Source organism: Nipponia nippon, unplaced genomic scaffold (assembly GCF_047370975.1).
Source record: "Nipponia nippon isolate SJK-2023a ecotype South Korea unplaced genomic scaffold, ASM4737097v1 scaffold_4, whole genome shotgun sequence".
NCBI classification, from domain to species: domain Eukaryota; kingdom Metazoa; phylum Chordata; class Aves; order Pelecaniformes; family Threskiornithidae; genus Nipponia; species Nipponia nippon.
In genome coordinates this window covers 50,016,179-50,088,267 of record NW_028262358.1, presented here as the reverse complement: position 1 = coordinate 50,088,267, position 72,089 = coordinate 50,016,179, and the positions used below count along the sequence as shown (strand labels likewise).

General features: G+C 42.3%; 1 long non-coding RNA gene across 1 annotated transcript; it reads right to left on the bottom strand.

Annotated features, from left to right (window-relative positions):
• Positions 1-48,643: 48,643 nt before the first annotated feature.
• Positions 48,644-71,482, bottom strand: LOC148053295 (uncharacterized). Its single transcript, XR_015708561.1, has 4 exons — positions 71,397-71,482; positions 70,516-70,744; positions 70,308-70,372; positions 48,644-51,019 (listed from the first exon to the last, which is right to left on the bottom strand). It is a non-coding gene; the product is annotated as an uncharacterized LOC148053295 (long non-coding RNA).
• Positions 71,483-72,089: the final 607 nt, after the last annotated feature.

Here is a 72,089-nt window from a genome sequence, read left to right as displayed (position 1 = left end):
TTGTACACATGTTTAGAGTCCTTGCTGGGTGCTAATAAAAAGATTTACGTGCATAATTTTAAAAAACAAATGTTTTAATTTTTGTACACAAAAGCCAACAAACAAGGTGATAACAAACACTTATCTACACTGTGCAAAATGTGGCATGACAGCTCTAGTTTGTGCTAGCTTTTGCAGGGACTCTGGGAGCATTCAGTACTTCATGGAAAGGGAAAACTCTTTGGTGTGTGCAGGAATGACTCTTACCTTGGGAATAATGGGTCTATCCCCACCAGTACTTTATAAAACTCTCTAAAATCTTGTTTTCCCATTCCACCCCAATAGTGCTGTGTAGTAGCAGCAGCATAACAAGTTATTAACTCTTACTTATTACTTACTGTAAGAAGTTTCCATAGAGATTTTTTTTTAAATGTTAAAACCCATTAGAGTTGTCTTGTCTTTGTCCATGCTCTTGGTGGAAAAAGTTATAACAATCTTTTCAAGGTAGTTTTTCTGTTTTTCAATGTATAACAATTGAATATTTGTAACTTTTTAATATTATCTAAGTAATGAAAACCTTGCATTGTTCTAGTTTTATACAATAGTCTTCCCTTAAACTTTCATTGTGCTATATGCAGAAACATGTGTGCACATACATGGAAGCGCATGTACTACAAAAATTTTATGCTGAGATCTCCACCAGCTAAAAAGCATTTGAGCTGCCACCGGGTATGTGTGTTAAAGAGTTACGTTCTCATCATAGATGCCAAGATGACTGTCTTGGAGACTGCCATCTTCTCTTACTCACCTAAGGGACAGTAAGAGCAGTGGAGAGCAATAGCTCCATACATAGGCTTCTCTGCAGCCCTGAAGGATTATTACTGCATCAGATAGGGCAGCTTGATTTCCATGGCTCTTTTGATCTATAGTGTCTTAGCTGAATTCACCCAGATGATGGCATCTGCCACAGTGGCTATCCACTGTACTCCCAAATTTTCTCCATAAAGGCTGTATGAACACTCTTGGAAAACATAGAAGTGTTCTTCATGGGATCCAGCATCCATGGGTGAAAGCAGGAGGCCACAATGATCCACAGCCATTATTTGTCAGTTTGCAAGGATGGGGACAGCGCGAGTCCTTGAATGAACAGCATTCAGGTGCTGCTATGAGGTCAGCCATGGTCACACTATTGCAGCTGGTGGGAGAGCATTCTACAGTCTCTTAGCTGCTGTGCAGTCACCTATACCTCACAGTAGCCCTGGGGCAATGACGCTTCTTGGGCTCTGGAGTGAAAAGCATGCTTCTCCTACAGATAGCTTGCAGAGAGCTTGATGATAACACAATATGTCAGCAACACACTGATTTAGTACTTACTGTATATTTTTACCCTTGCAGATCCAACATCTGGTCACTTAAATCCTTTTCAGGTAAATCTTCCATTAATTTCTGTTAAATTTTATTCTGAGTGGTGCTGATGAGATACCTCACCTTTTCTGGAAATATCATATCTCTATTACATCTGGTGCCAAGAGCCCTCCAGAGGAAGAAACTTTAAGAGCTAGGTTTCCTGCTAGGGGACACTGATGCAACTCCATTGGTTTCAATAAAGCTCTTCCAGTTAGAACCAGCAGACTTGGTGCATGTTGGAGGAAGCGGTAAGGAAGAGAACAATTATTATTCTTAGTTCTTAATAGTTTCCTACATGAATATCCAATTTCCAGGTCCTCACACAGACAAGACAGCTCTGTATGACAATGCCCTCCTATAAAATTTTAATTTAATATATAAAATACCACCATTACGTTTTTCTACCAGGCTATTACATATCTGATACTATATGCAGATATATAAATGTATGTATATAATAAATTAAAAAGGACAGTAGCCATTAGAAATATATTATCTGGTTATGGTCAAAGTTAACTTCAATTACACCCAGGGCAAAATCATATTTAATATCATGCTAGTTAAAATATGTAATGCAGTTTCCCAAAATAAACAGAGCCTGTATCTACAGGAAATTCTGAATTAAGGCTTTCTCTCAACCTTTAGAAATCAGTTTCTCTTTTATACATAAAATTCAATATTATTATGAGAAGAAAAATTACATAGCAACCAGAACTGAGACTGCATCAATTCTGTATTCTACTTTTCTGTGCAATGCATGCTTATAGTGACATGATTATGCTTAATCATTCCTGAAGAAATGCAGTCTTAACAATTATATTCTTACAGAGCCTTTCAAAGTTGCATATGTAAAAATACTAAAAATAATTACACAAAGAAATGGCTGTATCCAAATAATCCCACAATGGATAATAAAGCACAAAATGACTGGTGAAATCACAAGACTAATTTCCGAATTCCTTTCATAAAGATTAAAAAACACAGTGATAATTTACATTTATTCTTTTAAATGTAGCAAAAGCTTTATTTTTGACAAGATGGATGACATTTTAAAAATCATTCCTCATCTATCCATAATGAACTCTCTACCTCTGAGACTCAGGATGAATATTACTGTGAATTTAAACAGCAGCGAAATCATGGCAAAAAATTGCATCTTTGGAAATCCCATTCCCAAATAATCTTCTCCCCATATATTTTGTGGAGCCTCTGGCAATGACAGTAAATAAATACTAAATACCTATTGCTGAATTTCATTCTATTGAGATGAAGTTATAAACCTCACACGGGCACCATGGGTGATGTACCTTTAGCAGATACTGCTCAATGTCTGGCTGTCCTTTGGAGGGGTTACCTAAGGGATGGGAAGGACTGAGAAGCAAAGCTTGGGCAGGAGGCAGAAGCTCTGAGGAGGCTTTGCAGGGGACACTTCCCGGTGACCCACCAAAGAGCAGAGGCTATAAAGTGGTGTTAGCAAAGTGCAAGGAGCTGCCCGATAGAGCTGGCAGAGTCATCACAGAGTAAGATCAAGAAGGCTTGAAACTGGAGGGACAAGAGGGAGAAGTGAGCAGCAGGAAGAGGGAAGAAAGGACAGACTCTAATAGCTCAAGAGACTATTAGAGCCATGCTCAGCTGTAGGGCAGCCTCTGCACAAATCTGTCCATCATCAATGGTCTATGGGCCAGTAGCCAGATAAATCCTTGTCTCATCCCTGGAGTGAGAAATGGCTATCAGACCTGACCAACTGATGAATGACTGGAAAAGTACTTAGGGACTATGCACTATTCATCAGAAAACCCACTGTCCAGGACTACTATATGCAGATATTGGGGGCACTACTACCTGCAAACTGGGAATTGTTTGAAGAATTGAGGGATCCCCCAACTGTAAGTTGGAGGGTGATCTATCACGTCAAACTGCAGCAATAAAACAATTTTGAAGACTATACACTCTTAAGCTAGGAATCAAATGGAAGCCAACGTAGAGGAAAAAAAAAACAAACCCAAACACAAAAAAACTACACCTACTTTCAAAAAGAGTTCTGCTTTTTAATCCATGTGAGAGAACGTGTTCACTATTTTGCCCATACTGATTTGGATCATCACTAGCGGGTGGTAGGAAATGCAGAAAATTTTGTTACAAGCTCTGTGTATAAAACTCTAATTTCAAGCACATTTTCTCCCATGCAGGCTCAGGAGTTGTGACTGCTTCAGAAATTAAGATTTAGGGAATGATGAAACATTTGGATGCGTGTACAGTCTATTGACAAAGGCGAAAAGTAGCCTATTTTAATAATTTTTCCTGAAGACTGGAAATTGAAAGTAATATTTTAAGGAAAGGATTCAATTAAATTAAAATTAACATGGAGTGGAGTAACGCATAGTTGTACAAAAACCCAGGCTTTAACCATGCCCCTTACGGCTCATTTCCTCAATAGCAGGGATAAGTGCATTATTCCACAGTAACTCATTATGTTTTCTACCTCCCTCTGTTCTCCTGCATTGTGAGTGTCATTAGTTATGTTCTCTTATGCTGTTAGACACTGAAATACACTGGGGGTGGGGTTGTGGGCAGAAGGTTGTTAACTGCCTGTCTGGTATTCTGGCTGTCCTGTGAGGAACTGAGTAAGTTGGTAGAAGGGAGCCAGTCACGGAAATATGAAGAGAGGCCGTGGGTTTTTGTAAATCTCACCTGTGATGAGAACCCATCAGAAGAGAGAGGGCGAGAGAGATCCTCCTCGTTGGGACAAGTGCCTTTTAGAAGCTGACTAAGGAGTTGAGAGACCTGTGATCTTCCACCCTGAAAGTGCTGCTAATGGACATGGGCTGTGCTCGTAGCACTCTGAAGCTGTTGCTTGCAGATTAGACTTAAACTACTAGCCTTAGGGCAAAGTGCAGATGAAATGTTTTCACTGGTTGGCCTTGTGTATTATGGAGCCTTTTCTTTTCCTCGATTGTCAGAAAGGCAATATTTCACATGATCTTGTTGAGACCTTGAAGTGGCAAAGGCATATGAATCCCAGCTGGGAAAACACCTGAATATGAAAACCGTATGGGCACCAGTCTAGTTTGTGATTTTAAAAGAGTTTTCTCTGAACAGCCAAGAGAAAAATATGATTTATAAAGCCAAGAGAATAAGGTGCAATGTCATTTTTTTCCTTAGCAAAGGACAAAATAAAAGATAGAAAATGTGAGAATCTTTGAAAAATCACACAGCTGATAGTAACATTGCTATTGTGCTGGCTCCCAGTCCAAGTAAGGTTCAGTGTTGGCTTTATCAAGATGAGCAAGATGAGTTCCCTGGCAAGTGGAAGAGAACTAATAGGCCAGGACATCCATATACCTAGCTTTGGACATAAAAAAAGAACATCAGCAAATTTTGCTTACACAGATCTCATGGGAGTGCTTTGACTTTAGGGTTATACCTTTTGGGACATGTCTTTAGAAGATGGCAGTGATGTCTCTTTGTCTGATGGATAAAATAGGTTGACTCTATAGGGAGCACTTGGCTGTGCATATTGCTGATGTTGGCATTTTGAATACATCCTGAAGCATGTAGGGTGCACTGAAGTGCACAGCACTCTGAAGCACATCTCACTCCCTTTAAAAGACTGGATCAGCCAGAAGCCTTACAGGGGCAAGGAAGATGTATATCTGTGATATGACCTGGGGAACAGCTCAATGGAGATTTTGGCTGATGAAGAGCTGTCCCTACTACCAGAACCCAGAGCTAGTCCATGGATAGCCTAGAGAGGACTGAAGACTGAGCAAGGCTGGCACATACCATCTGTGGTAGATGGCTATGATACCTGATAACAGCCCTGAAAAGGTGAGAACTAAGATGAGGTGCCAGAGGTGGTTTTGGATGAGGTTTGTTATCTACACCAGCATCAAAACAACATAGAACTACAATTTGAGGGTCATGGAGAAAGCATGATGGAGTTAGTAAGTTGATAAAGGTGGAGGAGGAAAATACTGTGAAAGATCTCATCTCCCCATACAGAGCACAACTAATTTTATTAAGACTATGAATGTCAGCCATTATTTATTTATGCACATAATTTGCTAAAGGTAAATCCAAAAAAGACAAGGACTTCATGTTACCATTAGTGGTACATTCATTGAAATATTGCTGTCTGGATTACGTGACAGAGAGCTGTATGCTTGTGCCAGGATGTTTGATAGGCTATTGAATTAGCTCAGCATTACAAGACAGCAGCATCCCAGCCTTCTTAAATCTTTCCCCCTCCTTCAGTACTTCCTGCTACATTTGTCTGAATCTGCTCTTGCTCAAGGTGTTGACACGGAAAAGCAAGTTTTGCCAAGGTTATTTCCTTATGCCTAATAAATTCTAAAACCTCAGATGTCTTGGTCTTTAGGTGAGTTTTCTTCTGGTTTAAAGAGAAAAAACACATTTCAAGAGCAAGATCTTTCCTCCTTGTTTTGTGTGGTATTAATTTCCTTCCCAGAGTAAATCTTTTCACTAACAGCTCTGTCCCATGTAGGCACCATCAAAACTGCTGAAGACAGTGAATCTTAGAGGACTTAGTACTTCCTGCTATATTTGGCATCTGCTCGTCTAAGTAGAGAGGTCTGGAAGTTTCTCAAGGAAAGGAATTTTATTTGAAAGTGCCCATTCACAGGTAAAGGACACCCAAGTACCAGAAAGGCAGCCCTGCCTGCCATCATTACTGCCATAGCTGACCTCTTTGGGAAGGAGTTTGTTCTCATTTCAAGTCTCATCTTGTCCAACTCAGTTGTAGCCCAGCTGATTGTATGATGAGCTCAGTTAAGATCTGGCAGGTCTCCAGTTTTGAGATCTTTAGCTGGTGAAAAAACAGTTTTCATCCAGCTCTAGATTACAGTCCAAATCAATGGGCCTCGAAACCTACCACTGCTCTGGGTGCTCAGCAAAGGTTGCTACAAGTTCTGCAACCTTCATCCACATTCTACATCACACATTGGCATCCATGGTCCCTTTAATACTGAATTTTTCTCTACTTTCTTAAGGGAGTGCTGGAAAACGCTTCCCTTCCTTCCACTCCCACTCTTGCAGTCTTGCAAAGTGAGAGTCTACTAATCAATCAGATGAGCTGCTGGTATAAGTGTAGTCATATTCACCTTTAATAAAGCTATACTGATCCTACTGGGGATTTGACTTCCAAGTGCATTTGGATACTAGAGCTTTCTGCTGGAAACAGTGACTTCTAGCAGTGGAAAGTACAACTCTGACCGCTATCAGACTGTCCTTGACCTGGAGCTTCCTTTTTGGAACTGATGGACTCTTGGGTCTCTCATCAGTACTCAAAATATTGGATTTTGCTGATGGGAAAACCATAAGAAAGGGAAGTAGGAGTAGGAGGGGTGCACACATAAAGACATGTTCCTGTGAGCAAGACCTGAGGCATGTACACACCTTGACTGATATCCTGCCTCAAATTAAATCCATGATAAAGCTGACTTTGTTTTCAGCAGGATATGGTTTTCATCTCTGCCTGTTATATATAGTCCATCTGAGTCTTCACTACACATTTTATTGCTGGTTTTATGTTGAGAGAATATGTGGCCAAGATCTATCCATGTTTTTCAGCCTAGCCACACAGACTGTAGAAAAATCATTTTTGTAAAAATATGAAGGAATATGAGGAGTCAACATATCACAGGAAAGAGATAAAATTACATATTTAATATTGCAGTTTAGTTAGCCAATCGGATTAACATTTCTACCATGTTCTTACCTATAAAAAACCCCACACAACTCTGTTTAATACCTATCAAAAGATCACATTCCGCAACAAACATCAATGTGTGGACTGGTATCAATGAGTAGGATTAAGAGAGGATTGTGATTCTGAAAGTCCTGTGCATAACAGCAAGATTGTTCCCTCAGCAGTGAACATTGCCAGCTGGAGTATGAGAAGATTCAGATACAAGAAATTTCAGAACTTACTCAATATGCTAAAAGCAAAGGTTTCCAGAGAGCAATGACAACCTTTGAAGATTAGAACTAGTTTTGGGTCTTGATCCCATACAGTTTAGTAAATTTTCGAGATATACTGTTAACCCTGAGCCCTAAGACATTTCTTATGACATTTTCATTTAAATCAATGAAGTGTTACAGAGCATGACCAGCCACCCAGATCTAACACTGCAGATCAAAGAACCCAGCTAAAGAAACTTTGGAAACAAGGAAGGACCCTACTTTTAAGGAAGCTCCTTTCTTTAAGTGTGGTGTTCATGGACTGTCTGTTTTCGTATTCCTGGTGAGAATTGGAAAACACAGCAGAGAAGGCCATCAAGAGAGGAGCTGGCCCCTTCACAGTCAGCTGGGATTTTCCTCAAAAAGTCTTACCCAGCAGCTAAATTTGAACAGTTCAACATCTATACAGGTTAGCAAGTGATGGGTCTGGTTGGGGAAGGCAATAAGCAGCAACATGCTAAAAGAAGGACAATCTGAATTATTATTCATCTACTTTGGGTAGGAGGGAGTGGAACAGAGAGCAAAGGGACCTGTTGTAGATTGTTTCTCTATGTTGTTCTGTTTCTCTTCTCTCTTTTTGTTCTTTCCCAAGTAATGTGCTGTTTGAATAAGCCTGTTTAATTCACTGCTTGTGAGCAGGGAATATATTGTTCACTAACTGTTCTGACAGCTTGATTTGATTTCTCTCTATTTTTGGATGGTGTCTCAAGATGATGTTAAAAGTGGACATCTAGACGCAGAACCTGGTCCTTGCTGCTGCCAGTTGGGGCTTGGCAAAAGGGTTACCCAATGAAGTAGTATATATTAAATGAAGCTGTCTCTGATGTGCCAGCCAGCTATACTAAGTGTCCCATTAGAAATCCATCCAGTATCTTTAATTCCAAATCTGTTACAAACACATCCTAAAACACAGGAAAGCATTCACCTACTGTAATGAAGTCAGCTCTGGGGTGCAACACAAGAGCTGTAACCATTTGAAGCTGCAGGAGGAGGTAATATATCAGCTGCACACAGCTGATTCCTCTCATTTTCTACACAATACCATGCCAAAAATTTCTACAGCTAAGCAAATAATATCAGACAACATTGTATGGCATCTCCTTCACGTGGGTGGCAACAAGCAGCATAGCATAAGGGTTATTATAAATATTATGAATCTATTTGAAAAAGAAGTCTCTTGCATTGATGTTCTGAAGCATATCAAGTTAATATGACTATTAAATTTTTTCAGATACCTTTCCAGCATCCTGAAAAAGAATGAAGAAATTAATTTTTCTCGTTTTGTAGCAAAGAAGGGTAGATGTAGTGCTCGAGGACATGGTTTAGTGGTGGACTTGGCAGTGACAGGTTAACAGTTGGACTCGATGATCTTAAGGGTCTTTTCCAACCTTAATGATTCTGTGATTTGATAATACTATTTGTCATACGTGGAGGTCTGCAGGCAGTTTACCAGAAACATCCCTGTAAATACTGACAGGTCTGAGTGAAGACTTTGTGGCAGCAGAGTTTGCCATTACAGCCCTGTGAAATCCTGTGCTGGTTTCACACATGCTTTCTAGAGTGGTCCCACTGGGCTCAGTTTGCAGGGGTTTGCATCTTCATCTGCAGGCTCCAAGCAGCCTCAGTAAAAATCCATTTAAATTAGTGCATTTTTTTCTTAACCTGCTAGTGTTAACACATACCCCAAAAAGCCCAGTTCTACATTTTACTTACAAGGATCTCTTAGGTTTTGTCCTAGAGGCCTTTTAATCCCCTCTCCTCAGCTCTTGTCACAGCTGAGATTTTCCCACAAATGACTGTCAGTCCCATCCCCACATGGCACTGTGGGGTGGGGAGGACTGCTAGGCTTCATCCGCAGCCCCAGAGCTACCTCATTTGGTTCTTCTTTCTCTGTAGGAAAAGCAGGGATGGAGCCTGCTGCAGAACTACCAGAGTTATCATTCTTTAAAATCTCCCTCTGAGGTGGACATATTACTCTGGGGTATTTCTCTGGTTCTCTACTGTCCTTGAGTCAGGTAAAATGACCAGTGAATCTCCACTTTTCTGTTGAAACTCTAGAACTTAAAGCATCCCAAAGAATGATGTTTATGTAAGTTAAAGCAAATGGACAGTCAGTGATAAAAACAAGTAGCAGTATACATCAAATCACAGCACTGCCTTTCATGCACTTTTTGTATATAAATGCTGGGTTGGGGAAAGGAAGGAAAAATAGCATTATGGTAGAATTGGTTCAGAACATGTTTCTTGATTAACACTCACATGTAAGTAGCATTTAGGTAAAACAGTCACTTGCCCTCTAAAAGCAACGTGCTCTCATTTAATAAATTTATCAGCAATACTGAAGCGCAGTGTGTTTGCTGGAAGCCATGAAAACATCCCCAGCTCTGAACTGAATGGCTGCTTTCGTCTCCTTTAGAAGCAGAAGCATAAGCATTTTCCTTATCCAGAAAAAGAAAGAAGTCTTTTCAGAGAACAAGACTTTGTGCCAGGTTCTCCGCCAGGCATCTTGGGGTGTTTTGAACGACCTGGAGAGGCCACGTCGCATCAGTAAGCCTAGCAGGCGGTGAGGGCCAAGGAGACAGAGCAAGTGTCTCTCCACAGCTCCAAGCACTGGCAATCCACACTGCCATGCCAGGCAAGCACACCACGTGCAACAGGTTATCACCTCAGGGGATGCAGCATCCTCTTTTCTTCCCTACCCCTCCATTCACTTTCACCAGCTGCTCTAAACATTTCTGACAGTCCCAGTTTAACACCCCTACCCTAGTAAAGTCCCACTCTGCAGGAGAGAGAAGCAAACCTGAACTCTCTCCCGAGTCCAACAACACTGCTTATTAATCAACTAGACAATTCATGTCTGAGAGACATAAGGGCATCCCTCTTGGGGGTGAAAATGCTGCTTCCAGGGAGCTCTCTTCCACCATCTGCCCCCATGAAATCTAGGAAATTGGGATATTGGGAAGAAAATTCAGCACAGATGTATAATATGTGAAGGTCTGTTCACTTCAGGGTGTATTTGTATTGCATTTAGCCTCTGGAATTTTTAGCCTCCCCCCCATTACCACTCTGATGTAGATGTCAATAGACACACACCATGCCACCTAATTCAGATTTCAGCATGATCGTCAGTGGAGTTGCATTATGTTTTGTCATTTGTTATTCGATTGTTTGCTTCTGCAAGGAAATAGTTTATGTGGTACACGTGAGACAGGCAACCATTACATAAACTGTGTTATTTTACCACATTGAAATTCCCAGCCAACTGTGTGACTTCGGATGGTCACTAAGCTCTACCTGACCAGAAGATACTCTTGATGGTAGTTCAGGCTGTAGGTGGGAGAAGCTGAAGAAACAACACAAAAAGCTCATTAATATATAATTTCTGTAAAATGAGTTTGAAAAAGTATTTCTAAATTACTTCGTACTCCATGCTTAAAAGGGCCAGAAAACATCACCCATGGCAATGTCATGCTACCATGGCTGGTATATCTCTGGGTTTGATGTATAGAGTGTAACAGATCTTTGTTAACTAATGCTAGTTTGGAAGAAGAAGGAGGGAGTCTGCAGTACCTTCCCTCTCTCAGGCTGTCTATTCAAGCAGTAAGAAACATCGAGCAGACAGTCCCTTCTTAGATGGTACTGAAGGAATGGCTTCAGGGCTGTGCTCATTTAGTCCACCACATCTAAGTCTGCATTCATTTACCTAGTGCAAACTGTTCCTATTTTACCTCCCCTTCTCTCAGACAGAAATATATTTTTAAAACAAAGAAAGGAGCAAATAAGACATTCTTCCACATATGCTTGCCCATGTGGAAATGTTAATCGTGTTGTTCGATGCAATTCTGGAAGGAGCTCAGATATGACAGTGCTGAGTATGGCACAAACACTTGAATAAATTGTACCATGAAGACTAAATCTAAGCAAATGTGAAAGGAAGGGTTTTTTTGAAACATCCTGAACATGCTGGGTTTTCTTTGATTAGTGCCCACTGAATTAAAATATGTGGAAACTAACTGGGTAGTACTAGCTTTCTATTATAGATTAAGCCCCCTTATCCCTGCAATTAAAGAAAGTGCTTTTTCCACTTCACCAATCCTTCAGAAAAAACAAAGATAGAACTCAATATTCTTGATAGATCTTGGATAAAATGAAGGCAGGAACGAAAACCTTTCAGACTGATTTTATGGGCTGGAAAGAAACAGGACTGCATATCTTGTCTTTTTTCAACTCTTAATGGCACAGAGTGACCTCTGGCGAAGTCTGCTGAAGCCAATGGAGTTGTACCAGGGATCATTCTGGCTCATGCTCTGAAACTGCCAGTAAATAAAAGGCCAGATCCATTTCTTCACTGTTTTCTGTTAAACACTTTCTCGCATATGACAACCGGAGAGGGAAGGAATCTTCCTCTTATGCATTTTTACATAGCTTCCTATGAGCAGAGAAACATTGGGGTTTGGCAGACATTCAACTTGGTCTCCAGAACAGGAGTGGTGCAGGGCTGCGAGTGACCTCCACCAGGCAGAGCGAATCCCCTCGGCTGTTTTTCACCCAGGAGTAGATGGGAGCCAGAAACCAGACTACGTGTTTCACGGTCTGCAGATGGGGTGCATGATCGCACAGAGCACCTTTTCAATGCCTGTGACAATTTAGCTCATACTGAATATACACCAGGTGTATTATGCCGTCTCTTGTTCTAAAATAAGGATTCGCAGGAGCACAAGATTAATGGACACCATCTATTCGCCTAGGACATACTGTGCCCCTATCTCTAAAATGTTTTTTTAAAATAGGATTTCTGACTGACTGGCAAGCAAAGTGGCACCTGATCTTTAAGAAAAGGATCAAGAAGCAACAAAAGGAGTTTAACTTCCACAGTTTGTGTAATAGCAATCCTATGGGCTTTTGGGGGGAAGTGTGCCATTACAGTTCCAGAAACATCAGGAGTGGCACATTGCCTGAAATAACTGTAAGAGGCAGCAGAACAAGAGTGAACTTTCAGCACCTGAGATTTATGTGTCAAAAATGCCTCAGCCCTTGTACATGTTTTATGAGCGTTAAAATAGGAAGTACAATCCCTATGTCTCAGGTGGTGAACGAGCAATACTTCTATAAGATTTAGCTCTTTGCAGGCAAGTCTTGAAATTCCTTAAACCCCTGAAATTATGAGCGATTGCTCCAGAGGGGTGTGAAGTCTATATCTGGACTTCAGGCTGAGTTGCAGTTGTTGGCTGTAATTGCAGTGGAATTTTTGGTGCCAGAGATATCCTAGGAGGCCATGGGGAAAAAGGAGAGAAAAGAAAAAGGCAGTTGTATTTTGAAGCATAGTTGTTTAATAAACATGCTTTTCCAATAAATAAGTCTGGGAACCTCTTCTGCTATACTGTGCCAGTGTGGGTAGGCCTACGTTTACACATGGATGCTTGGCAGCATGGATGCTTGACTCACCAAATACACAGTATAAACTCTGTGATCTGCTGAACGTGCTAAGCTGAGAGGCAGATTTTGTCAGCTTTGCTCCTGATGAGTAGGACTGTGCTCTGCAGGCAGCACCTGACTACTTGAGAAGGAAATTACTACACAACGGAGGAAGGTTGTCAGTGTTGACCAAAATAAGCATGGGGTTTTTTTTAAACTGCTAATGTGGGCAGAGTTTTCTTAAAAGGAGGAGGTTTTTCAATGGTCTTTGAAGACTCTTTCATTTTCATTTGTTTCCCACGTCTATCTCATTTTAAGCAATCACCTGCTTGCTGTTAATCTGCAGCCATATTCTTAAACACCCCGTACAGAAGAGTTGTCACAAGCATGCTGCTCTGGCTATAACAGAGCACATGACCATGCAGAGATTCATTTTTAGAGCAGGATGGTACTCCAGAAGCTGCTCTTTCAGCTGCATGTGTGGGCTCAACCAGACAATATGCAGGCTGAAAGAGGAGCGAGGGCTCAATTAACTGTCTCCAGAGAGCCTAATGTACTCCATTGCACCCATTTATGGCATGTTTCTCTGCAGCTAAACAGGAAATCTTTTCCACAGTTTTATTCAAGCCCTTCAGTAGAATTTTATGGAGAATTAGATCTGTGGTTCAGCATTTTAAATAGTAATTTAAGTTCTTATTTTAAGAATACAATGTTGGTTTTAGTTCTGTCAAGATCTATAGTACCTTTCCTTAGGACTCCTTATTCCTGGAAAATGTGAAGGTCTGTTAGCTGAAGGCATGGAGAATCCTAGTTAAAAAATGCTTGTGTTGCTGGTTCACTTGAGGGGCAGAGGTGGAGGGGCAGGGGTTCACCCAGTTTGAGTGACTTCATCATGACTGTGAGTGATCCTTGCTTAGGATGTTAGGATGACTTTCTGGACATATTTCAGAAAGGATGGAAAGACAGTTAATGAAAAGCATTTATTTTTCCTTAATGGGATACATAAAAAGAAACCGAGTTCAGGCCTCGTCTCCCTGGGTGCCAGGTGGAGGAGAGAAGACATCTGCCTTGCCTACTTCATCTCTCCTTATTCCCTGGGAAGCCAAAGTCCAGTTAGGGTCAGTTCTGCAGAAAATGGTGTTGACTGACTAGTGAGTGCTTAATTTTTTGCCTGATCTGCACATCAGGTTTCTTCATCCATGCTGTTTCAGATAGTAACAGTTTCTCAAGTGTCTTTGCAAATGTGATGGCATGCCCTTTTGTTTGTATGAATAAGGTGATCAGCAAAGGAGATAGATACCTCAATTAATGATCCTGTATGCAGGAGCACACACATGTTTGGGCCCTTTCCTGACTGCAACTCTCATTGTGGAAAAAAGGAGATTTTTCTTGCATGTAGAAGTGTAAGTTATTCTTAGATTTAAGGACCTAGTAGTTTCTTTATATTCAAAGAGCAAACACCGCCACTATCATTATGAATCACTATTCCTGATGAGTCTAATTCTTTTTACTGCCATTACAGCAGATGCTCACATATCTATCCTCAGTGGCCAATTCAATCTTCCCAAACTCCTCATAAATATTCCAGGAAGAATGCTAGATATTATAACAGCTTCTCCTGGCTTTGGCAGGAGAAGATAGAGCTGCTCCTTCAAGTCAGCTTTTCAGACGGCTTACCTGCAAAGCCTAGGGGGACACCAGATATGGATCCCTTGCTGAACATTGCTGTTATACAGGCAGATATTCACAGTGACAGCATATTTCCCTGCTAACAGCCTTCAGTGCAATATTTTTCTCCCTGTGGCTATGTCTCTTCTTTCAGCTTCATCCATCTTCAAGTGTGTGAGCTCTGTTGTGGTTGATTATAAACTCTGAGGGCTTTTAACATGGGGAATTTCTCCGAACACAAAGCAAGTGAACAAACAGACATCCCCTGACAGACCGTGGAAAATAGAAAGCCTAGTGAAATAAAACACGTGTTGCTCACAACAGTAGATCTTTAAAAGAAGTCAGATTCATAATCTCCTACACTAGGTGGATTATCTGCAAATGGATTTCTCCTTACCTGCTAATTGCTTTCTCCTTGTCATCTATCTCTTCCCTTCAGTTGCTAACCATCACCAGTGTGTCTCTTAGCATGGCCATTCCTGTTTTCCTGTGTCCTCCTGGAAATCCTGTTTCCTATGGTCTTGTTCTGTACATAACAACTCACAGAGAACTAGAAAAAAATTATTTCCCATAAACTTGTGGGTTCCTGGCCTTAGCTTCTACCCTTCCTGTAACTCTGTTGGATGCCTATTTGATCTCATGTTTCCTCTTCTTTTCCATAGCCATGAGAAACAAGAGGTCTTATAGCAACTAAGGGTTGAGACTCATTGAGGAATGAACCTATGAACAGACGGCAGGTACATGAAAATAGACAGTTCCAGCCCCAGAGGGTGTCAGCCTGTCTTGGTGAGGCTGGCAAAGGGTGGGACCAGAAAAAACACAGAGTAGTTTGGCTAGGGCAAGGCAGCTGCCAAGTGGTTGAGTCAAGCGCTGTTCTTAAGTCAGTTTATTGTTTCCTATGTACTAGACAGAACTGCCTCTGAAATGCTTGTGGATAAAATAGGTGGATGAAATGTTGCCATTCAGATAAATTTTTGCTTTGTATCTTCCATGTTCTTGTGTTTTTAAGTGTTTTTCAAGGCTGCCTGAAGCCTTGGATTGGGTGCTTTTTGGCATGGAGTTTGAATAAGATTGAAATCTAGTTAAATAAATATAATGAGATTCTGAACCAGTTGAGTTATTCTTAAGATTTGCTCATGTTTAGCTATAATTCCATTTATCAAATACTTGTAAGGATTAGCACACAACAGCCCAAGAGAAGCATATATGTTGTAAGGTAGCAGAATGCTTTAGGTCCCATAGTTGCTGCTGAGAGATTTCCTCCCTTGATATCTTTTTGTTTTGCTGTGTTTTCTTTCAGTCAAAAGGGGGCCTTTGCTGGTGCCAATACTGTTTTCAGAAAGTAATCTTACCCGGTGTCCTCCTACAGCATGAAAGCACAGCACACATAGCAGGTGGGGTTTACAAGGGTACGACACTATGTGCAGCAAAAAGCATTTGATTCCTCTCTTTAGACATCTTTAATAAGAAGAAACATAATTGGAAAGCAGAGCATGGATTCAAAGGAAATCGACTACTGCCCCCTGTTTAACTCAGTGTGTACCAAGGCCTATGCATTCAGAAAGTCCATCCAGTTTAGGATGTGGCACAGGTGGATGAATATGACCACATAATATATATCCAGTGGGTCTCATAAGTGCCACTCTAAGTCTCAGTGACCTCAATCAAATCTCCTTCTGCCACAGCCAAATGGATTTGACTCTTCACTGCCTAATGACATTGCATTTGTGCAGACAGTTGATTCACTGGAGTTCAAATAATGCTGAATCAGCATTGGACGTTATCAGGGCAAAGGTAGTATTTTCATTTTGTTAAACCAGGGCGCTCATCATTAAATGAATAACTTTCTGGACTGTGTTACCCCATAGTGCCACAATAGCCTCGTTGTGGAGAGCAGAGGACTCAATATGTTTAGGTTTGTGTTTTCTCATACTGCTCCATACGTGTCCTTTCCTCCCCATCCTACTGCCAAGCAACCAGCCTGATTAATTTTTCAGAGCTATTGTCTTCCCTTGGAAAGTGAATCCCTCCTTCTTCTTGTGATTCTTCTATTTCCAAGTAGGTCTCTAGGACTGGATGGGTGATGTTGTAAGGAGTGTTAGACGGGATGCTAGAACTCTAGCCAGGCAAGTTGTGCATACAACCAAGGGAAAGACTAAGGCTCATCTTTACCTGATACTGTGTGTGAATACCATGCTTTCCATGCTTACACTAGTCTTTCAAAATAGGTTAATTAAAGTATTCTCATAATACCTTTTAAAAACATACCTAGTTAAAACCACACTTGTTTAGAAATTCTTTCCACTCATCACAAACATCATGATTAGGAGGCAGGAGTTTCCAAGGAAGGTTTTCCATCTATTACTTCGGACATAGAATCATAGAATCATTAAGGTTGGAAGGGACCTCTGAGATCATCGAGCCCAACCTGTTAACCTAACTGACTGGTCTACCTCTAAACCATGTCCCTAAGCACCACATCCACATGTTTTTTGAATACTTCCAGGGACTGGTACCACTTCTGAAAGAATTTTTTGCCATTGACTGTATGGAGTCTTTACTGTTGCAGTGCAATGCAATTTTAGGAATACTTTTAGGTTCCTGGTGGCCTGACAAGATTCATGACTCCAAGTTAAATGTGTAGGCTTCTTATGAGGTATAAAGAGTCTGTTGTCTAAGAACTAGATCCACAAAAGGCAGCATACTGAGGGGGGAGCAGGACTTGTAACAGGAAAAGCCAGAAATGAGGTAGAGGAGGTAATGGTGGTGCCTTTCTGCTCATAAAAATGCTCTAACCACCAGCACATCCTGAGCTAGGCCTGCTTTCATTCTGGGGTGTTTCCTGTCTTGGGCCATGCACATGAGAGTGATAGAGGCAGGCCTGTGCCTGCCTGCACGTATGCATGTGCAACTGCATGAACTGTCAAAATTAAGGCAGATGAGCTCATAACTGTATATTGGGGGCTAGAGTAACTTTGTTGTAAAGATTGGGGAAACCTCCCATGGCACCTCTAGTCAGCTTAGCTGAGGTTTTAAGGATTCCGCATTTAGACTGAGCCACACACGACTGTGTGTTGGGCTCCTAAGTCTTATCCAAATCTCTTTATGAATGCAGACCAAAGGCTTTCCCTGATCTACAACATTAACTTACATCCTCTCAAGAGGACCAATCCATCGCATGCAGTGTGGGTCAATCAACATGACAGAGACATTTCAGATGGTGTTACCAGTCACAGGATAAAGCCACCTGAGCTCAAGCAGCGTGGCAGAATGTCCATTTCAAGGAAGCCATCTGTCAATCATAAAAAGGCTGGGATTACAAATCAATATCTCTCTATTAATTTCTCAAGCAGGAGAGCTGAATTAAGACTGCAGATCCTGGAAATTAGTATATGGAAACTCTTTTCAGTTACCATCAGCGTTATGAAATGGTATAGGTACACTCCAAGTTACAGAATATAATATAATTCAAACAAGTAAATATTCCATGGTCTAGTTGTACCTTATCTTTCTGAAGAAGGCCAAATCAAGCAAATATGCTTCACCAAGTATGTAACTAATTTCACTGCAAGTAAGACCCCTTCCTCATTACTGTGGCAACCTTCTAATATCCTAAAGCTTAGAGGCTAATTACAGCTGTCTACAAAAGCAGTTGACCATCCCTTCTTCAGTGAGTTTATGATATATTTCCTTGGCAGGATATTAATAATAGACTCAGTGAAACATGTAGAATTTGCCAACACCTCACAAATAGTTTCCCTAGGAAATCCACAGCAATGCAGTTGATATATATTTATATCTACAGGTGAGATGGCATACACCATTCAGTATTTCTTGTTAAAGGTCCTCCTTATTTCTTTCTATTTTTCCTAGCCTTCGTTAAAATCTGCAATTCATAAAAAAGCAAAAAGCCAGTCTGAAAATAGCATAAACCAACAACATGCTACTCATAAATTTCAAAACATTCTCACCATCCAAAGCCTCTTTAAATGGGGACCATTTTGAGTCTTTACTGTCTCAGTCTGTTGCTGATCATAATCTTCTGTCCTGGTATTCATTTTCCAAGAGCGACGCTCCTGTTCTGTAAATCAGAGAGTTTGGACCCTAAGTGGGCGTACTGCCAAATCTTGCAGGGCAAGATCCCTCTTTCCTTGCAGAAGCACAGCTCCTTGTACTCCTCAGTAAAGTTACAGAGGTCAGTGGTACAAACTCCAGGCCCGCAGTGACTGCCTGGGACCAGAGTAAGGCTCACAGCCCGCAAAAGAACTTTTCCATTCTAGCATACCGATGAGGAAGGTAAGTTATATGTTCATCAAATGTCCTATGTAAACAGAGAATTAAATAAAAAAAACATAGTAACAATAACAATACATCTATATTTTCAAACCAAGAGCATGTGTGCGGTTTCAAAATTTTTACATTCAGTTATTCATGGCAAAAGAACTCCTCCTAATAATGTTTAGAGAACAGATAAAGGCAAGCAGGAGGCTGTAAGTAATGGATGTCTAGGAAAGGTGTCTTAAAAACAAGTACACCTGTGAGGAACAATTGGCAGACTGTTGGGATTTTTATGGATAATTACATTACACAGGCTCTCATAATGTCAGATGTAATATAATAAATAGGCTGCTCACTTTGGTGTTCCCTACAGTCAGCTAGAGCTATCTGGAAGACATTTTTCTGGTTTGTGTGAAAATTATGTCTTTTTGTCAGGAGCTCTTTACTTTGCAGAACACCACACAGCCCAGCAGTTGCTCGTTGCAGTTGTAATTAGATTATATCAAACTGGAAGTGTTGAAACACTGGTGCCTGTGCTGTCTCACTCAGCTCTAGCTCCTGAGCTCCTCCAAAGCACTGAGCTTGCCATGGTGATGCCTGCTGAGGATGACAGCGGTGATGGGAGGTGGGTGAGGATGGACCCTACACATGGAGGTGTTAAATACACCAGCCATCGCTTCTCACCCTGAAGTTGCCTTCTGTAGTTGGAGGTACTCTGCACCTTGCAGAGGGTACTCAGGATCTGGTAAGACTGGCTATCTAACTTGTTATTTTCCTATGGAACCAACGAAATGCTGCTGGGAATTTTTTTTTTAAAGCAGTATAGGGATATCAGTCACAAAAAAACCCCATTGGGAAATACATATGGAGCCTATTTGCATTTTGCCCTGCCTTCTGCACAGACAGCTCATCAGGTCTTTCAGGAAAGCATCAAGGGAAAAGAAGCAGCAGCTTTTGAGCTGCTGTGAGCTAAGAATTGTGTTGGACAGGCAAATATCAGGCCTATGCTTCTCACTTTGTCCTCCCCTGCGTGCCCCAGTGGTGGACATCATGATGAAAAGGCATTACTGGTCAGCCCTGCACTCAGCTGGGCTCTCCTTCTCATCTGGGTGCTAAAGGCAGGCTTCTGGAGAGCTGTGTATCCCCGCAGGGAGGAAAGTGCAGCATCCAGCTTCAGGCAGAGGTCAGCCAGTGTGTGCTGATGCTTGAACTACTGCCCAGACACGCACACACAAAAGACAGAATTTGGGAGCAGAGGCTGGGGTAGATCTCCTAGGTCTGCAAAAGGAGAAAGCTCCCAGTTTGCCCAATGTTTACCAGGAACAGAATGTTGCTCTAGGTATTTCTGGTAGTCATCTGGGGAAGATAGCAAAATAAATGTAGCCATCTTTCAGAGTCTGCTTGAGGAGCCAATCTTTTTATGTTGTAGTGACATGTGCATTTAATAAAGATATAGAGTGTTCTGAGGAGAGTAAATCTACACCCTTATCTTAGAGACATTTAGAATGAAGATTTCATTTAATTGTGGCTCACTGCTGAGCACAATTTACCAAAATGGCAGTAAACTGCTATTGAACTGTAACATCTAAAGATGTCTAAGTGCTTGGATAATTTGTGGTTTTTTCCTCCTTTGGAAGATAGTAATAAAATTGCTAAAAATAGGAAGGAAAGATAACAGCAAGGCCTTCAAAGCAAAGAAAGAAGCGGTCACACACTCAGGGGCTCTAATACAAGCATCACCCCCAAAAGTGGTACACCTTGACCCCCTTGCCTTTGTTCACAGAGCTGTTGTAACACAACCACCATCACAAATAAATAAAATGGTGGGCTTGTATCCCAGAGAGATGCAATCCAGCACTACTGATGCTTTTGTAAATTTGCAAGCCCTTTAAGAAATTTCCCATGGGTAAATTATGGGCTTAGCTTTCTTTAATTGGGTTTCACAGACCGCTTAAAAGTAGCCCGTGGCCCCCTCCTCTCCCTTCCCGCCCTGTTCCACAGCCAGAGGTAAAAAACACAACAATGGTTGTAGCTGCACAGGATTTGTGTCCGCAGCTGAACCCTTTTATCATCCCTTAGTGCAACTCTGAGGGTCCTGATTCTGCACTGGTGGCCCTGGGAGCTCCCTTTGATCCCTGCCCATTAGTGGAATCCCTGGGGAATCAGACCAACACCGCTGACTTGCCTGTGATGATTATTTGACTGTAATAACTGAGCCCTATGGGACTGACAGAATCATTTTCGTGTCTTAAGTATCCCCAGTGGAGCATTTGGTTCAAAATGACTCAGAAAAGATGTAAGTTGACGGAGCTGATAGGGTCCTGTTTGAGTCTAAAATGCAGAAGAGGCACTCCACACCTAGGCCCAGCAGAGTGGGCCTCAGCTTTGAGGTGCAATGACGAGGAGGCATGGCATTGAAGTGACTGAAAAGCATTGGCCTCCTCAGTAACAGAAGTGGTACAAGTGGTAGCTTCAAAGTGAGAGTGGGAGAAGATCCAGACAGGCAACCAGGAGAGGAGTTCAGGAACAGCACAGGCAGCAGGAAAGAAGTGGGAGAAACCAAAAGGAAGATGCTGCGAAGGAAAAAGAGTCCTGAGTTTTATCCAGGCTTTTCTTTTTCATAACAACCTTGCTGGTTTGGGTTTGGATTTGTTTTTTTTGGTTTGTTTGGTGTGGGGCTATTTGGTTGTGGGTTTGTTTTTTTGGGTTTTTTTTTGTTTTTTTTTTTTTTTTCACAGTATAATCTAGATGTCATGATGCAAGCTGTGATCTTTGTATCTACTGGGCATGGCAAGCATTAGTCACAGCTGCAGCAGATTTCGTTAGGCTAAGCAATAAGTTCCTCTTCCTTGGAGTGGGTAAATAAAGGATTCCCAGCAGTCACCACTCTGCAGGGATGAGGCATGGAGAGCAGCGATTTGATAGACTGCAGTGTTATGGCATCAGTGCTGAGGTACCTGCTTACAGTGACTAAGTAGACTGGCACCTGGGTAACATTTATCAAGGGTATTATGTTGAAGCACAATCCCAGGACTGTGGATCTTTCCTTATTCTTATTAATAGAAAGTGTAATCTACCTCTAGGAGATAACAAATAAGTAAAGTTCATAGCTATTATTAACTTCAGATACATTCAGTGAGAATATTGCACACTGGAAGTTATCTCGCATTCATGCAAATTACATTGACTAGAAAATACTAATTCTCTCCCCAAGATAACAAATATATATGTAAAATATTCTAATCTAGTGATGCTAGTGTGTCTAGGGAGGGTTATTACAATATGAAATTTAGGTGAATCACAGAAGTTGAATGTTGGATGAACTTTCCAGGTAGTGATGTCTTCAGTTGTGTGCCCAGGCAGGTGAATGGCACACCGCAGAAATTAAGAACTCGCTCTGTCAGGAGAATCTCTCTTTCAACTGTCAACCAAAGGCAGGACTGTACACTTTCCTCTGGATTTGCCAGCGGGATCAAGGCAACACAATAACTTCTTTCTTTTTTTTCCTTTCCTTTAGAATTTCATTTTGTGTATTTGTTTTGCTGTACACATTGAGTTGTTCATCTCTGCTGTTTCTGTTAGCAAGGAAAGAATAAATAAAGTCAAATGAGCTGAATGAGTTGTCTGAAGAATAGTGTGAAATTTACTTGAAAAATCATTCAGCAGTTGTTTGAGACAACAAAGAAAACTGAGAAAAGTCAGTTGCGTGTTTATAGAGGTGGTGTCAGCAGCTTTCAGGTTGGTCTGTGGCTCCTCTCCTGTTCTGCACACATGCAAGTGGGAGAGCTTGCAAGTTTTGTCAGGCACCTGTGCAGCCATCCATTACGCTGAGGCTGTGCCGACCCCAGGAAGACTGCTCCAGAGCTCGGGGGAAAGATTTACAAATGCATTTTCTTAGTTTAATGTGCTACTTTGTAAAATGAGTTTTTCATGTAATTTACCCCCGGGGCTGAGAGTTCAGAGTTCACACCCACTGGCCCCGTTGTAAAGTAATATAATACCCAGCCAAACGGCTGGGACAATGAGGAGAAATTCTTCTCCTCCATTTCTTTGTGTGCAACTCACTATATTTCTAGTGGAGATGAAAGGTGCTGGGCTGGCATCCTTGGAGAATAAAATCCTTCACTGGTTTGTGTTATTTCAGTGCAAGATTTCACACTGGATTCACCAATGAGCTGCATTTCTAGCCAGAAGGGGCTACCCCAGAGGTGCCAGAGTAATTCCATCATCTGCAGCTTACTCAGTCCTCAGCTGCCTGTAAACTCCCAGAGTTGTTAATTAATGTAATTTCTGGTTGTACTTTTCGTAATGTAGACAGCAGCTCCCCTGGTCTGCACTGAACCCATCAGGCATTTCACATGGATCCCAAAAAGCTGTCAAATGGTGACAGCGTTCAGTCACTGCTGAGCGCAACCAGGTCTGAGACAACAACCTTGAGAGCTAAGGCTCAGTATGGATTTGCGGCCCTGGTGCACAGGAGATAAAAATATTAAGAGCAATAGAAGAAAGCTGCTTTTAGCTAATAATGAAAGGTAAGTGCTATGAAAAGTGTTCGAGAACATTGATTCCATTTCTAAATGCTTGCTTAGTTAACAAACATAATTGTTCCTTTTTCTTATTTGATGTTCACAAATGCATGATGTTCTGAGATTGGCCTTGTATCAAAAGATACAGATATTTGAATTTTCATAACAGCAAAATGGCAAAGAACAAGGACTAAAATCTTGGCCTGTTGAGGTCAATGGAGTTTTGCCATTGACATTCAATTGAGGCAATTTTCTTCCCTGGGCACACTGTGAATTGAGAATAAGGCATTAATCCTCTGATTTAATATTTTTTTTAGTCATCTGCAGTTCAGAAAATATACTTATCACTCTGGGCCTTTAACCAAAAGGAAGCGGTTTACAAGCAACTGAAGCATGTTCCTCCAAGATTTACAAAAAGAATAAACTAGCAAAACCAGTATTTACCCATGAATAATTTTGGCCAGCAAAAAAGATGAAACAGAAAAACAGAACTCCCATTATTTAAAGGATGTATTGGAAATCTACCCAAATTTCTTTAAATGCTAGAATAAAATTTGCTTTAAAAGCAATAGTTTGCTGGGTTATTTATATGTTATTTCTGAAAAAGCTGACTCCATACAGCAGACATACATAAAAGAAATAAAAAGAACTTTTTAGTTCTCTACCTTTTATGCTTTGTATTACTTTTTGCCTTGAATCATCAGTCTATCCTGCAAACTTTTCTGATGTCATTAATAATGGAGAAGAATTAAAACATGATTCTTTAATATTATGTCCTTCTTTTAAGAGAACATTTTTTTCAAATATGTTCTATTGCATGACTTTTTTTTTCTAATCTCAGGGTCTTCACAGGTGCCATTTACTTCGAAGAAGCCTCTAGTCCTTCCTTCTCTCATTTTTCTGGCTTTCTTAATGTTTTGACTACAGAGAGGGAAAGAGTTTTCTTCTTTCACATTTTTCTTGACTGGCCCATGAAAATAATGTCTAATTAGAAGCATTAAAAAGAAATCTGTCTGTTATCCTTGCCTTTGAAAATTAGTCTTTTTGTTCTATAGCTGACATTTTGGTTGCAGATCCAGGATCTGTTAGATGTGTTTATTTTAAAGATTCGGTTACCTTCCCTTATTCCCCTGCAATTCCCAAAGTCTGGAGTGGAGCACCATGCACAGATATAGGGCCCTGGCCAAAGATCAGTGATATCATGTGAACAATGAACAGTGTATGTATATGTACTCAGGCACGCATTGCCAAAGGAATGGTAACTTATTCTAGGGGCTTGGGCCAAGGAAGAAAGCAGAGGGCGCTGGGGAATGATGGCAGGAGCCACCAGGGTGTCTAGAAAGGTCTGGGAGTGAAAAACCTGTGGAAATAATATTTTTTTTCTTTTTTTTTTTTTGCTGTACTCTCTTGAACACCTGTTAATAGTTACACTCCTTCCTCAAGGTGGTCAGCATGAAAAGATTAGCCTTCAGTAAGTATTTTCACCAACAATAACAGCTCAGACTTGTGGTCAAGAACCCAGGCTCATGATAAATTGCTGTAGAGTAGTGAGTAACTGCTTATCAGCTGAGTTGCAGCAACCATTCACCTCTGTACTCGTGGCAGTTGCGGATGGAGTGAGAATACACTTGTAAGAACAATATATTTATTGATAACAAAGTTTGACAGTAAATGTGACAGTGGTTTAACAAGATTCAATGGCAAGGTACACTTGATTATTTACTGCATAGGGGACAGGGTCAGACAAGACTGTCAGGGAGACCCTCCTGTTGAGAGATGAGGTCCAGAGAGGGCCACCTTGCTTTCTAAACTCCTTCTCAGAGAGAAGTCTAGGTGTGGCTGGAATCCTAGTCCCAGACTTGGTCAACGGTTTATGTCTAAAGGATTATACATGTGCAATTAATCCTTTATATTATGTAGCTAAGATTACAAAGTTTCAGTGCCCTTGTACCCAATTCCCTTACCAAGTATCTGATGTGATAGGGATTCTCTCAACCTCGAGGAGTAACCTTGAGAGGCGTCCCTACTCCAGGGGAGATCCCAGCATGCAGCCCACTGCTGTGCAGGAGAGCTCAAAGGGCTCTTGGGCTGCTCACTATTTACGGGGGTAAGTTGATTGACTTATAGTCATATTTGCATACTGACCGCAGGTGCCAGTTTCTTCCAAATCTGGCTTGAATCAGCATGGACCAGCACTGTGGTCAGGTGGGCACATTACCATAAATTAGCCCTTGGCTTTTGTGTTGTTATCTGTCTTCCCCGAATCCACCTTGAGCCTTGAGACAGATGCAGCCATCAAGATCAGATGCACGCATCATGGGCACCACTGGTGGTTACCACTTGATCAGAGTTACTGGAAAAGGTCAGGTCGGGGGGGCAGGGGGAGAATGCCACCACACTGGCCTGTGAGAAAGTGCGATGCAGCAGTAACTGGGTTTGTTGTAGAAATGGTTGTGTGATTTTTATATGTAACCACTGGCTCTCCTCTCACCTGACTGCTACCAAATCTCTGCTGGATGTTACTGCTCCCAGGGCAGCACTTACTGTGTTTCTTGTGTGAGCACACTCCACTGCAAAGTCAAATGATTTGCCTTAAACTGTCAGTGACAGCATTGACTAGAGGAAAACTGCTCATATAACCTGTTCTGACTTTGCTGTGGGATAGAGATAGTGAACTTGAGCCATAATGGAATAATGCTAATATCTTCAACTGATTTTTAATTATATGTCCTCTGCCAATGCCTTTACACTAATTTAGTTGAAGCAGTACAAAACACTACATAAGACATTTATTATTTTTAGGGCAAAATTATCTAAAACAAGAGTGCTACAATGGCTTCCACACTAATTTAACTAAAATGTATTTTAAAATTTCAGTTTTGTACATGATGAGAAGTGAGTTGAAGAGTAAGAGAAATAATGGAAGTAATGGAGATTTTTTTAGATTTGCCATTCTGACTTTGAAGGCACATCTCTGTTGCACCATGCAGTATAATACAGTACTAACAAAAGTAGTCCTAGGATACCAGAGCCGTTCCAGCTAATGAAATGAAATTTTGCCACTGTATTGCCAGAAACAGTGAAGGCGTCTTTAAACAGCACAGCCAGACACAGAAGGCAGCACTTCTCAGCCCTCCAGGGGAAATGAGATGCACCATTACCTGTAAATTTCTAAATAGGAACAAATAGGCAAAGTAGAGTGGAAAACTTCACACCTGAGTGCACTATGTATAAATTTATGCCATTTTCCAATGCCCAGATGGTTTGGGGCACCTCAGAATACTATTATGTTTATGAAGATTTTTGGCCATTCAAAAGTCTGGTTGGTCTTCTCAGGGCAGTTAGCAAAAAAACCCCTTGATCCACCACAAAGGCTGTATTTATTACAGGAACTATACGAAGACATGTAACATATCTGGATTTGCCCTTTTGAGCTATCTTCAAATCACCACCAGCTGATAGTTCAGAAAGGATGTTACCAAGTCATATTTACTTACAGTCAGTTTAATATTAGTAGAACCAATACATTTCAATGAATCTCCTTTTATTGCAGATAGGCATTTGATACCTGTCTGTCTTGAAAGGCATCTATACTATTGGTCTCAAGAAATCCTTTGATAGCAGTAGGGTTCAAGACCAATAGAGCACCAACACCTGAAATTAATAGGCACTGATGCCCAACAATTTTTGATACCTACTGATAGGCATTGATACCTTTCAAGCTTGATGGGCTTCTATACCTGTTGGTATTGAGACTGATTTTTATATTGGTAGAAATTGAGACCTATCAGTAGCAAGACCTTTGGATGTCAGTATGTGTTGATGCCTATAAATTTTTAGGCATAGATACCGATAGCTGTTGATGGATAGATATAGATCAGAAGGCATAGATACCTTCTGATCTCAATAGGTGACTATACCTATTGGTCTCAAGACGAATTTTGATACCAGTAGACATCCAGACCTATATAGTGAGACCTTTTGATATCGACAGGCACTGATGTCTATCAATTTCAAGACCTATCTGCAAGCATCAATAGCAATACCTAGTGATACGCATTGATACCTTTTCATCCCAATAGGCATCTACATCTATCAGTCTCAAGAAATTTCTTCGTATCAGTAGGCACCACGACCTATCAGTAGTGAGACCTTTCAATATCTGTGGGCATTGATGCCTATCAATTTGGATGCCTGTTGACAGACATTGATATCTATAGGTATTGGCCAATAGTGGTAGGCATGGATAACTTTCTGTCTCAACAGGTATCTATTCCTATCAGTCTTGAGCCTGATTTTGATATTGTTAGCACCAAGATATATCAACAGTGAGGCCTTCTGGTATCATTAGTCATTGATGCAATAGGCATCTACACCTATCAATGCAGAGACTGCTTTTGACACGAGTAAGGATTGAGATCTATAGATAGCAAGACTTTTTGATATTCATAGGCATCAAAACCTTTTGATCTTGATAGGAATCTAAACGCTTTGGTCTCAAGAAACTTTTTAATACTGGTAGTGATCAAAACCTATAGATAGTGAACCCTTCTGATGTAGCTAGGCATCGAGGCCTATTGATTTTGACACCTATCTAAAGGTGTTTATATATACAGGCTATTACCACATCAATGTCTATCAATAGGCATTGATACCTTCTCATCTTAATAGGCCTTTATATCCTTCAGTCTCCAGAAATTTTTTTATGTCAGTACGAATCAAGACCTAGAGATAGCAAGACCTCTCGATATTGGTAGGCTTCAATACCTTTCAAATGCTGACTTCACATTAGTTAAAGGACATTACATTTTCTACAAAATTTTAATGATCATCTTGTAATGTACTAAAAGTTAAAAGTAATACTGTATGCTCCCCAGCTAAATATGGCTGCAAATTAGTATTTCCCTAAAACTTCAGGGCTTAATAAGAAATTATGTGAAATAATGAAAGTTATTCTGAGAATAAGAAAATTACAGAATATACTCCAGTTAACAATCAATTTTTCATGAAAAATTATTATCTAAGTGCACATGAATTTCCTGATAAGTATCAGTATAATTGTAAAAGATCAAATCATATAACACATAAGAGTAATTGTAATGTAATTAACTGCTGATCACTCCATTTCTTTTTCTCTGTTATGCATGTGTATAGGTAGACAGAACAATTAACAAGTTATAAAACAGTTCACATTGATTTGTACAGCTCTGGTTCAAAGCAGAGCAAAATCCCAGATGGGCAGCAAAATTAAAATTGCACTGTAGCAAAAAAAATGAATTAACTTTGTTTCATTTTTTTGCCCTACTTTTTCTGAAAGCTTGTAAATTAGCTGCTGCTTAGGGTTCTAATACAGAGCAAAGCATTTGTTATCCACTTAGCAGTGCTACTCATCTCTGCTATAGAAAATATCAGTTAGTGCACTTCCACTAAAAAGCACTCAAATATTTAAAAAAAACAGAAACAATTAGCTTTGATCTAAAATCCAGCACTTATATATACAAGAAATATAACTTGAAGCTTACTAATGCATTTTCTGTGTCCCTTTTATTTGTATTGAAATAAAAATAAAGTCACTTCATAGCAAATGCACTTATTAGTTTCTCTTGTAGCTATGCTCTTTGCAGGAGAACCTTCATTTCTTGCTATTTTTGTCATGTTTGTTAAGGTTTGCATTTGCTGGGCTCCACTGACAATGTTTCAGTGAAGTAATATTGAAATAGCAGAACCTAGCACTGTCTGTGGATCACTGCCTCTAACTCACTAGTTGTTCTGTAGGCAGGGATATTGCTCTTTCATACATCATTACAACTTGTTATTGAGATGCTGAAAAAAACTAGAAAGTCTCTAGTACCTAGATATACAAGAGGGTAAAAGAATTAGGTTGGATCTTAAAAAGATGGTAGCATCCACAACTGGCAGTGCTTTGCAGGGGCTCAGCTCCTTCAGGCACCAGTCAGCTCACAACCCACCTGTTGGAGTGCAAATGAATTATTCATTTAAACAACTGTGTAGGTTTCAAATAAACACTGTTTTTTGGAGGCGCTTTCTTTCTTTTTCTTTTTGAGTTCAAGCTGGTTTTTGAGCTGCAAAACCACATATGATTGAAGAGAGAGGGCTGAAATCATCTCTTACTCTGAATCCTAAATCTCGAGCTGGGTTTGTAGTTGGGTAGATTTTCTTCACCATTTTTTTTTATTTCACTCTATATATCCTTTTAATTAAATTGGGTGCTTGCTAGAGCTGCTCAGCTTGAAGGTTTTGACCCCTAATATGTTACAGAAAATGTAACTTCCCCCTTATTGTCTCCTTTGCGAGCCCAAGTGCTGACTGAGAGAGATCACGTGTGGTGGCCCTGATTTATGGGCTGTAAAGGCACACTTCGCTCCCAGGTCTTGGCTGCGGCAGCTCACCAGAGGCACACCAGCAGGCAGCAATGCCAGGCACTGTATCCACACAGACCATACAGAGATTTCCAGGGCACTTCCATGAATGCGGCCAGTCATAAGGTCTCGGCCTTGAGTCACCATGAACTCATCAATCCAGATCAGGATGAGGTCTGTAGTCATCTATCATCCTCTCACAAAACTGCTTCCTCAGGATCCCGTTTATGTCAGGGTACCGTGGAGGGAATGTGTGTGCCAGTAGCTAACTGTTTCCAAACAGAGGACTTGTTCTCTGTGGCTCTAACAAGGTCATCAGGCCTGCTCTCTGCAAGCTCAGCTAACAGATCTGCCTACACACTTCAGTTCGGTTTGGTATTTTTCCCCCCACTCCCGTGTGCCCACTGTGAATTGCACATCATCCTTATTCACAGTCTGTATGAACAATATCAAGCACTTGTACATTACTTTGAATCCTGAGTGGCCTGTTCCTCTGAAGATGTTACCTAATCCTCTGAGCCATCCCATATTGCTCATTTTGTCACTGGCTAATTTTGACGCACTATCTGAATGCTCCAAGAGCATGGGCAGTCAGGCTGTATGCATATTCTTTATTTTATTTGAACTACTAAAACATTATTAATTCTCATTACATGACAAAGCATAACCAAATCATCGGTAATAAATTGAGTATGGTACCTGAATGCCCTCTGCAAGGTTTTCTCACCATGTCAAGAATGCCTCTTCACTTCATTTGCCCAACACGTTTACAGTTGCTCTAGGTTTATTTGTTAGAAGCTGTGGCAAAGTCTGTACAGCGGAAAAGTATACAGACTTGAGCACTTTGGGATGACTGAAGGAAAAAACCGTTAGCTTCAATGGCCTGTTACTGAATGTGCATGTCTAGCAAGTCCCTTCAATTTTAAAGAAGGCCGCAAATAATGCTGATCCCTCAGATGAACCTTCTCTGCTTTGCTTGCCATTTCAGAGTGAGACACACATATATGTAATAAAGAGCACATTATGAAAAGCCAGCCTCTAGCTGACAGAGACGTGGGTGGCTGTAGCGTGATCAGCATCAGAAAGCCAAGTCCAATTCCTTCTTTTCAGACACTTCTGCAGCCACCACTCAGTCTGAACCTGTTTTCTTTGGCTGGTCGTACAGATGCATCCAAACGAATACATGGCAAGTCTTCTAACACTGCACATGAGCGTGAACTTCCTAATTGGATAAGTTGCCCCTGCCTTCTGGAGGTGTCACAGGTCACACACATCCCACTTCCCTTGGCATATGAGGGTGTGATGGCTCTGAGCTCAGCAGGACACAGCCTTCAAGGAAGAGGAGCAATTCCTTGAGTTAATTTTCTAGGATGTCCTAGCAAGAAAGCCAGTGGGCAGTGACTCCCTTTCCTTCAGCCTGTTTGCAAGGGAGTCAAAATATATACCTACTCTTCCAGGACTAATACTGAAGAATCCGTGTGGCCATGGATGCATGACCTTTGCTTGTTGCTCCAATGAGATACTTGTGGAGTCTTAATGTGCCAGATATCACTGTGAATTATGGTTACTTAACTGGTGCACCAGAGAAGCAGTTACTGTCTTCTGTTGAGCTTAGGAACCAGCGGGTGTTAGGTGCTGTACAAACACCTCAGGAAACAAAGTCCCTGTGACAACTATCTCATTCAGTGAGGACAAGTCGTGTTATGCCTGCAGCTAAAAGCTACAGCAGCAGTTTCCAGCTTTTAGTACTTCAAAATTTTTATTGCTAGTTAAATAAAAGCAAACTGAAGTTTTCATCTAAATGAAACCTATAATTTTGTGGGACCCAGTGGCTACATTTTTCACATGGTTGTAGGAAGGGATTGAAATCTCTGGACAGCACTTATTATCCATTCTCCTAGGCATTCATTCCATATTCTGATAAAGATCAGCCTTGGGCTTTCTGGTTACTGATCTCAGCCAAAAGGCAGATCTCTCAGCTCCAGCAAGTGTTTCTGCTAATATATTTTCCTTCCAACATTAATACTCTTTCTAATTTCAACCTCAAGAAGCAGCAATAAATTGCAGTCTGTGGCTTTAGCCTGTAAAAGCAGAGTGGACTGTATGAATATATGTTGGACAGCTTGTCACAGCCTGCTGCAAAATCCAATTAATTTTGAGGTTATTATGCCTTCCTTCACTACAGCTATTCTAATTGGGGGGGAATAAGGTTGAATGTCCACCCTAGTGTTAGAAAAACACTAAATCTTAATTAATTAGCTGAGATCCCATCAAACTTGCCTATAGTATCTGCTAAAATGCATTGGGGAGTTTGCACTTGTTATCTAAACTTACAGGCAGAAAATGGTCAGTATTCCTTCGTAAGTCAATGAAAGCTACCTTTAAATACAATTGTGTATCTATCTTAAGTGCCTTGACTGGGCCAAATGCTGGCTTCCTCATTGGGCGGGACTGTGTTTTTTGTGGTGGGCTATTTCCCCACAGGCAGGGTGCCCTACCCACATGAACTGTTTGTGCTACTGGTGTTGCAGGTCTGGCTGGGAAGGCAACACAACTGGGAGTGTTTGCCCAACCTCCCCACACCGCCCTTCAAGGAGAACAGGGTCTGTACCCTGCAAAGAGAAGGTGCAACCTTGCACCTGTGGTAGGGCAGAGATGATGTTGGCTGGAGACCAGGATAGCAAATCAAGATATTATTGTTGATCTTCTCCTGGCGCGGTGCACCCATGTGGTCCCTTCCTTGGGGTCCTGTCCAGATACACGGGGTTTTACTCTGTCTCAAGTCTTAAGTAAATCAATTGAGAGCACATGAAGATAGAATAGAAAAGGAAAGAGCACTGGGTGCGCCATTCAATGAGTCTGATACAAAAAAAGTGCAATCTCTTTTTCTATTTTTAACATACAACTTTCTGAATTACTTCTTAAATATCTGGAGGAATGTGTAGCACTTCCTACAGACAGATTTAAGGAGCAAATCACACCTTCCCGGCATACATAGTTTATTATGTGCACTAGTATTATAAAATCTCAGTTAATTACTGTGAATTATTTGCTTATTGTTGCTCCTTGGAATTTATGGGACAAAGATCAAGTCTAAACAAATCTTTTTGATCTTTTAATGGATTTTGTAAAGGCAAGGGTAAGAAAACCCCATCTGTATTTCCATATATTTGAACATCATTATTAGAGTTGAGTTTTTCTTAAGCTGTTGATGTAGAAAAAAAGGAAATTTCATTTCCATAAGCGAGAGAGCAAGTATCAAACCTAGCATTAAATGTCGTTACACAACTCTGAATGATAATAACCTTTTGTTTCATTATAGAGCTGACATTAGTTTTTCTAGAGGATACTAACAGAAATGTTTCGGAAGCAGTTACTGTTAAACAAATGGTCTGGCTCTTGGGTGACATTAGCTAATCAGATATAAACAAGGGCTTGAAAAATAGGATAAAAACAACTTAATTTGTAAAGTGAATATAAGTCAAATGGCTTTTGCTTGCCCTTTATATTCTGGAGGAGTTTTCTCAGAAACAAGCTAGCTAGATGAAGAAAGAAGACAATGACATTTGTCTGGATCTGTTCATATTTACCTGAACCTGTACGCACCATATTTAATTCTTACTTTTATTATGCAGTTCAAGTTCACAGTCTTGAAGCAATTGAAACGCTGGAGCTAGCTTCTGGCTATGGGCTACCAAGTTAGCTCAGGGCCATACAGACAACCTTGAATTAGCCACCTCACAACTGAAGGGCCAAGACCAGACCAGGCCTGGACAAGTGTTGGTGTGGAAGAGAAGAGGCAATGGGCACAAAGTGAAACACAGGAGGCTCTGTCTGAACATCAGGAAACACTTTTTTTTACTGTGAGGGTGACTGAACACTGGACTAGGTTGCCCAAGGAGGTTGTGGAGTCTCCCTCCTTGGAGATATTCAAAAGCCAACTGGACACAGTCCTGACTAACTGGCTCTAAGTAGCCCTGCTTGAGGACCAGATGACCTCCACAGGTCCCTTCCAACTTCAGCTAGTCTGTGATTCCGTGAAGAGGGGCAAGGACCCAGGGAAAGAACCTGCCTCATTTGCTGCTACCTTAAAGCTAGAGATAAAAAATGCCGTAGCTTGGCAGGGCGACTCTGCCAAGAGTCACTGTGCTATTTCCACAGCCCATAGTCCAACCTCTTCCTCCACAGGAGAAGCCAGCCTGGCTATCAATGGCTCTGACACAGGAGCCATTGGCAGAGACAAAATTTGTTGGCATAGGCAAAATCCCAGCAGCCTGCCACCCTAAGCAGCTGCCTACCCTGCCCATGGCTCAAGACAGTCCAGTCTACAGCTCATTCAGATTATGTTCCTATGCATCCAAATGCTGTTTCTTCATGGCTGCATGCCTTTTCACAGCCCACAGAAGACCTTCTCCAGTTGCAAATTTTTTTAGTAGCTTCAGAGCATACTGCCTCAAAGATCTTAGAAATCCATTACTGGATAATATTTTTTTTTAACAGAAGCATAACTAGAAACATATTATGAGGAGTGGCGCTTTTTTAAAACTAGACTAACTAAAGTGAATGCTTATCCTGACAAGGTTCAAAGGGTTACTAAAGCTTTTCTATAACCTGTAATTGGGTATCATATTTTCCACAAACTCATTATACTGTATCTGTGAAAAATGATTTTGCAGCAGATAACATGAGCCCCCTTCATGCTGAGTCTGTGCATAATACAATGACCCCAGTCACAGCACAAGGTGCTGCAACCAACTGAATTTGTTGCTGACAATTCACGGCAAGCTGAGTTCAGATTTGTTGTGCAATGTAAGGAATTGATAAAAAGTGATCACTGGGCAGATGCGACCTCAAATTGAGCTTATTAATGTTCACATTTTAGAAGTTTTTCCCATAAGTACTTACAATTCTAAGGTGAAAAAAATAGAGTATAACCTATGGAGTGCTGCCAAATTGCTCAGTAGGAAGTTAGTGATTGAATGCCATCTCCAGTCCAACCTCTTCAGCACTTAGACCCTGTGCAGCTCTGAAGCCAGTCCTGCTTAGGATGGATTCCTGACAGTTAGTCCTGTCTGTTGATGATAACCATGATAAGAAAGATCCTTAAGCTGGCCACATCGAAAAACTTCATGGGCTGTAGGTGGCATCTGATCTATGCACTTAATCATCTTGGGACCTTCAATCTAGGCATCTACTACAGGGATGTTTCCATGTTGCTCTCAGCATGCCTCTCATGCAGCAAAAGGATGTGAGTCCACCTCAGTAGCAGGAAAAGGGCTAAACAAATCTTGCTCTGCTTGCACTGCACTCTGGTTTCCAAGTTCACTCATGTCTCTTAAGTTTTCTCCCACAGATACCTACAGTTTCACAGTGATCTCCCATGAAAGTACTCATGTAGTTAAACTTTATAAATCCTGGCCTTAGATATTGTAGACAGTGAATATTTACCTGGGTTCAAAGAGAGACTGGCAAATTAATGGGGTCTCTAAATTTGTACAAACCACAGACACATCAGGAAGTTCATGTGATAAGTATATCGGTGGTGGGTAAAAAAGTAACTGAGGAAGAAGATTTAGATATGAATGTCCTACTCTCCTGCTCTTCCCTAAACATCTGCTGTTGGCTACGTCAAAGAGAGAGTGGTGGCTTAGCTGGGTCTTTGGTCTGACCCAGTATATCTGTGTTCATGCTGAAGAGCTTTGTTTACCCAAGGGAAAGACAGATATTCCTTATTTATGCACTCCGAATTGTTCTCCAGTGAATATGCAGAGGACCTGGGTGCCTGTATTAGACGACTGAAGTTTGAAAGTGTGCCTCTACTGCAGGAGCCTTGGGCAATGAAGAGACATCATAGCAGAGGAACGGATCTGCTCAGTTTGGCCTGGCAGTCTGATGAAGGTCTGCAGGAGGTGATTTATCCTGGATTTAATTGGTGGCATGAGATGTTCCTTCACTTTGTAAGCTGCCTCATCCTCCCTGCTTTAGACCTGCAGTCAAGGAGTATGAGAAGTGGCCTGAGCTCCAGGTCTGTTTCTGTGACTCAAAGCTGCAGGAACACCATTAATCCGGGCATCATGCAGACCAAGGACTGAGATGTCTCTTGCCCCTAGCCAGTGTGTCATCTCACACACCCAGGTCAGGAATATGTTCCCTTAGTGATGTGAAGTGATGGAGTTTAAAATAAAAATCTTGTCTCCTTTCTTTAAGGCTAGACAGCAGTGAGGCAAGGTTTTCCAGCACCGAAAGTTCAGATTTAGATATCTAAATTTGAATGTTTGTGACTCGGTCCTTTACGGGAACTATCCGTAAGTAAATTAATTTAATTTTTATAAAAAGTTAACATCCTGAGACAATAAATATGAAAGATTTAACAAAGATGACTTGGATGACATTATTCTGGGAATAAAATTCAGCTTAATTGTGATTTGTGGGTTTAAATAGAAAGACCTTTAAATCCTGGTTAATCTGATATAAACTTGTATTGCCATTCCCAAGCACTGCAAACTGTTGAAGCAGGCTCTGAACATCTCTGATGTAGTTTCAAACATTGCTAGCTCTTTGTTTCCTTAAGTAATAGTTTGTTTTTTAATTTGCTTTCCCTTTGATTGTTTTTACATACATATTTTCGTGCTCTTCTCTGATATCAAGAAAGCGAAAGAATAAAAGGCAAAACTCTTATATCAGCAGCTGAGGTTTCTTGGGGGGGGGGGGGAAGGCAAAAAAAAAAAAGCTAGAGATTTCCATGGTCCTCCTCCAAACTAGAGAATATGGCAAGATTTGCCATGAGCACTGAAAAGGGTAAAATATTAATGGAAATCTAACAGTATGGTTCTCCTCTGAAATGGAAAACTTCATTTTCTAGTGCTAGCATAAGTTCTCCTAGGGGATGTGAGGTTTGCCCTTACACTAAGGAAACTATTCACAAAGTAGTCACCAGGGGGAAGGGAAGGGAAGGGAAGGGAAGGGAAGGGAAGGGAAGGGAAGGGAAGGGAAGGGAAGGGAAGGGAAGGGAAGGGAAGGGAAGGGAAGGGAAGGGAAGGGAAGGGAAGGGAAGGGAAGGGAAGGGAAGGGAAGGGAAGGGAAGGGAAGGGAAGGAAGGGAAGGGAAGGGAAGGGAAGGGAAGGGGAGGGAAGGGAAGGGAGGGTAAGGGAAGGGAAGGGAAGGGAAGGGAAGGGAAGGGAAGGGAAGGGAAGGGAAGGGAAGGGAAGGGAAGGGAAGGGAAGGGAAGGGAAGGGAAGGGAAGGGAAGGGAAGGGAAGGGAAGGGAAGGGAAGGGAAGGGAAGGGAAGGGAAGGGAAGGGAAGGGAAGGGAAGGGAAGGGAAGGGAAGGGAAGGGAAGGGAAGGGAAGGGAAGGGAAGGGAAGGGAAGGGAAGGGAAGGGAAGGGAAGGGAAGGGAAGGGAAGGGAAGGGAGACTGGTAAACTTTGCTGTTTCTGTCTTAGCCATGGAGACCAGAGATTAGCTGTGACCAGAGGACAAACCAGTTCCTGGTCTTGACAGGCCACATATAGCATGAGAAGAACACAATAAATGTGAAAGCAGCTCTCCTGGAAACAGCTATGATCAGTCTGCAGGCAGGCTGCAGCACGAGACGTGGAGATTTTTTATTCACTTTCTTTTTCCCTGGATGCATCAAGCTAACCAGTCACCTAGAGAGCAAGATAACATGTGTCACCCTGATAAGCTCTGAGCTGTGTTATTGGAAGCACTCTGTGCTTTATACCCATACTTATTTAGTTAGTTTATTTAGTTACCCGTACAGTAATGCTTGTCAGTAAGTCACTTGCAGAGTATTTAAACACATGACAGCGCAGTCTCAGCTCTCATGTTACCTTTGCGTTGGTTGGAAAATAAGAATAATGAGTTATTTTAACATAGTTAAAGGGATGAGGAAGATGAAGGTGTCTTTTTTTGTGGTCTACTAGAGGCAGCCCTGACACAACCTTGACTCTTCAGGGGAGAGGATGACCTGATTTCAGCACAGAGAGTGGGTGGTTTCTCTGCTGAGATTGCTGCTGTGGCTGGTCCAGCAATTAATGTCATTGAGGTCAACAAGCAGACATGAGGTGGTAATGACTTTCAGTTGCCACTGACCTGTCTGGATCCTAGCCAGAGACCTAGAAATTGAAAGTTTTGCAGTCTGCTACCAGTTCCTTTAGCTACCTTTCACTTAACATATTTCAAGCTATGGAACAACAGAAGAGGAAAAAAAATCAAAGGCAAGCAGATGTTGCAGGGATGATAAAGAAAGAAGCAAGAGCAATGGGAAATTGGGTTGGCAGGCAAATGATGCGGAGAGATACAGACCTAGAAAGGAGTAGCTTCAGATGTCTGCCTGTCACTGGTTATCGGCTGCGCACCCATCCCATACGGTTTTAATATCGAAAGATCATGTGTAGTATCTGGTTCTCAAATATATAGGATTTTGTTCTGCACCTCGTTCCCTAATCTGCAAAGCAAAAGATGTTTTTCATTGGCAATTAGTAGTGCTGTGGTGAGTCACTCCTCTACTGGTGGTTCACTCCCTCCCTCTCTCCCATAAATGTTTCTAAGAATAGCTGCTGTAGAAATATCTTTCATCTAAGGGAATAGACCAAAATAGCAAACTCTGTCCCTAAAAGTCAGGGTCCCCTAAAAGTCCTGGTTAGTGATTAGCAGACTATTAGACTAGAAAGAATAAAAGCCTGAAAGTACCCAACAAAAGTGTTCCTTATCAGTTTATTTTTATCTATGATTTATGCTCAAAAAAGTACAACAAAATTTCAATACATTGATGTTTCCATAGGGAGAAGGAGATTGGTTTCTTTATGACCCTTTAACACATTGCTAAGGTCATATGTTGACACCATTTTGCTTATAAGCAAATTATCATTCTGTCACAAGAAAGAAAAGACCTCAGTCACATTATGTCCTGATCCTGCTGGTTTGGCTTTTTTTTTTTTTTTTGAAAACCAGTACATGGGCCAGAAAGAGGGGCAGAAACTGTGCCTATGACAGTAGGCACATGTTGCTTCCGTGGTGCTGAATTTTGCAGTAAGCTTTGGTGCTGTAATAACTCAAGTCATAAAATCATAGAATCACAGAATCATAGAATAGTTTAGGTTGGAAAAGACCTTTAAGATCATCGAGTCCAACTGTCAACCTAACACTGCCAAGTCCACCAGTAAACCATGTCCCTAAGCACCACACCTACACATCTTTTAAATATCTCCAGGGATGGGGACTCAACCACTCCCTGGGCAACCTGTTCCAGTGCCTGACTACCCTTTTGGTGAAGAAACTTTACCTAATATCCAATCTAAACCTCCCCTGGTACAACTTGAGGCCATTTCCTCTTGTCCTATTACTTGTTACTTGGGAGAAGAGACCGACCCCCACCTCACTACAACCTCCTTTCAGGTAGTTGTAGAAAGCAATAAGGTCTCCCTTCAACCTCCTTTTCTCCAGACTAAACAACCCCAGTTCCCTCAGCCACTCCTCATAAGACTTGTGCTCCAGACCCTTCACCAGCTTTGTTGCCCTTTTTTGGACACGCTCCAGCACCTCAATGTCCTTCTTGTAGTGAGGGGCTCAAAACTGAACACAGTACTCCAGGTGCAGCCTCACCAATGCCGAGTACAGGGGGAAAATCACTTCCCTAGTCCTGCTGGCCACGCTATTTCTGATACAAGCCAGGATGCCATTGGCTGCCTTGGCGACTTGAGCACCCTGGCAGCTCATATTCCTCCGGCTGTTGACCAACACCCCCAGGTCCTTTTCTGCCAGGCAGCTCTCCAGCCACTCTTCCCCAAGCCTGTGGCATTGCATGGGGTTGTTGTGACCCACGTGGAGGACCCGGCACTGAGCCTTGTTGAACCTCATAGAATTGGCCTCAGCCCATTGATCCAGCCTGTCCAGATCCCTCTGTAGAGCCTTCCTACCCTCTAGCTGATCAACATTCCCGCTCAACTTGGTGTTGCCTGCAGACTTACTGAGGGTGCACTCGATCCCCTCATCCAAATCATTGGTAAAGACATTAAACAGAACTGGCCCCAACACTGGGCCCTGGGGAACACCACTTGTGACCAGCCGCCAACTGGATTTAACTCCATTCACCACAACTCTTTGGACCCAGCTATCCAGCCAGGTTTTCACCCAGCGAAGAGTATGCCCGTCCAAGCCGTGAGCAGTCAGTTTCTCCAGGAGAATGCTGTGGGAAATGGTGTCAAAGGCTTTACTAAAGTCCAGGTAGACAACATTCACAGCTTTTCCCTCATCCACTAAGCGGGTCACCTTGTCATAGAAAGAGATCAGGTTAGTCAAGCAGGACCTGCATTTCATAAACCCATGCTGATTGGGCCTGATCACCTGCTTGTCCTGTACGTGCTGTGTGATGGCACTCAGGATGATCTGCTCCATAATCTTCCCCAGCACCGAGGTCAGACTGACAGGCCTGTAGTTCCTTGGATTCTCCTTCTGGCCCTTCTTGTAGATGGGTGTCACATTTGCCAACTTCCACTCAACTGGGACCTCCCTGGTTAGCCATGACTGCTGATAAAGGATTGAAAGTGGCTTAGTGAGCATTTCTGCCAGCTCCCTCAATACCCTTGGGTGGATCCCATCTGGCCCCATAGACTTGTGTGTGTCTACGTGGTATAGCAGGTTGCTAACCATTTCCCCTTGGATTATGGGGACTTCATTCTGCTCCCTGTCCCTGTCTTCCAGGTCAGGGGGCTGGGTACCCGGAGAACAACTGATCTTACTATTAGAAACTGAAGCAAAGAAGGCATTAAGTATCTCAGCCTTTTCCTCATCCTTTGTCACTATGTTTCCCCCCACATCCAATAAAGGATGGAAATTCTCCTTAGCCCTCCTTTTGTTGCTAGTGTATTTATAGAAACATTTTTTATTGTCTTTTATGGCAATAGCCAGATTAAGTCCTAGTTGGGCTTTGGCCCTTCTAATTTTCTCCCTGCATAACCCAACAGTATCCTTGTAGTCCTCCTGAGTTGCCTGCCCCTTCTTCCAAAGTTCATGAACTCTCTTTTTTTTCCTGAGTTCCAGCAAAAGCTCTCTGTTCAGTGAGGCTGGTCTTCTTCCCCGCCAGCTCATCTTGTAGCACATGGGGACAGCCTGCTCCTGCGCCTTTAAGTTTTTCTTCTTGAAGAATGTCCAGCCTTCTTGGACTCCTTTGCCCTTCAGGACTGCCTCCCAAGGGACTCTGTCAACCATGCTCCTGAACAGGCCAAAGTCTGCCCTCCAGAAGTCCAAGGTAGCAGTTCTGCTGACCCCCCTCCTTACTTCTCCGAGAATCAAAATTTTGTGATCGTTGTGCCCAAGACAGCCTCCAACCGTCACATCACCCACAAGTCCTTCTCTGTTCGCAAACAACAGGTCCAGTGGGGCATCTTCCCTAGCTGGGTCCCTCACCAGCTGTGTCAGGCAGTTATCTTCCACACACTCCAGGAATCTCCGAGGCTGTTTCCTCTCTGCTGTATTTTATTTCCAGCAGGCATCTGGTAAGTTGAAGTCCCCCACAAGAGCAAGGGTTAGCGATTGTGAGACTTCTCCCAGCTGCTTATAGAATATGTCATCAGCCTCTTCATCCTGGTTGGGTGGTCTATAACAGACTCCCACCATGATCTGCCTTATTGGCTTTCCCCCTGATTCTTACCCTTAAACACTCAACCCGATCATCACCATCACTAAGCTCTAGACAATCAAAACACTCCCTAATGTACAGGGCTACCCCACCGCCTCTCCTTCCTTGCCTATCCCTTCTGAAGAGTTTATAGCCATCCATTGCAGCACTCCAGTTGTGCCAGTCATCCCACCCTGTTCCCGTGGTGGCAACTACATAATAATTTTCCTGCTGCACAATGGCTTCCAGCTCCTCCTGTTGGTTACCCATGCTGCGTGCATTGGTATAGATGCACTTCAGCTGTGCTTTTGATCCCACCACCTTTTTGGGGGGAGAAGCGCTAATTCCTACATGACCATTCTCAGGTGCTTCTGTGGTTTCCAACACATCCATAACCCTTGCGTCTTTACTACCGCATGGATCTCCATCCCCTGCCTCCACTGAGATGGCAGACTGAAGGACCTTGCTAGCACACCGTCCCCCAGACACTGGCGTGCCACCCCCAGGCTTATCTCTAGTGAGCCTGGTTTTATCCCTTTCCCCTTGAAATCTAGTTTAAAGCTCTTTCAATGAGCCCTGCTAACTGCTGTGCAAGGATCCTTTTCTCCCTTTGAGACCGGTGTATCCCATCTGTCGCCAGCAGGCCTGGTGTCATGTAGACTGACCCATGATCAAAAAATCCAAAATTCTGCTGGTGACACCAGGCTCAGAGCCGGGTGTTGATCTGCTGGCTCTTCCCGTGTCTTCCTTCATCGTTCCCTGCAACTGGAAGGATTGAGCGTGTTCCTACCGGAGCTCTGTCTGGGAAGCTGTGTCAGTTGTTGTGGGTGCAGAGCTCAGAGAGGCCATGGCTTTCTGCGAGGTGGATACCATTGCTCCCTGGTTGAGCTGGCAGAGCTTCCACACCCTCCCTGCACGCCATGCTGTGTCAACTGCTGTGCCACGCCCTCGCTGCTGTGCCACGCCCTGGCTGCTAGTGCTCCCCAAGGGCGTCTTTTATGCGGGGGTGGGGGGGACGGACGGACACACGGACTTGGTCACCGTTGCTCCTGGCCCTGCCCAGGTCTTGCCAGCCGTTCTCGCACCAGCTGTGGGCTCCTGGCAGCTTTCTTGGCTCCCCTGAGGTTCCCCGGGTTCGGGAACACCCCCTGGTGCACCGTGCTAGAGTGCTCCACAGCCAATCATGCTGGCACCAGAGCTGCTCGCCTTGGTGTCAGTCACTCCAAACAGTGACACCAGCAGAACTGGCAGACAAGTTTTGCCTGAAGATCTCAATACACAAGCCCATTATAAGTTTGTGTTTTTTTTTTTTTTTAATATAATATCAATGAGAGGAGGACAGAAAGTGTGCTTTATGCAACAGAAAGAGCAGCTCCCAATTGAATGAGTTTGTGGACTCAGCCCATCTGGACCGATGTAGTTTTCCATGGTCCTGTGCAGCTCAGTGGTCTTGCCAGTCTCTTTAGATTCTGTGCTTTAGATAACAGGGATGATTTGCCACAGAGATGTTTGGCAACTGGTTAATCTCCAGAGATTTAGAAACAATGACTTTTTAGGTGGCACTTTTATTAGCTTGCTTACCCCCTTAAGGAGGTTTGAGGGTAGCTAATAGGCCTGAATTCTTTATTTAGCTAACCAAGAACTTCAGAGTTCTCTACTCTTCCTTTGGGCTTTCACAACTAAAAAGCCCAGGTTATGCCCTCACATGCACTGGGATGTCAGTTCTGCTGCATGCGAGTTCAACTCTGCCTTCTTTTGCAAGTAGCTCCTCAAAAGCCAAACACAGTCAAGTCATCCTCTTCTTAAAACTATCAAGCTGTGTAGGTTATAAAAAAAAGTAACTATTTGAGTCAAAGCAGATGATGCCAGGAGAAGAGCCTCTTGGACCAGAAGAGGTAGAGAAGGGGCAAATGAACAAACATGGGTAAACACACTGAAGAATATGGGCTGACCCATGCTATTTTCCCTGCCACCTATGCTCTACAAGATGTATGTCATGTTCCCAGGAACCTGGGCTCAGGAGTTTGTGGGAAGGTTTCAACCACATAAAAAAAAAAAAAAAAAAAAATCACAGCAAAGAGAAACATGTACTTCTGGGCTATTTTTCTGTCTTAGTATCTGAACATACTCCGAATTGTTGTCCCGCCTATGGTAGCAGCACCGGTTGTCACCAATTGCTCAGTTCACCATCCTGTGGCTTGCTGTCCCCTCAGGCATGCTTCAGACACAGACTGGCACCATCCTGGGCAAACTGAGAGCTGAGTTTAATTTCTAACATGATTTATTCATTGTAGTATTGGACAGTGGTACAGACTGACAAGCCTGAAGTTTGCACCTCATGGTGCCTTTTGAAGGCAGGTTTACTGGTTTCTATGCTCCCTCAGCTCGGTAGACCCATTCACTGGGTTATACACCCAGCCAGGCGAGCTGATGTGAATCATCAGGCAGTTTGGTGCTTTGCCTCTTGTTTCCTAAATCACAGTGCCTGCTGCTATGACAAATTCTGACAGTGTCTTCTCACAGATCAAACATGATGCTGTTCTGGCGGCTTCCTTGGTGCAATTTCCTGATACGGGAATGCATGTAAATTTGATAAGGAAGGACTAGTGAGACTGCAGGCAGTAGGTGGTGATTCCCTCCAGAAAATTGAAGGACTGGTCATGGCAAGGGAAGACAAGGGCACCAGATATGCTGTGATGTTGAGGAAAACTATGGCACGACAAATAGCATTTGTTCGAGGTGCTGATAGCATCCGTCCCAACCAGGGAATATTGGGTTATAACTAGGGAGAGAAGGGAAGTACAGTCGAGGTCATTCATGCCATCAGATTTTATATATGGGCTGTATAAAGTAGGGTTAATAGGACCCTTAAGCTCTGTGTCACTGCTACCATTTCATCACAGTTCTACATCCGAAAACTGGAAGTTAAGACTGGTCTCTATTATCCCTGGGGTCAGCACTGACGTATTTGTTCTCTTTTAATTAGACACAGTCAGCTCCAGATTGGGTCAGGGGAGACTGGAAGTGGGAATCGCAGAATGAGCATTTAAATTCTGTCTTACTGCACGGGGATAAACAGAAGGATATCTCTGACTGTCTGAGCTCTGACACTGTGTGGACTCTCCTAAGCATTAATTCCCAGTACAGCATTTGCTACAAATGGATACGCACACCATTAACTCTCAAAGACAGAAGGGCAGTGTAGAAGTGACAGCAGAACATGTGTGTGCATTTATTTTTGCTTACAGAAAAGGTGGGCTAGGCAGGGCATGGATACGCTGGCCCTTCCTGTTCCCATTATGCTGGTGGGAGGTTACCCTCACCGCTCTGTCTCCAGCACAGTCAGGCACAGTTCCACTCCCAGGTCTGTACTCCTACAGGGGTCCTGAGGCCCCTCTCAGTCAATGCCAGCCAGACGTGCCACGTAGCTATCCCATCTCACCATGCCTGAGGTAAATGGAGGAACTGCAGTATCAACAGGCCATCAAGGGGAGCAGCCTTTTCAGTTGGCACAGCAAGTGTTGAAAAGGCCATTTTACCTACATTGTCCCATTCATTATAAGGTCATCCCCAGTGCTGATGTCATATGTGGGGGCTTCACCCTCTTCTGGTGGAGGGGGAAGGGCAGGGGAGCACATAAAAGCTTACGTACTGAAATCCTCTGTGAATCCATTAGGTGTGGCAGAGAGGGGACCAACTGGAAATTTCCCTCTGTGCCCTCCTTTGCACAGAGATAAATTTCAAAAAGAAAAATTAGGTGCTATAGTGATTTGCAAGGATAATTAGAATATGGCTTTGGTTAATGTCCTCAAATAAACAACTAGAATAGTGATTTTGTTCCAATTGGCTGAAGAAGATCATAAACTGTTGCAGTTATCTGAAAAGAACCGGCAAAGATTTCTTCGGGTTTTTAAATAAATACGCTTTGACAGTGTATGTGTCCATTTTATTTTTGCTTCCTATGAATTCCTATGAATTCCTATGATTTCCTGGCAAGAATGTTCTTCAAAATAGTCAATATTTTAAGTATTTACTGATAGCAGATTTGGAATCCCTGAAATTTGCACCAAACACCTCATTCTCAGAGGCATAATTATCCAGTAGAGGCACAGAAATACCATGTGACTAATACATTAAATCCAAACCAGTTTGATTTTGATTTTTATTTTTGAAAACCTACAAAAAGCTGCTCACAAACAACTTACAGTTTTTTGAAATTATCCTCAGAATAAGTTAAAATGAAGAGGTAACATCATAGGCTGTTCAAGGAGATTCATGAACAGGAAAGAAATGGACTAAATGCTCAAGTAAACTATTTAAATTTTTATTGCTGGAAACTTAGTCATTCATGTCCCAATACAGTAGGTGTTTCAAAATTATTCTTCATAGTGTTTACCAAAGAGGTTTTCACTTAAAACAAAGTGATGGTATAAATGAATGCAGGAAAAATAAAAATTACCCCCCTACCACCATTTTAGTAATGCTACTTTTCCATGTTTTTCAACAGTGACTTTTAAGCTAAACTTGTTCTACAGTTGTATTATCATTAAACAGCCATATCACTGTTATTCCACACGGTGCACTGAACAGTGCACACTCTCTGCTATATATGACCCGATCCTACCAGCTGTCCCACCATGGTTTTTGGTTATCCTTCTAATGTTTAGACTTGCAACCAGTTGTTCTATTTCCTTTGCCATGTCCTTGAGCCTTGCTGTAATGTATGAACATTACAATGGGCTTTCTCTGACCTTATGCAGTTTCGGTGTAGTTTTGTCATTATCTCTATCTCATAACTGACTGCTGATCTCACAACAGGAGTGCTTCCTTCTGTATACTGTTGCTCATATTAACATCTTCTCCCTCCCTGCTCCCTTTCTCTTTCTAACCTTTTTGCTGATTTTCTTGTTCTTCCTTTCTTGCATATTAAAACAACCCTATAGGAATCGCTGATACTCTTATTTCTGTTTCTTATTTTACAACTCTTCTTGTCAAGTTGGGCAGCCTTCACAACTGAAGAAAAGTAACTTCAGGTTAAGGCCAGCTACTGAAGAGAGGCCTCTGTGCATAATAATGCATCATGCCGTTTGTCCCATAGAGGCTCTTTGGGACCCTCTGCAATGTGGTCTCTGACATAGTATTCAGAAGAAACAAGACACGTGAGACATAGAGTTTTGAAAAGCAGGCAACTTGCATCCAAGCAAAGTAATTGAAGCTGCCAATTTCAATAAATACATAAAGATTTGAAAACAATATTAACTATATCTTTGCACACCCACATTCCATAAATGCAGACAGCCACACACTTTATCATATATATTGCATGCTACTTTTCTGGCAAATAGCCTGGAATTTAAAAAGTGAGTTGATAGTTTATTGCAGGCTATATACATGCATATAGGAGGCTGGCTATTGAAACACTGCTCTTATCCAGCCACTCTGTAAATGCACTGATTAGCTGTGTACAAGGCAGACGGCTACAGCATTGATCACTATCAGTTTGAAGAAGCAGCCTACCTCATGGCAAAAATTGTGGGAGTGAGCTAATACAACTTTGGGATGGATAGCATAAGTTTGATGCTGTGACTTCTGTTCTGAAGATGATTCTGTCTATTGAAGCTATTTGTGCTTTTCTGCAGGTTAAAAAAAGGACAAAAACTTTAAACAATATGTCAAGTCCAATTCCTGTTTGACTTCCTCTCTAAAAAAAGAAAACCAATCCTTTCTGTTTTCAGTTGCACATAGTATTGCATGCTTTGTTGTGTATTTACCCCCTCCCCATATTCCTGTGATCATTTCTGTGTGATTTGGGCTGGGGGTGCAGGGGTTAGATAAATAACCTGAAAAGAAAACTTTAGGTAAGCCAGCCAACATTGTGCTGTCACACAGAAGTCAATTCTGTGCCCATTCTGCACAGGAAGAGCCTTTGAAGGGCAGAAAAGGAGAAGTTTCTTCTGCTTTTCTCTTCCTCTCCAAAGTGGCTTCTTGTCTTACTTGTTTTTGGCCACAAAATAAATTCATTCAGAGCCTGGCCTCCTGCCATATTGCAGGTAGGAAGAAGGGCTTCAATACTTCCTAATTGTCCTCAATTTAGCTCTGGTTCTCTTTTTTGGAAGACTTTTATTTCCATAGCTAATGTTACGGTTGGCTCAATTCTACCCTGCATGCTAGTCCAAGGCTTCCGCAGTCCACTGGGCATATCAGGCTTGATCCTGTGCCACTGAAGTCAACGGGAGTTTTGCCATCAAATGAGTTAGAAGCAGGAGGCAATCCATAATTAGTCAACTCTGATTGCTGGATGCAACTTGCTTTGTAACGGCTACTGAATTATTCTTCTCTGCTAATCTGTATCTGACTAAACACTCTTGGCCAGTGTATTCCTGAGCATTCCCCCCTTCCCAGAGAGGTTAATCAAATGACAATTGTTGCTCTTTTATGTCAGAAAGAGGGGATGGGATGAATAAACTCCACAAAATATAAGCTAAATAAAAGGCTAAAAGAGCCAAAACCATGGATGGCTAATGTTGGATGTCTAACACAGAGTCAGTAGTATCCACAAGCCTGAGTTTATCATGAGCAGCAGCAGCAGTAGCTCAAAACTTCTTCAGCACCCCCACTACCGCAGCACTGTCTGATCACCTCCTGCCTGCATCTCGTCTGATTAACAGCCAGCTGCCTCAGCCCTGTGCTCGGGGAAGACTGTCCGAAAATTCATTTAAAGGAAATGGGCGCTCATTACTCTCAGAGTCCTCTCTTAGTGCAGTGCAGCATGACACTGGGACTACGTATTATTTGGTTTTAATCAACAATGCCAGTATTTGAGAGAGAAAGAGAGAGAGTGAGATTTCCACTGCAGCCTTTAATGTGGCTCTAGTGAGACGCTGTTATATATTGGGCTGTGTCTCAGTATAGGGGCTTATTTGACAGGCCCTGTCATCATCTACCTCCAAGATTATCATTCATGCTGCTGGAAAGATAACTTTATTGGACTAAATATTGGCATGTGTCTGTGTGGCCCACACAGGTAAAGACTCTCCCTGGGCCTCATTGGTGTGTCTGAGTCACTGTGCGTGGGTGTAACAACTGCACTAGTTATTATTAATCTCTCTGAAACCTCTTTACAGTGATTAAGGGAGTACTGTATGAAAGCAGTCTGCTTTGTGGGCTCTTGCCAAAGAAGACCCACTAAGCAGATTTTGTTGGATCCTTCAGCCAAACTGCTCTTTTCTTGGCAACTGAAATGTGCATCAACATAGATGTAATGTCAATTTCCAGCGTTTTTTTAATGTACTTTATTCATGTTTGTTTGGATGCTACACAAACCACTAAAATCAAAGTACAGTACTTAACGTAGCCAGTCACTTTTCTGATGTGCCAGTGTATATAAATAAACCTGAGCAGGAGACAAGAGGTCACATTTAAAAGATAGAAAGAACAGAAAAGCATGTGTGTTCTTGCCTCCAGTCCCCTTTGCATGAAGAAGGGACTCCAGCGAAGGACATTTTGGTATGAGACGAGTGATGGGTATATGTCGGCAGGTGCTGGATCCCCCCCAAACCGTGACCAGAAGAGCTCAGCAAATTGCCAGGGATCTTCTTAGCTTTTTCTCCATGCTGACTGCTAAGGGCTGGGCATTTTGGGAGCAGAAGAGCCAAGCTCTCGCTGAGTTAGCCGTGAAGATGAGATCATGTGGCAATGGCCTGCAGCTACATGGAAGGTCAGGTAACCCCAGCTTTGGGTGAAAATAATGATCACAGAGTTTTTAGCCTCTGTATGTCACTGAACAGGGCTGGTGGCTAGTCTCCATGGCTGAATCAGGGGGAGGGGGACTTGTATTCTCTAGAGGAAGAGTCTAGTACATTTCATCTGACCCCAAATATTATATTTTCTTTGAGCTGTGGTATCTTTCACTTCTGTTTACTCCTGTATGTATATTTTTAAAAAAAGCTCCCCCTTTTACTCTCTCTCCATCCCCATTTCTGGCAATTGATCAAAGCCTGGGTTTACTATTCTACTATGTGCCTCATGACATCTTGTCCTCATACACCTGAAAGTGTCTCTCTACAGCAACTTTTTGACACTAAGTAAAGCAGAGTAAAATAGCAGCAAACTGAAGTTTTTCCAGCTTAGTCTGTCCCAGGAGGGCTAGGCTGGGGAAAAACAAGACACTGTGAAGGAAGCAAAAAATAAGAATAAAAAAGAAACCAGACAGTCTCAGGAAGGGAGAAAAAAAAAGAATTTAACTTGAGGCAGAATGTCAAATAGATATTTGGAGTTCAGAGTGCTAGACCAGCCTGACTATATTCAACTTTGACCACCTACAGCAATTTTTATATCACCAGGTTTGTGTCATTAAGTAATTAACATTACAGTGATGTGTCATCTTCTGCTGTATCACTGCACTCACTACACATCATGTGATCATCATTTCACCTTCATTAAAGTACTTAACAGCAGACACTTCCTTTCTGACTTGATCTATTCTGTGTATGTGGGTTGTGTTTTGGGTTTTTTTCCCCATTTCCAGAGAGCAAGAGATCCAATATGCCCAGGAGGCCTCTGAAACTCATTTCTTCCATCTATACGGCCAACAAGCTTACCCTTAAGAAAAGAGAAAAGAACAGACACACAGGACACTCTTTGATAGCTTAATTTTGTGCTCCATGCAAAACATGTCATATCCGTCTGCCTTCGCATACATAACCATAAAATGACACTGACTAAATGAGGTGATTTACACACAGAGAAGTATTTGGCTGTATAAAAATGTGCATCCTTGAGTGATTTTTCAAAAAGAGGGCTGCGTAGTCAGAGTATCACCCTGCCTCTACAGCAGACAGAGGAACTATCCTTGCTTTACCACGTTTGAGATGATGCCAGTTATCCCATTTTAGTTTCATCTGTTCTGTTAATCTTCATCAAGAGGCTGCCTAATCATGACCTTGCCCCTCTCTAGAGCCCAGAGAGTGATGTACAGTCATAGCTGCAGCTCTGGTCCTTGCAATAGGAAGCAAGACAATGGTGGGCAGACGTCCTTTCTTCCCCTCAGGACCTCCAGGAGGGCTGGAAAGAGTAAGGCCTTTTACTGGGGCTTTGAGCTGATTATATTTAGATGAAAGGCAATTTTTAAACTTCAAATACTATTAAAGAAATAGGACTTGGCTATTAAAGAAATAGACTTGGCTGAAAGGAAAAAAAAATTGCAAGTGTATGCATGAATGAAATCATAACACCCAACAGCACCAGTCCTTGCTGGGCTGGCCCCTGTTAATGGTGGTGGAGGAGGGGAAGTGTTAATGATCCTTTGACCTCCCCAGTAAATCCACACTTGAAAGAGAGGGGATTAAAATGTCTTAAAAATCATGTGCTGAAGACTGAGAGAGCTTAACATTTTCCTTATGCTGATGTCAGATGACTTTCCCAGCCCCTGCATCGATTATACATACTCCAGCAGGTCAAAACAGAAGCACAGGAGTGCTGGTATGTTAAGGTAAGACTGCTTGTAAAAAATTTTAGGTGTCTTGACTTGGTATGGCTTCAACCTTGCTGTCTTTGTCCAGGGACTGCTATGACATGTCTGAACTGCCTCCACAGGTTATTGTCATCCTCTTCTCCATTTTGACTACTTCTCCATTTTGTGAGTGTGGGAGTGCGCGAACACATGAGCATCCCAGTGGAGGAAGCCCCTTTCAGCTTCACAGACCAGTTGTGCTGGGCTCAGTCAGCTCTTCTTCCTGCAAATGGAGTTCATCCAAATTCCTAGCTTTGCTTGGCAACATGAAAAAAAATTTTAAAAAGAGAAAATACAAGCATAACTGTAACCCACCTGTTGAAAGGGGAGAAATGTAAAACTCTATAAAGTAGTTAAAAAAATTTAAAAGTTCAGTGTGGTAAAAGGAGAAGAGATAATAATCAGTATGCTAGAATGAGATGTGTTAACAATTACAGGGAAATATTTAATAAGATCCAACAAAAATAAAATCTAAAAGAGAAATTCAAATTATCTAAACCCAGAATCTCCCAGAAAGAAAAACTTTTTGTACATTATTAGCAAATCTCTATCTGACACTGATAAAACCTTGTCTGATATTACAATAAATATGAAAAGGAGATAGCATTACCCAAAAACATCAGCAATCTGCCTCTGTTCAGTCTTCCAGTAATGCAGTTATAAGTACTGTGACTAACATGAATGAGTGAAGATTTTTACAGCCACTCTGTCTGCACAAGACACAACTGCAATGAAATTGCCTTCTTACACCAGCAAGATACAAAATTTAACTTGCAGCCATCAGAGAGCTGCCTGCAAAGCCACATTTGTACTGGGGAAAAAAATAAACCAAACAAACCAGGCTCATGTTTTTGGTTCACGTCCTTTAAATGCTTTTGAAATTATACCCACAGGAGCTTGGAAATGTCGTCATTATTATATTGTAATTATTATATAATTACAAATGAGTGGTAATTTTGTCTGATTCCTTGAGGAACCCCTCCAATGCCATCCACTGAGTCTGAAATCAGCAGCTGCTTCCTCCCCACATTGGAAGCAGATTCACATCTTGGTTGCCCTAAACGTATTTCCAAGGTAGTATCAACTACTCCAAAGCCTTACGAATTCATAGCACCTGTTGGTCCCTTCTTCTGTATACGATCTATACATCAGCTTGTGGGCTGTTATGGCTCACTGGCTGGTACTTAGAGGCAGTTTTGCCATTCATAGTCACCTCAAATGGCATCTCACTGCATGAATAGTCTCCCTGCAGCAAAGCAACCACCTGTAGGCTCTGGAGCAGCGTTTGCAGAAACCCGGCATGGTTTCATCCTGGTGGGGGGCCTGAGCGCTCAGCCACTATGGGTGCTTATCAGCACATGCAGAGGAGCATACTTGTTGCTCAAAGTCTGGTTGCAGAGTCTGAACCAGAAACTCTGTGGGCTGAGGCCACATGAGGCTGCATTGCGAGAAAGGACTGTGTAGTGTGCCAACAGCTTTAGGAGACAAAACAAAAAGGGGTTATATTTTATGCTGCTAACTTTTGAGTATGCTTTAAAAGCTGTTTTGTTAAATTAGTCTCACTTCCTATATCTAGTGGGGTCAAAAATATTTTCAATGTAACAGTAATCTTCCAAACAGAAAAGTTATTTATCCATCTGATACTCTCTATCTGTAAGGTGTTTGTATTTCTGAACAAGGCACTATGATATACAACACACCAGAAATGGTACACATCTCTCAGTAAGGCTGCAGGATAACAGGCTTCTGAATTCTTCAAAGCAACCTAGAGCTCATTTTTAGGATGCTGAATATTTTTCCTGTTTGGAAACTTAGTATGTTTTGCTGTATGTGCAAGGGAGATGGGGGACTGGAAATGGCTTATTTAGCCACATTTTTGACAAACAACTTTTGCCAACCATGAGCAAAAAAAAAAAAAAAGAACCCAACACCCTAAAAACTAGCACTATTGTAAATTGTATATTTAGCAAAAATGAAATAGTAATTCTGTCTCTCTCTGACAACCATCCATCTTTAATATTAATCATCCTCAAAAAGTCACACAGGAGTGATTTATCTGAAAATCCTTTGAAGAGCCTCTCTACTGTCCTCCCACATGAGAATACTTGTCCTACTCTGCTATGAAAGCACATCGCAGAGCAGCCTGCACTTGTGAGGAAATTGGTGAGTATTACTTTAGTTTCCTTGTGTACTAACATCATTGCCTAGTGATATTCTTCACTTGACCTAAGGACACATACATCTCACCTCCACAAGAAATCAGATTACAGCAGGGCCTTACACATAATTTAAATAAAACAAGAAACCCTCTTTAACTGAACAAGATGGAGCCCCATTTGGATGGCACCCAAATGTCCGAAGGTGTGAGAAAGTGCTCACGCATACCATGGGAAGCTGGAAGGAGTGCTTTACTGCCAGCCACAGCCATCTCTGAAAGAAGGATAGTGACAGTGCTGGAGCACTGGACTGTGTGTAGCCTAAAAGGGATCCAGCTCCATTGCCTCCTCTGCTGCGTGGTGAGGAGTGGGCAAGAGCACCCCGTATGTACAGCAAAACATGATGGAGCTGATATTTTGACTGCTGTGAGGACACACAAAGCATGAACAGGCTCTTTGTGCCCAGTACCCTGCTCTACAACAGTTTCAGCTCCCTTCCACCTTACATTCTTTCAATGCACAGTAGCTACGAAAAATGTGGAGGATACTACAGGAGGTAAACACTTATCACTGCTGCTAGTCTGAGTTGTGAAAGCAGGCAGGAGTCTTTGTTTTCAGCCTGAGGGAGATGCAGCTCTGCCATGGAAAAGAATTACAGGAAGACCCTTCCAGCTACAAAATTGTTAAAACTCCATAGGACTTCCAACTGTTCTTTGGGTTGTTTTTGAGGTCTGAATTTCCAGTTTTGTTCTCAGACCATCACTATAATCCTATGTAATGGAATCTGTTCATGTCTCTTGGTCTCTTGCTGTGTTTCATTTGCAGCTGTATGGTGAACATAGCAATTAGCTGCTGATGTATTTTTATCTGGTCTCTAGTCTTTAGCATGCTTTATTGTACTTTATATTCTCCATATGCCATAGAAAGTCAGTCAAAGTCCTAATCTCCTTACACAAAAAATAACTTTGAGCTGCGAAGCCTGACACTAGTATTAAAATACTTGATGGAATTTCTGTGCACTTGCGTATGAGTGTGTGTGTGTGTGTGTGCGTGTGCGTATGCCTGTGGGAGGAGGAGAGAGGGAAAACATTCTTTCAAATCCACCTGAGCAATTAAGGAGAGTGTACTCATTAGTGCATTTGGCAAATATACTAAAATGGATTGAAGAAATAAATTTTGTTTGTATCTGCAAGTTTCAAACAGTTATCTTTTTTCTGAAGGCGAGTTTTCATAATAAGCATGCATATTCTTCCACAGCAATGTAAGCAAGCATCAGCAGAGCCCCAGCCTTGCGTTAATTTTTGTGATACATTTTTGTGCCTTGTAAACAACTATTTATTGCCATGTTTATACCAAGAATGTGGGAACAGGGAGCTGTGACTGATTAAAAATTTCAAAAATTAGGAAATAAAGTAAGGCTAGAATCTTATTAATGAAGAATGTGGTCAACAGGATGACTTTCATGAACAAGGTTTTAGAGCAAAATATAATATTCAAACGGACACACTCAGTTATTTGGATGAACTCCTGATCCCACCCAAGCAAGCAGCAAAACTCATTTCTTATTGAGTCATGTAAAAGAAAAAAACATTTCAGTATGGCTTCCTTTTATTGGGACAAGAAATGATTAAAAAAAAAGGGTTTCAGTAAAAACATTGCTTTTTGGCAAAATTAAAACCTCCTACTTATAACACAAACTAAAAATATATATATATATTTGCTGGAACCCTTGCTTTTTTGTGTGTGTGATAGAGATAAATGTAATCAAAGTGAGACAATTACAATAAAAAGGAATCAAAAAGACATTTTACATCAAGTTCCCTTTCCATTGTCTCCCTTGACGATAATTTCACAGTATCTCTACTTTCTGCCAACATATGTCTGGGACTTCACTTGAGGAACTTCAGCATCTGCAAAGGCTGAGGTTCCAGGTTACCTTTGCCACAACAAGCCATCTACTTCATGACTTATGCATGTTGCTAACAAGTCAGGAAGAAGATGAGGCAATGGAGGTGACTCCCTGGGTTGCTCATGAACATGGTGTTGAATGGAAGTGCCATAGCCAGAGAAACTCCTCCCTGACAGCCTTTGGGAGAGCAGCTCATCATGTTCGCAGTTTGATAGGCATTCCCATGTGGTTCTCACCTCCCCATGTAGATGACACACAAGTGTTACTGGATTTGTTTCACAACATCTCTGCAAAAGGAAAATGACTGTTCCACCTTGGCATTATAAAGGGTGAACTAAAACGCAGGACAGGCTGCAGATACAATTTATTTGGCTAAAGGTAGCTATCCATAATATAGATGCACGCTATAAACATGGCCACCCTGACGTGGTCAGAAAGAAGCATTTCCCTCTGGGGGATATTTATCTCATCCTAAGATAGGAATAAAATAAGTCTGATGCACTGCACTCTTGACGTGTCCATTTGTCTTCATTTCTAGCTTCTGGAGGGAGACACAAGTGACCATCTCGGATGTACAGTATAGCCATCTGTTGTGAGGCGACATCATTTCTACCCTATATGCCAAACTCTTATAGAAAGTTTACACCCCAAGTGAGACTTGCATCCAGGTCTCCCAAGTCCCCCACACAAGCTAACCAAAAACCAATCTTCATCCACTGCTTGACACAGACGTGAATGGGCCTCTGTGGGTATAGTGTAGCATGTTAGGAAGAAGAAGGACAATGATAGGAAGAGGGGAAAGGGGAGGATGCTATTCCAGCAGTAGGACTTCCCTCAGAGGCTCTTGGAAGCCTTTGCCCAGGGTAAATGGATGTCTCCTCTTTCAGCCTCACACACAGCAGAATTCAATGTGTGCGACCTGGAAGCCAGGGTGAGTTTCCAGTAACATTTCCTATAAAGGAAGACGAAAGCCTTGAAAGCCTCCTGCCTGTTATTGCAGAAGCTTTGTTTCAAAAACAGAGAGCTGAAGAAAATCAGGGAGCTAGTATTTAAAGGTCTTTCAACCTCTCTCCTGTCTCCGCAGCCCTTTTAACAAAATGGGTGGAGAGAGTTTGTGGCAGGGAGTCTGTGCTGAGCACAGCCCTGCTACCCCTAGCAGCATGGCCAGGCAGGAGGAATGTGCCTGGGCTGGCCCACCCATGTATAAAACCAGGCACAAGCTGGCACTGTTGTTGGCAGATGATCCATGTACCCAAAGTCCTTTCTCACCTCTAAATTGGTCTCCTGTGGCTCAGCTGAACTGTTAGCAGGAGATCGCAGTGCTGCTCCCTTCACTAGCACTGTCCAGCACCAGCGGTTCCCAGGTGCCCTCAGGAGCATGAACGTTACCATAAGCACTAAGAGGGGAGACTGAGTTTTAGGAACTGGATGTTTTATTATTTTGTGTCTGTAAAAAAGGCTGTTTGTCATAGTCAAGCAAGGCAGCCACAAGAGGTTGCTTAGTTATATGTCAGAATCACGAGCTACAGGCACAAAAATGCAGCCCCCAGCTCTGCCTTTGTCACTAGCCCCCATCCTTCTTCCTTCTGATATCTTTTATTTAGATTACCATTAATTTTCTCTTTTCAGTCATTTTACTTTGTTTCCCACTCTTTTTCTTCCTGTCTTCCCTGTTGCCAGAAGAATGTACAATTTTGCAGATGGAGAAAAGAAATTTTCAATTGCAGGCAACAGCAGGAAAATCCTGCGTGGGCTCATCTTTCCCCTTCCCAACCAAGCAGAGCTGACAGGAAACATGAATCATCCTGCACCTCCGCATGGCCGTGTCAAATCTACCTGGATTTGAGGCATGGTGCAGAGCTCGTGTCTTGTTCTCCTGATATTCCTTCAGCAAGTCAATGGGCAAAGAGGCAAAAGGCAGTTAGATCAGCTTGATCCTCATCTCACAACCAGAGTGATGGGCCATACCTCTCAGGAGAGACCAGCCTGGCCCTGTCTGGGGTCCCAGTAATGTTCATCGCTCCCACCTGGGAGCAAGAGGAGGGTTGAGGAGGTACCAAGGGCCACCTCTGAACCTTGGCTCCCTGCAGGTACCCCAATCACTTCCGTTTTTGCAGGATTTTCCTGCCATCATATTGGTCTGCCCTGTTTTTTTTCTTTTTCTCTGCCCCTTTTCTTTCTCTTCTCATGTACCCTTCTAGCACCCCTTTCCCAGTAAAATGCCACACAGGGAGGCAGAGCAGCCTGACCATGGCCTTTCCATATATTTAAACACTAACAATTCACTGAGCTGGAAAATTGTAAATCTGCAACTTTATTGAAAAGGGTGGTCACTCTGTTCTTTGGAGCCATGTTCAGAGACATTGGGATAATTAATGGACCCTTATGTGACACAGAGGCAAAGAATGGCAAATTTTAATAAAACTGGTAAGATGATTTTTTTAATTTCTAAGAAAGAGACTTTCCATGTCTAGTTTTGCTTATTGTTATGAGAAGAGAAAGACTGTTAAAACTATCCTGTGCAGGTGAAAACACTGTCACACAACCCTTTTTTTCCTCTGAACTAACATGGAGGAGGAGAGCAACTGGCACTGAGGGATTAGTAATGTCTGCTAACAGTGTGTATGCGGTGCCTATCCTGCACTGTGTCTAGACACCTTCCTAGCATTTCATGTAACAGCATTTCAAACCAAAACAGAGACAGACCAGAGCTGTCAGCACAGCTCATTTTAGATATAAAGTGCACCCTTACTTGATGTGCTGCTGGGAAAGTTAAGCAAGACACACAACCCAAGTAAAAAAGCTTTCAAGTGTGCAATATAAAAGGGGAGGCAAAAGGCCACCAAAGTGGAAAATAAAGGTGAAAGGTTTCAAAGGTAGGACAGGAGTCTCTCACATAGAGAGGGAGTATAAATGAAATGAAACAGAGCTTGTCATCATCCTTTTTACGAAATGTGGGCGGACTGATGTAGCTGTACTGAATTATGGATAGTGTTGTGAATTATGTGCACCCAGAGCTGCTAGACAGATGACATAACCCCAGTCTGGAGGATAAAAAGGCCACAGAGCTGTACAACCTGGCCACAAAAGTACAGAAGAGGTGGTGAGAGAAGAAGCACCAGCTTCTTTAGGGAAACCCTTTTGAATTAAGGACATGGTATGAACTTAGAGTGGAGTACCTTCTCCAGAATAACTAAATGTGCGTGTCTTATTTTTTGGAATAAGAATACTTTTTCTGAATTAGCAAAGCCACTTTAGCAGGAACATGTCTTCCAGAATAAGTTGTTAAGCAGCTAAGCCCTGTGAGAAAAGTACTCTGCAGAGAGGATGGGGAATATGGCAGCTGTAGAGCAAGCTCTTGGTTGCTGATGGTCACTTGCCTTTGTTAGATAATTAGGATTTCCTAACACCCACATGAAATGGTTGGCTGGGGCCTGAGCCTTCAGGGAGGGCTCTGCCAAGTAAAGATAACTGAAATGCCAGGTTACAAACAGACTTCTTCCACCCTTTCTGTTCTCCTTATTTTGCCAGCTCTGTCATTCAGTCTCTTTAGCACATCCATCATTCGGAAGCTGAGTCATGTGCTTAGTCTCTCATTTACACAGCAAGCCCTGCAATTGGGCATAGCTAAAAGGGCATGAGCTAGTGATATCTGTCAAGAATAACTATTAATTCAAACCCATGATATTTAAAAATAAAGTAGAAGAGCATATCAATTTGTTTCCCTGCTTATGTTAAGCTTCATCATTTATGTATGAATGTAGACTGTGTACTAGAAGAAGAGCGTCTGCTGTGAGCTTGGAAAACAAATTATTATTGTCCGTTAACAGCTTTGCATAAATATTTTGGGAATTTGTATATTAATGTTATATTTTGTAAAGGATTCTCTCTCCTGTTAGTCCCACAGCCTCTTCAGGTTCTTATTTTCTGTGCTCTCAGCAGTTGTACACAGTTATAACAAATCAGTCCTGATGAACTACAGGCACTTTCACACTTGTTTCCATAGCTGGGTGCAGCACTCGGTGAGAGGAGCCACTCAGGCATATGGCCTATAATAAGCTGATCTCCAGCGAGTTGGAACCTCCTGCTTCAACAGCTATTTGGCCATTTGTTTTCTTGCTGCAGCTCTTTGATTATTTCCCTCCCTTTGACAGAATGATGAAAGCAGCCACAGGGTTTATGTGCCACCTTCACCAAATGTTGCCCATATTCCAGTAATCAGGCAGAAAACAGAGGAAACAGGCAGGGATGAGGCGCCCACTGACTCTGGAAGTCCTGAGGATTGAAAGGCACCTATTCTGCTGAAAGACAGACTAATGTATGTGCAGTTAAAACTCCCTAAACCAACTTTGGAGGCTTGTGGTGACCTTTCAGCTGAGGTTTTCCATGCAGCAACTGGCAGTCTCAGTTTTCTCTCTTACACCGAAACTGGGATAATTACTTTTTACAGTGTATCTCCTCAGTAATTATTACAGCGTTTCATTTAGAGGCACATCAGCTTAAAGGAATTTGAATACTTTAATCCATCTCAGTGAAAAATATCACTTAAAACAAACAGGCGACATGCCTAGTGCAATGCCAGAATTAGAAATAAGGCTGGAAACCTTCAAACAAATGAGTGAACAAACATAGGGCTTTGTGCAATGTAAAAATCCAAGGAAGAAACAAGCAAGAAGAAAAAGCTTCATCCCTGGCCTAAAGAATGACAAGTCATACCATTTCTGAGGAGAATTCAAGAGGACTTTCAGCAAACTAGGCCTTGTTTCCCTCCTCTCAAGCCTGTATCTTTAGCACACAAGCTGATCAAACATTTATTACTACTGAAGATACAGGACAACAGCTATGTTGCCTTCTGAGCCCCAGGATAGCACAGAGAGAGCTCTACATTTGTCCTAATTGGAACCAACTGAAAAGTTTTGCAACAGACAGTGGAGCTTTCAGTGAAGTGAAGTTTTCATGAAATGGTTCTGCTTTCCACAGAACATTTCAATTTTTCATTGAAAACCTGAGCAGGCAAACCAAGAAACTAGATTAAATACTTGAATTCTGAAGGGCCATCACAGCACTCCAGAGGTCTCAAGTTCCTCCTGTTCCCATTCTTTGTTGGGGACTTTGCCCCTCAGGCAAACTACATTTCCCAACAACACTCTGGCCAGGCAGCAGTGCTGATGCACACCTTCCCACCTACACGAGCGAATACCATTCATTATGGAAGATGCGATGAAGTCAAGGAGTCATCACTTTATGTTTATTTGTTGGAACTTGCAATCCTCTGCCACCTACCTCAGTTGTTGTTGAAGGGATAGGGAGGAAAAAAAGCATGAGTAAAGGGCAACGTGGAAGAGAAATGGGCATGGATCCTTTCAGCCTACTCAACTACAGCAGATATTTTGTGTAGGAAATGAAGCGGTGCTAGCGGTGAAGAGGGTCCTCTAAAAATGAACAGGACAGTCTCTGAAGTATGAAAAACTAATTGAGCAGAAAAAGAGGCCACTCGGTCTTGCTCAGTGACAGCCATAGGATGTGTCAGCCAGCTTTCATGTAGAGATCAGTTCAGCACTCAGTCTGAAAACCAAGGTGCAAGAGAAGTGAATATGTTGAGTGAAGGAGAATTTACACCCAAATAGCACAAAGAGGGCCACAAAAAAAGTACAGAGAAGATTCAGGAAAAGAGTCTTTGACATCCTCAAGCTGAATGTGTGCACTGACAAGAAAAGTAACTTAAAGTCAATTGGTGACCATACTTACTTTCCAGAGAGGATTGCTTTTGATTTCTCCAACCAGAGTCTCAGCTGGTGTAACTTAGATAGCTGATTTCAGTAAAATCCATGTCAATTTACCTGTTGAGCCTCTTGCCCTTGGAGAACTGGCATATTATCTGAGGTGAAAAAACACATGCTTTGGCTATGCTTAAACTTCTGTTCAAGCAGAAAATACCATGAGCTGGAGGCTTCAAAACTGACAATGCTTCCTCCTAGCTATTCAAAAAACAGAGGTAAAAAGTTGCTTTCACTCCTGAGATCAAAAAAAAAAATCTGGCATTTAGTTTTGAAAAGAAAAGGGAATCTTCTGAAGCAAGGTGAAGCGTAGGGATGTTAATGTAGGGAAGCTCTTAAACATATCTGCAAAGAGGATCAGAAATAAACATGCAAAAGGAACTCGACACATTTCTCGAAGGGAGAACTTATGAATGATTGGATATATTTGAAACTTGGCGAGATGACTTTCAGAACTGAAAGATCAAGAGAATCTTGATCAAGGGAATCTAGGAGAGGCAGAAAGAGAAGCAGAGGTGAAGGAATATAAGCCCATAGCGAAAAATCTTTCTTGTTCTGTTTCAGGCCCTTTTTCTTTCTGGTTAGAGCTGTGGTGAGGAGGAAAGGACAGAGATATGTGAGCACCTGTCTTTTAAAGATGGGTAACATCCACTGAGCCTCAGAAAAAGGTTTGATTTGGGCTCTGTTTGAGGAGCAAACTCTGATCAATTCTCATCTGAGTCATCCTCATTTACTCATCTTCTATAAAAGGGAAAATAATTGGTGAGCTGATCAGATAAGGAAATGCCAAATAAGGTACCCAATTATAGCAAAAAACTGATCTATGGGAAGAATTAGCCTCTTGATTCTCTGAGTCACATAGAAAACTGGAGAAAGATAAAGAAAATTATCAGGTGCTGACAAGGAATTTACTGGATTGTTTTGACTGTGCCAAGTGATTCGCAGAGCAGGATGTTCAGCAGTGCTTCTAGTGCTGCTCCAAAAAAGCCCGGCATATGGTCTCCCCTGAGCTTAACATTGCTGGGCAAGCATGTATGTGGATAACATGGGTGACTCGGTCATTGACAGGAGCTCAGTGATCATACACAGAGTAGCACAGTTAGAGATCCATGACTACCCTGCCTTTTTCTATTCCTGTTCCCTCAGTACTGGCGATGCAAAAACTAGCTGTAACAGCAGAGAAGTGCCTAGCATGGCTGGAAGGGCATGCACCATCCCCATGTGCTGTTGAGATCTTTTAAATCCCAGATTGTTGAGATCTTTGAAATCCCAGTTGTCAAAGAGGTGGCAGTCACTGACCTGCTCCTCCACCTGGATGCGCACAAGTCCATGAGGCCAGATGGGATCCACCCAAGGATACTGAGGGAGCTGGCAGAGGAGCTGGCCAAGGCACTCTCCATTATTTATCAGCAGTCCTGGTCAACCGGGGAGGTCCCGGATGACTGGAAGCTAGCAAACATGATGCCCCTCTACAAGAAGGGTTGGAAGGAGGATCCGGGGAACTACAGGCCTGTCAGCCTGACCTCGATGCCAGGGAAGGTCATGGAGCACATCATCTTGAGTGCCATTATGCAGCAAGTGCGGGACAACCGAGGGACCAGGCCCAGCCAACATGGGTTTATGAAAGGGAGATCCTGTTTCACTAACCTGGTCTCCTTCTATGACAAGGTGACCCGCTTAGTGGATGAGGGGAAGGCTGTGGATGTTGTCTACTTGGACTTTAGTAAGGCCTTTGACACTGTCTCACACAGCATTCTCCTGGAGAAGCTGGCTGCTCACAGCTTGGATGGGTGCACTCTGCACTGGGTTAAAAACTGGCTGGACAGCCAAGCCCAGAGAGTGGTGGTGAATGGAGCCAAATCCAGTTGGCGGCCGGTCACGAGTGGTGTTCCCCAGGGCTCAGTACTGGGGCCAGTCCTGTTCAACATCTTCACTGATGATCTGGATGAGGGGATCGAATGCACCCTCAGTAAGTCTGCAGATGACACCAAGTTGGGTGGAAGTGTCAATCTGCTGGAGGGTAGGAAGGCCCTGCAGAGGGACCTGGACAGGCTGGATCGTTGGGCCGGGACCAGCTGTATGAGGTTCAACAAGGCTAAGTGCCGAGTCCTGCACTTCGGTCACAACAACCCCATGCAATGCTACAGGCTGGGGGAGGAGTGGCTGGAGAGATGCCTGGCAGAAAAGGACCTGGGGGTGTTGGTTGACAGCCGCCTGAACGTGAGCCAGCAGTGTGCCCAGGTGGCCAAGAGGGCCAATGGCATCCTGGCCTGTATCAAGAACAGTGTGTCCAGCAGGACCAGGGAGGTGATAGTGCCCCTGTACTCAGCACTGGTGAGGCCGCACCTCGAGTACTGTGTTCAGTTTTGGGCCCCTCACTACAGGAAGGACATCAAGGTGCTGAGGCCTGTCCAAAAAAGGGCAACAAAGCTGATGAAGGGTCTGGAGCACAAGTCATGAAGAGCAGCTGAGGGAGCTGGGATTGTTTAGTCTGGAGGAGAAGAATAGGCTGAGGGGAGACCTTATTGCTCTCTACAACTACCTGAAAGGAGGTTGTAGCGAGGTGGAGGTCGGTCTCTTCTCCCTAGTAACGAGTGATCGGACGAGAGGAAACAGCTTCAAGCTGCGCCAGGGGAGGTTTAGGTTAGACATTAGGAAAAACTTCTTCACCGAAAGGGTGGTCAAGCACTGGAACAGGCTGCCCAGGGAAGTGGCTGAGTCTCCATCCCTGGAGGTATTTAAAGAACGGATAGATGTGGTGCTCGAGGACATGGTATAGATGGACTTGGCAGTGTTAGGTTAACGGTTGGACTCGATGATCTTAAGGGTCTTTTCCAACCTTGACGATTCTATGATTCTATGATTTACAAGGCTCATGCTGCCAGTCCGTGCCGCCTTCCTGGCTGCCACCTGTCGGCTCCGATCCAATGCGAGGGCTCACTGGCTCAGCTGCTGCAGCTGCCTGCAGCCACTGCTGTGCTCATCTTTGATCAGCTGAACTTAAAATACAAGTTGCTATTGAGGCAAGCAGCGACTTTTCTTTCTCCAAGATGTGGATGCTGGCAACTGTTTTAAAATTCCATGTTGAATATTCCTCTGTGCGCACGCGCGCGTGTGTGTATACACTCTGTTATTTGCAATATCCGCTTAGAAGCATTAAAGAAAAATGCCTTTGTCAGCTTTGTCTTTTGCTATTTGACAACTGCTGCTGTCATTTTACTTTTGTTTGAGAATCTCAGCCTGCTTGCTGCTGAGTCACAGAAGAAGGCAACAGATAATAAATATAGTCCCTTATCAACCCATAAAGCTGTGGACCACTGGAATGACAATCAGAAAGGGAGTCTTTTTTAACCAGCAATAGCAGAACAGAAGGATACTGTTTCCTGTGCAGATTTTCCTGTCACTCACAAGCTTTGACTGGTGTGGGCTGCATCCTCCAGAACAGAAATGTAAATATCAAGAGTCAATAGCAGAGACTACCCTATCTATGGGAATAGGAGCAGAGGAAGCACAACATTCCCTATACAGACCCCCTGAAGCAGCTGTCTGCTGCTAGAAATTATAAAATGCAAAACAGGAAGCTGAAACACAGAAAGATGACTGAACCTTTCACATCCGTGTTCTGATTTCTAGAGGATTTATCCCTCATCCAGCAGTCCTCAGTCTTTCAGCTGGCTTGACTGAGGCATGAAATACTCAAACCATTGTCCACATTTTTACATTTTAGGAAAGTTCTACTATTGCTAAGACCAGCACATTTCAGATTCACTGGAGGATGATGGCATCACAGGAGACGACTGTGTATCCACACGGTGCTAGAGTCATCGCTACTTGATTCTCTGAGACTGAGATGACAGGTCCACATAGCGTGTGATGATACATTTCATAGAAATTTGGCAGGCTATAGAGTCCACTGGCACACACCACCATCCTTGCAACCACAGAGTCAGGTGAAGTGATAACTACAATGGGAACTTTGAGCTAATGAATGAAAAAAAGTGAGAGTAGGACCCTACTGCTGTGTCATGGTGGAGATTACATAGTTGTCCAGCTGGTAGCCTGAGAGAAGGAGTGAGACAACAAGATGTATCTCTTCTTTCATATGAATGAAAGGCTTTCTGGGACCTCTACAATGAGAAAGCAATATGACTAATCCATGGACTTGGAGGTATCTACCAGACTTATTCAACACAGCATATAGACCCACCAATGTTCTTCACCAACACAGTCCAAAATATTTTCATCAACAGTAACAGCTTAAAAACAGCCACCACAAAGTCCTACCTGTTTTCCTGGGAGAAGCAGTGTTTCTGAAGTACTGTGGGGAATTGCAAGAAGGATTGTGGCATGCCTCTGAAAAAGGCCAGTCACAATAGAGCAACAGCTGCATCATAGTATAAGATAGGCTAGATGAGATCCCTGGAATTAAACTCTCACTACAAACACAAGTCTCTTCATGGGTGTTTTGGCTTGAAAGCATTCTCTGTTTCTCATGAACAGGTCTATTTTGCTATAAAGGATTCACTCAAGCAGGCAGTAGGGTAATGCACAGAGACTTCCTTCGGGGCACAAAGAGCAAGGAAGTATCATTTCCAAAACTGTGGTTGGCAAATCACAGCTGTTGAAGGTTGCAGTGCTAATGTAGACTCTCCTACATGCACAGCTAGCAATGTAGTGTGTTTGGGAGACTTCCGCCACCTACTATTCTCAGCTTTCTCCTTTCCTCTATTTTCAATGTTGCATCACATACAATACAGTGCTGCTACTTCCAAAGTCCAGTCCCCTAAGGAAGCCCAGAAAGTCATTCTGTTGTTCCCCATTTTATTTGCATCCACACTAATTATTCAGGCATTAATTGAAGGCACTTTCAATATTTATTAAAACTACATCAAAGGTGCAGTGCTGTTTTCCCTTCTTATGTGACCTGCAAGGAAACAGAAAAAAATCCCAGATAATTCCGTTCAAGTTATTTAGTCCCATAGCTTTCATCTGAGTATTTTTTCTAAGGAGTTATAGGCTGGGTTTTGTTGTTGTTCTTGCCATGGCTAATTTAGTTCTCTGCATGTGTTTCAAGCATTTTGCTAAGGAGCCGCATTGTTTGTAATGACATTGATGGTGAAGGAACATCAGCCCCTCTCTGAGGTCCTACACTGGCTGAGGGGAAGGCTCCCAGACTCACAATCTCCTTGTCAGGCCAAAAGGTACACTATAGCCCATTTATTTCAGAGACAAATGCCAGCAGGATTGAAATCTGCAAGTTTGCCTGCTCAACATGAGCAACAAAGAGAGCCTGATCCCCTGCCAAGCAAGAAAGTTGAAACGATGAGAACATTAGCCTGCTAAGCCACAGCACTAGACTTGATTGCAGACTTAATAAGGATAAAACACATTTTATTCACTGCAAAGTGATAGCTTCAAATAGATATTCAAAATATATGGCTGAAATCATTTCTCCTACTCACACTCTAAAAAAGATGTCATTGCCTCGGTGCTAGCGGAGCGTACTACATTACATACTTACCCTTTTCATAGGTTTGACATTAATGTAACCATAAGCCCAAGACTGACAGCTGATTTATTTTTTTCTTTATTTATTTAGGACAATTCCATGCATTGAATAGAAAATCATTAGCAGCAGCTGGCCTTAGGGCTTTCTGTTTATCCTTCCTAAAAGTATATGCAATTTCTTAAAAAAAAAAAAAAAAAAAAAAGTGTGGTTTTGTTGTTCAGTGTGAGCTATGATTTTCTTTTGTTATGGGTTATGGCAGCAAATTTAAATAGAAGCCCTTCTGAACTCAAAAGGAAACTAAAACGACAGCAATTGAAAGTTTTTCTGGTTTCAGGTGCATCAGTGACCTCAGTCCAACTTGGCTGGGGCTTGATATTTTGCTCACTTAATTAAGTGGTTAAAACCCTTTATCATCTTTCATGGCAGAGAAACAGAGATATAGCAGAAATGCTTACCACTGTCTGTCTCCACCTTCCACAGTACCTGGTGTGGTATTTTACAAAACACAAGGTGTTTTATTTCCCTCCTACCCCAACCACACATAGCAAACAGAGCATTTCGGCTGTTCCAGCATGTCACTTGTGTGAGAGCACTGTCCTTTTCTCATGAGCATCAGCCTGGGTCATAAGTGGGATTCATTTCATGTTACTGCAACTGTGGAAAAAGTAAGGAGGTATCATCCATGGTATTTGTTTTTGCTCCTTTGGGAGGGAAGATCTTTCTGTTTTAAGCTGTCCTCCAAACAGTTGGGATTCAGTAACCTCTGGAGCTGCCTTTTGTGCTGGTGCCTCACTGTACAGGAGCCTGAGAGATTAGTGTAGACCAGACATCTAACTTTTTGGCAGCTGTGACTAGTGGAGATGAATCCCACTGTAGGTAACATCCTCTGTTGTTTTCATTAGTCAGAGATGGTTACAAGTCACTTCAGCAAACTGTTCTTGCTCATCCTAGTTTTTGTCCTGGACACAACCAAGTCCCTCACAAGAAACTCAGCCCACAGAACTTCAAAGCCATGTCTTCACCCTCAGAAAACTGCACTTGTGTGTATTTCACTGTTATCCTTTTCTTACTGCTCATTAAAAAAATATGTTTTTCCAGAGTTAATTCTGCACGTGGCTCATTCTCTCTGCAGTGCTATATCACATTTTCATAGTTAGGCTTTGCTGCCTGCACTAACTGAAAACTATTAAAACCATAAAGTGCTTCAAAACAAGCAGGTGTCAAAAAGAAAGCTCTACTCTAAGTATCCCCCTTACTGCTGGCAACCATTACTTGCAGTTACAAAGCAGATCGTTTAAACCTTGTCTAGCTGTCTCCCACATTTCTAAAGCATCTCCTTCCTAATGGAGCTTTAGCTTTAGCTGTCCTATTCTTTCTCTCAGGATATTTTCTTCACATTACTCCTGTTAACGTAGCTTGTTGAGAAATCACTCAGGGTCAAGGCATCTGACAGAGGTCTGCTGCTGTCAGTGCCTGTGTCCTAACTGATCGGCAGTGGGTTGCAAAAGTTGCATGAGCTTCTGTAACACAGCACAGGCACTAACAGCCACTAGCAGCCAAAGGCTTCTCCATCTCTGTCTTATTAGTCGTAAGTACACGCCAAGGACTGCAGCATATACTTTTTGAAGATGGTGTTACGAAGTAACAGGTGGTATGTTCCCTGAACCAACACTAAGGTTTGCAGTTTCATTCTGGTATATTATGTGCTTATTAAATATTTTGGTGTGGATGTCACAGCGGGTAACTAAAAGATGAGATGGATGTTGAGACCAAACTATTTGAAATAACACCCACTCCTCCACACAGGGCTGAGCTGCTCTGTCTTCATTGCAGTCCTTGGTCCCCTGTTTATCTGGACCAGGGAACTAATTGCAGGATGTTGTGGCTCCCTCTCCACTCCTACCCAATTGTGTTTGTTTGTTTGTTTGTTTGTTTCTTTTAAAAAGAGGCAACAGGAGAATGGCAAGTACTCAGGTCTTGTCATGACATTCAAGGAGGGAGGAATCAGGCTACAACCCAAGGATGGGTTGTTTGGGTAAAAAGTTACTTGTCCTATGGTGTAGACAACATCATTGTTGGGAGTAAATACATAGACTGTCACCGAGTTAGTCTTGTGACTCTTTATGATACAAAACTTTTGAGTTTCTGATACTTGTTATGTGGTGCAGAATGATTCTGTTGACCTCAGTTCTGGTGATAACTGTCAGATGCTGATTTTAAATACAATTGTAGCTTTTTGACAACTTAGGAATAAATCCTATGCTGGCAGAACCGATGGGCTTACTCAGAGTAGCATAAATTATTTTGGTTTTACACTGCCAATGAATGAGGTACAGCAAACCTTAATTGTTATTCTAATCAGGTTGCAGTACATTTGATGTATAAATCCAGTCCTCCATTTACACCACAGCATACATCATTGCTACTATTGTCCTCACGTGTGTGCATATTTATATTTATAAATACGTATTCACTCAAACTATATATACATATGTATTTATTTATACACACAAAAACTCTCTTTTATACACACAAGTATACATATATAAATACATACACACAAGCACATATATGTAACAATCTGTGAGCTCGTGTGACCTGCAATAAAGAATTACGAATTGGATAGAGGATAAATGCAATTTTGTATTTTTTCTTTTTTTTCTAGAATTGGTTACACATCCTGTGAATGGAGCTAAAGTAAAGCATAATTTGCAGCACATAAAGGAAATAGTTTTGATGTTTATGAATCACTACTGTCAAATTTGTACAAGTAAAATACAGTACACTGGATATGTATACACAGCAGCCCCCTTCATGTTTAAAACATTCTAGGGAGCTTAACAAGTGATAACCTAAGATAAAGCTACTGTTGGGTCAAAGAATGAATTAAACAAGTGTTGCCTTTAGTCTTGACATGAAAGCATTTACAGAGCCAATGTTCTAAATCTCTGCTGGCAGAATATTCAGAGGTGGAAAACGAAAAGAGCACTTAAGATGCACAGGCCCTTTCAGCTATGGATTTATAATGATATTCCTGTAGAGCATTTGCAGAACAAAAAACCTGACTTGGGCAGTAAGGAAGTAATACCTCAGCTGGATATGTAAAGCCTGGAGATTAGATGAGCACCTGGAATACCTTTAAGAGCTAACAGAAGCCTGAGAATAGATCACCTTCTCTCAGCCAAGATTCAGAGAACTGGTAAGATCTGGGTGGACACTTCTTCCCATACAGCATCGAAAAGCTGATGGATGGTTATGACTTGCAGTTGTTCCTCAACTGATCCCAACTCAATACAGCTCTCTGGTGTGGACCATACTCCATCATAGTCTTGGTCTATTATGTTGTATTGGAGTGAACCATTTGTCCCTTCTTGAACCCCCAAATGTGCTTTTAAATAAATTGCATTCACTTTTGAAAACCTCTGGTTCATTTTAAAAAAGCCTCCAGGAAAACTGAGGGGCTAACAACAAAGATAAAATTCTGAGGATATTGAGAAGTAGCCAAGACTCAGGTCCTGGACAGAAGTCTTTTGTCATTATAACTTTTTCATGTAAAGTGCAGTAGACAGAGCCATGGGCCAAATTGTCCTTGACCCAAATTTTATTTTGCTGTATGTCCTCCTGTTTTGAAACAATGTATTTCAGGAGAATTCCAGTAAAGAGTGAAAGTTCCTGAAATTGGAAGAAAGTGGATTTTAAGTGCTCAACTCCAGAATTGCTATCAAAATCTCCCTTACTGGCCACACTCCATCAGTGTCTTACATTTTGTTTTCCTTTCTGTAAGCTCTAGAGATGTCCAGGATTCTGTTTTCCTGACTACATAAAAACACCTTCTGAGCAACTCCAATCTAATAAGAGTCTAAAAACTACACAGACAAATACTTGTCGTAGAGTACACCTCAGCCTCAGAGACAGGATCAGACACCACACAAAAGCGACAAGCACCTATATTTCCTACGAGAGCCTGCTGGTTAGGAAGCGGCAGGCGCAAGGTCTGTGCCCTCTGCAGTCTGCCAGGGTTCAAGAACATGTCTCCACACTGTGGAATGGGTCCTAACCTTGGCCAGGCAGGCTAGCTTAAGCAGAGGCTCTCTCCACTGGGCTTACTGCATCAGCACAGGAAAAAGAATACAGAAATTGTGGGATGAGAGACAAATGAAATGCAAGGAGGGCTCAAGCAGTTAGGGCACTCACCTGCACTCCTGGAGATGCTGGGAGTTCAGGTCCTTGCATGCCAAGGGTGACAACATACCTGCTACCTTTGAAGAAAAAATTGAACTTCACAAATTCGTTCCTTTGTGTAGTCCCCATTTATATCCCCAGATCTATGTAAGGTGCAGTAGCACCTTTACTGAATGTGCCGTTTCATTTTGCATTTGTAAATGGCTTTTAGAGTGCTTACCTGAAGAGCAGGTGCTTGCCAAGGGACTGGCAGCTGATTGCAGTAGCACTGCACGGCGAAGGGGCTGCACCGCACAGCTCGTGCCAAGGAGCTCACTTCTTGGCTGTGTGAGAGCGCACCCCTCCGCAGTCACAGTACTGAATGTCTCTGTATGTAAAAGCTGCTTAAAAGGCTGCTGCTAATATGTACTAGAGGTTAATTCCAGAAGTCAAGAAAGCTGATGTTTTGTCTGAAAACAAACACAATATATGTTTGTACTGGAAGTTGTAAACAAGGACGCATGCTGGGTAGGTAGCCTCAAGCTAGCAGAATTTTTTAAAAATCCTGAGACTTGTCTTTACATTATTTATAGGTTGGAGAAGATTCATTGTTTGTGAAACAACAGGCAGCCCTTGTGCTACATCTATTGACACAGTGAAACCTTCTTGGATTGAAATTTGCTTTGATATCCTGTAGAGGTTTCCTCCTAAAGTCTGAGTTTCTTAAATGCACTGCACTTAAGCTCGCTCCTTCTCTCACATGCACGCTCTCTCGCTGTGTCTCGTATGTTGCGTACAACACTTCACAGTGAACCGAACCCCATGTGGTGGGAGAGAATTATCAAGAGTGTATGGTATCTTTAAAGAGCAAATTAGTAAAACATTGATTCTTATTAACTCAAATAAAAGCAAATTTCATGAAGGCGTTAGCAAAGAGTGAAATAACTGTTATGTACATAAAGTTGGTGTGTTCTCTGCAGAACCCAGCGTGAGATAAAGATGCCACTCCTATAATATTATCAGAAAGCAGGGAACAAAGCAAGAAAGAGTACTGAAAGACTAATTCCTCCCCCAGGAAAACAAGACAAAACACTGTGTCCTAAGAGAATAGTCTGTACTCACTGCCATCCTTTATCCTTCATGACAATGTGAGAGCAGACAGCAAAGGCTCAGTGGGCCAAATTGTGTTGCGTGTAACTCCTCTGAAGTCCAAGATAGTACACCAGAGATTAACCCAGCCCGTATCAGACTCAAAACCAGTTTTGCATTTTATTTACTGTTATTTATTGAACTGCAGTAGCCCCTAGAGGCTCTCAGTAGGACTGCTGTCCCGTTGGGCTCCAAGAGCTAACAGGAAAGGACAATGTTGGAACACTCGGGCACTCTGATTTCACCGGGGTCTGGCACAAGCTCAGAAGTCATCTTCTGTAATTCCTTTCCAGCAATCAGCTTCATGTCCTCTTTTTGTATGTATCACTGAGTGAGATCCTCTGATAGAAGACCCACAAAGTTGGTGGAATTACTACTACGTACAGCTTGCTGTTGTCTGCACCAACTTATCCTCACCTGTTGCAAGCAATAACTCATTTGCCAGAGAGAAACAATGTCCCTGCCATGTTGTAGATGGGCTTCACAGCAGATATGTTCTATTAACCAGTCCCAAGAGCTCCAGAGGAAAAACAAAAAAAAAAGAAAAAAGTCAAAGTTAGCAATACAGCTGTCAGAAAAGCACTGGGATAGTCAAATAGGAGCTTCAGTCATTCCCCCTGGGCTGGAAAGAATGATGTCTTGTCATGTGGAGCTGTTAAGAGAAAA